Raw genomic sequence first — 72,089 nt, 5'->3', positions numbered from 1 at the left:
TTAAATATTTACGTAATTTAATTGTGCTATTGAATTATTTTATGAACCCCCTTCTCCCAAATTGTTTGGGAGTGGTATATTTAATTTTAGCACATTGTACATTCACGTATTAAAATTGCATGTATAAATATCGAAATATAGAATCCATAGGCCTTGTTGATTTTATTGGGATGCATAATGTAATTAGATACCTTAATTTCGTGAAATTCACTATTTCACAAAATTTTGGAAGCTAATCCGATAGGAGCATGCTTGATTTGTGAACGTATATTATTATTTTATTTCTGTTAGAGTCCGTTTATGTCCCAAACGCTATTTATTATTTCATGTTATTCCCATAACGGGTGGAACTCATATAGGAGTTGCGTATGTTTTTATTTCTTTATATTAGTATAGATTAACCATCTTTTCCAGGTGCTCCCATTTACAAGCACGTTTCTATGGTACTCTCTATCCTTTATTTTCATTCCATATTTTAGGGACAAAGTATGATTCTATTTGGGGGTGGTATAGAAACACGTTGTAAATATTTAAGCACATATTAAGTTGTATGATACGTATTATTTGTCTTATAAAAATTAGAAAAAAAAAATAAAAAATATAGTTTATGCTATGCACTTAGAGATAATGGTATTGTTCCCTTCTCTATGATGATATTAGTCTAGAAATCTCACGTAGTACTTAAATTAAGATTTAATTTTTGAAACTTAAACTAATATGTAGGTAATAGTCATTATATCTTTTCATGAATATCTTGCATGAGCATCTATGAGTACTTAATACATATCCTATGAGCATCTAGCCAAAAAGCCCATATGAAATAATATCTGAGTGATGACACAAGGGAGAACTCAATTTTGAGTAGAGAAATCACACATCCACTTGCTTGATCACCATACCATATCCTAAGCAAGAATTTATTCCCTCTTTGGATCGATATAATCAGAAATTCACACCTATATGAAATTTATTATCCGCTAATCGCCCCACTCAGCCTTTCATTAGCCTCTTCACAAACCACAAATCTTTTATCCAATAAAACAAAATAAAAATAAAATCAGCCTACCTATCTGGATAAGTCTAAGAAATAGGATGAGTGAAGAAAAGAGAACAGAAAAACATGTGTAAACAAAAATTAGTTAGTTCCTTCGAAAGAAAAAAAAAATAGAAAAATAAAAGAAAAGAAAGCTTCCTAAAGGAAAGAAAAATAAAAGTTAGAACTCCAAAAATAGAATCAAAAGGAGTCAAACGGCAAAACAAAAGGGCTAAAGATGGAAACAAAGTGTAGAAGCAAATTAAGAAACAAGGTTTTCTCTAGTTACATAATATGAAGACCCTATTTTCTTAGATTTGTCTTTTTGAATATCCATTTCCTTCCTTATTTAACCAACACCTATGCCTCGTGTCACCTAATAAAGACCTCTAGCTCAATTAGGAATAGGTTGGTGTGATAGTAAGTGGTAAATGTGTTTGATCGACCTCAGCTTCCTTGGATTGTCATTGAGATTGTGAGAAAATGTGTGCCAACTGCACACTGAAGTTAGCAAACTTGAGTGGAAAAATCAGAGTGTTATGTGTCTTGACATTCCTTGTGAGAACCTACTTAGACACGCTACCCAAAAGTTTCAGAAAAAGACGTGCCACTTCATTTCATAGCATAGTTCATTGTATAGTTATTTCTCTTAAGATGATTTTGATTATTATGCATGTATTAATTTAGGAGTTAGATTGATGATCCTTGTTTAAATGCTAGTTAGATGTATAGATATCTGAGATAAATTAGGGGACAATTACTTTTATTTCTTAGTCATTGTAGTATAAATGAAGTTTGTGAGTACCTTCTCTAGAAAACTATCACGAGACTATAACTCGTCCACTAGGGAATTCTTAGTAGTTTAAGGCTTTATTGCATATGGTCAATGCAGTCGCACTCAGCGAAACAAGAGTAGTTAGGAATACATTTTTGGTAACTTATTTTAATTTCACATATTTGCTTGAGGACAAGCAAAATGCTGTTTGGGGGTGGTTTGATAAGAGCTCAAAACTGTAGTTTCAACCCCTTAATAGTATTATATTTGTGCCAATTATATTTATAATAAATAATAGTTAGTAATGTTTACGTGTTTTTGTGTATTTCAGGTCTTGGAATCAATTATGTGAAGAAATACGTCACTTTTGCAAGAGAAAGGTGTAAAATTGCTTGCTAGAGAAATTATATGATTAAAGCCCAACTTTCAAAGAGAAAAACCATTTTTAAAGCCTAGTCAAAGCTGAAAAGTCAAAGTCAACGCTGGTAGAAAAAGAGCAGAAAAGTCAACAAAACTTCTGCAAGACATATCTTTGGACTCAGACCTCGGAATTGGGCCTATTATATGTGAAAACGACCGGCTTAGAAAGAGATTTTTAATAATTTAAGCATTAACCTAATCAGAGTAGTCAACATGGATAAAAAGGGTATTGCAGTAAATTTCTACATAAAAACCTTTTTTGGACTTAAGTAATTAGGTTTTGAGCTTAATTTAGTGGCTCGAAACACAGTGCCAAAGTCCATGCACGAAATTGTAAACCTAACCCTCTCATATATAAAGAGGATTAAGACAAAACTCTATTCTCTCTCCCTCCCATTAGTTAGAATAATTTAGCTCTCTCTATCTCCTTTTTCTTTAGTCTAGTATAGTTTAAGTAATTAGAGTTTATAATTGTAGCCTCCATTAAAATACCTTTAAGTTGTTCTTATTATTCAATTCAATTGCTTATCTTTCTATTATGTCTTTTTTTCATTTTTTTGTTCATGATAGTCCCATGAATTAAAGCTAAACTCCCATTAAAGGTAGTTTGAATGAAGCTTTGAAAGGACTTGATTTGTTAGTATAGATTTGTTGTTTAGGGTTTCAAGTTTAGGTTTTTCTTGACTTAGAAATAAGAAGTGTTTAACCTAAACTAGAGAATAGTGAGTTTGTCATGAGAATGGGAACAAGCTTTCTCTCATGCTAATTAGTTTATGACTAAAGATAGTATAAAGTAATTAGGGATCATTAAAGGTCTAGTCTTTATATTTTAACCTTGTGTGAGAATATCTAGACTACGGTTTTCTATACAAATCTATGCTAGCATATTAAGAAATTAAAAAATGGATTTCAATCTATCTCTATTCTTCTCCATATTTTATTCAACTCATATTCAACTACTTTAATTAAATTAGTATAAGTTAAATTCATATATTTAGTTTCGCAGTATAAATTCATATCCATAAATATTGCTCTTACCATTGTTTTCTTGTGTTTGATTAGTTGAATTCGTTTAAGTCTAGAGAATTAAGTGTGGAACGATTCCGTACTCTATATATATATATATATGTGTGTGTGAGAGTAGGAAATAAAAAATTGATAATGTAAGAAGAAGTTAGAGAAATCTAGTATTGTGTTTTTACGTATATCACTTAGTTTCCATCTTTAGCATTTTTATTTTGGCTTTTTGGCTCTATTTATTCTATTTTTGGAGTTTTTGTTTTCTTTCAATTTTTATTTTTATTTTTTTTTCTTTGGATGGAAACTTCTTTTCCTTTTCTTTTCTGAAGCAACTAACTAATTTTGGTTTTTCACAAGTTTTTATCTTTATTCTCTTTACTCATCCTATTCTCAAACTCATTCAAAGATGGGTAGGCTTATTTTTATTTTTATTGGTTTAACAGATGGGTAAAGGATTTGTGGTTGCGAAAATGCTACTTGAAAGGCTCGAAGGGGCGACTAGCTGATAATTACTTATAGGTATGAATTTTTAGCTATATCGATCCAAAGAGAGCCTAAATTCTCACTTAGGATATGGTATGGTGATCAAGCAAGTGGATGTGTGATTTCTCTACTCAGATTATATGTCTCCTTTGTGTCATCACTCAGATACTCACTCATATGAGGCTTATAGGCTAGAATCACACAGAATATGTAAAATTAAGTAGTCTAACCTAGGTCCCAGAAAAATACTACAAAGTACACTCATACGTGCTCATACAAGCTGTTAATGAAAATATGCAATGACTATTACCTACGTATTAACCTAAGTTTCTAAGAACTACGCTTAATTCTATTGCTACTTGAGATTTCTAGACTAATATCATCATGGAAAAGGAAATAATACTATTATCCTAAGTGAATAGTATAAACTATTTTTATGCTTTTTTTGTTTTTATACGATAATTAATAAGTAATATATAACCTAATATGTGCTTAAATATTACAGCGTGTTTCTATACCACCCCAAAATAGAATCATGCTTTGTCCCCAAAGTATGGAATGAAAATAAATGATAGAGAATACTATAAAACATGTTTGTAAATGGGCGCACCTATAAAAGAAAGTTAAAGGATACAAATATATAAAGAATTAAAATGCAAACGCAACTCCTATATGAGTTCCATCCATTATGGATATAAAAAGAAATAAAATTCGCTTGGGATATAAGCGGACACTAACAGAAAATTAAAAATATTACCATATATAGTTGTTTCTAATCATGCATTCTCCTACGTTTGCTCCTCACTTGTGAAATGAGGCTCTTTTAAGTCTTGCATATCTATAACTACTTTCCAAGCCATCATCCTATTTTCATCTACCCTAGCCAACCTAGTTAGTGCAATTTGGTCGGACAGAGTTCATGGGGCTGCTAGGTGAGGTGTTAGGCGCCAGGCAAGCCAAACCATAGCACGTAAAGAACGTACTAACCTGGATTTCTTCTCCTCAGTCAAATCTGATGCAATGACTACTGGGTATGTTCATAAATCTCCCAAGAAAACATACTTGAGTGTAGACGACAAAGGCTTCAATTCTAGTTTAGGTGGCTCCTTAAGCTCTTTAGATTGTCCATCAGGCATAGGCGATTTAAATTTTTCTTTAAACTTGTTGTTATCCATGACAGGTGATAAATCCAAGATCACATTGATTGCCTGGACACTAAGTTCCTTACAGTCTAAGTCTGTCAGAGCTTTCAACAATTCGTCAGTAGGATATGAATGAGTCAGATAATCCTGTGCTAACGTTTCAATCATGCATACCTCGTTCACAACACACACCTCCTGTGGTTGCTGTAACATATGGAAAACATTGGTCTCGACTTTCATATTGCCAAAGGATAAAGTCATATTACCATTTCGATAGTTGATGAGCGCATTGGCAATGGCCAAGAATGGTTTGCCTAGAATGATTGGTATATACCTACCTGATGTAGGTTTTGTGTCGAGTACTATGAAATCAACCAGATAATAGAAATCTTCGATCTTGATTATGACATCTTCAATAATTCCTCTTGGTATCTTCACTGATCTATCTGCCAACTGTAAAGTAACATCAGTCTGTTTAAGATCCTTCCAACCCAACTTCCCGTAGAGGAAATATGGTAGAATATTCACACTTGCACCCAAATCTAATAAAACTTGCTCCTCCAAAGAATCTCCTATTCTACATGTAACAATGGGACTTTCAGGATCTTTCTGTTTCACAACCGCTAGATTCTGTATGTACGATGAACATTTTTAAGCGATAAAAGCTTCTTTCGAAATGTTTGTCTTCTTCTTCACTAGATCTTTCACGAACTTGACATATGAGTGAACTTGCTTGATGGTGGACATAAATGGGATATTAATCTGTAAATTCTGAAAGACATCGCAAATCTCCTTGTACTGGTCATCCTTTATGGTATTCACTAGTTTTGAAGGAAACGATGCTGGCAGATTCTTCAATATCAGTTCTCTTCTTTCGGCTTCGGTTGGCCTAGAAGAAGATTCTGGGTTCTTTGATTTGTCTATTTCAACTCATTGACAATGGTGGTGATAGCTTCTTCTAGATGTGGGATAACTGCTTTGCTTAACTGAGGCGTAGGTGCAATGTATCCACTCATAAGATCTGGTACTAACTCTTTGTTTGTGTTGGCTTGGTATTGCTGGTTCTGGTATGACTGTTGATTTTTGTATAGTTGTTGGTGGTCTTGGAACTGATACTGGTTATTCTAGAATTGATTAGACTGATTCTGGAATCCTAGAGGAAAATTCCACTTATTTGTATTTTGTGGCTGTTTCAGCAAGATTGCAACCATCCTATCATTTCGAGCAACAGTGGCTTCCAATAATTCTATCTCTGATTTAAATGGTTATTTCTTCCAAAAAAGTTGATACTACATGCCTCTAAATTAGTATCTAGATAGTATGAACACTCTTCAGTGGTGTGGCTTTCATCAGAACATAGCTCACAGATGATATAACAAGGCTTAGATGGCTGAGGTTTAGCTTGGAAATTACTTGCTTTTGGAGGATTCATAAAGAACAGATCAAACTTCTGGTTCAAAGTTTCAAGTCCTATTGATAGGCTTGCCATAATTGATAGTATCACTTGATTTGGGTCTTCACTAATTTGGTTACCAAATTGCTTCGGCACCCCCTCCACTCTAGCTACGTCCTCGTTGCTATTACTCCATTGTTGAGTGTTTTAAGCTAAATTCTCGAGAAAGTTATAGGTTTCCTCTCCATCAAATGATGTAAACTTACCATGATGCATTGACTGTATAATCTGCTTGTTCATAGTAGAAAGCCCTCAAAAGAAAAAATGAGCCAGTATGCTCTTATCATAACCATGATGTGGACATGAGACTAGCAGATTATTAAATTTCTCCCAGCTTTGATGATATTCATTAGTCACCTTCCCTTTGAAATTGTTGATGGCTTGTTGCATGGCATCTGTCTTCTGGGGTGGGTAGAACTTGTTCATAAACTTGGTTTTCAACTTTTCCTAGTTGTTGATTGAATTGATCGGCTGTGCAGTTAACCATTCAGATGCTTTACCTTCGAGTGAGAGTGGAAAAATAATTAACTTGATACTCTCATCCCTGATATTCTGGTTCTTAAAAGTTCTGATGACTGATAGAAATTTTTTCATGTGAACATAAGGCTGAACATTGTCTGAACCGTTACACTTTGGAAGCATAGAAATGATTGATGCTCTAAGCTCAAACTGGTTAGCTTCTGTCTCTGGAAAAACAATACTGCTGGGTGAGTCTCCAATGATTGGCGAATAGAAATCACCTAGCTTTTTCCTCTGTTGTGTTTGCATGGGTGGGATAGCTTCAGGATTATTCGGTTCCACAACACCTCCAACATTGCATGCGTCCATTGTATCAATCTCGTATAGTATTCTTGTTAGTCGGATGTTAAACCTTGTCCACTGTTGTGTTCTTACCGGACAATGATATGGATGATGGGGCATATACTAGAAAATGCTATGCAAAAATGACGAAAAACTATCCTACTATGCTTGAATGCAGTTAAACTAATATGCAACTATTTTAAATTATACTAAAATGCAATTATACTAATTTTTTCGATTTTTTTAAAAAAAAATAAAACTACTTTCCTCCAACTGGGTTGGGCTTTGCAGCTAATATCTAGCCTGTTGTCTAAAGCTGTCTCTTCTAGGATTATGGTGAATCACAAGGATTGCTTAAATACCATTTCCCACAGACGATAGTCCGTTTGTCAAAATGCAGACAAGAAACACTAGAGTTCAATGTTTCACTGTGTTGGCTTGCAACTTCAATTGTTGAAAACGTCCTAAATGCAATTATACTAGAAAGCAATAAAACTAAACTACGATGCAACTATACTAAGATCCAACTTGGATGGTAGATTTTGTCTTCGAGATGTCTTTCAAGCTTCTCTCTTTCTCAACAGGATGGATGATGCGACTAAAATTACCTTAAGATCCAAAGTTCTAAACTTCAAAGAAAATGTTAAACATAAACAACTTAAAATGGCAGCGGCGCCATTTGACACGCATTCTTTTTGTGTGTATGAGATGGTATATGGAATGTGTAGATGGATGATGGATGATGGTCGTTGAACAAAACAGAAGTGTATCAAAACCTAATTATCCCTCAATGAGTAAAGGATGAGTAGGATATCGTTCCACTTTTAAATGTATGTTATATGAAGGACAAGACTAGAAAGGAGTTTGAGGGATTAAAAACTATGATTATAGATATTGTGAATTGCTGAACTAAACTAAACTAAACTATTGAGAATTTATAAGAAAGAGAATTTAAGAGATTAGAATCCACCGCTACTTTTGATCCGTGACCTTCTACTTCATGGTTATTCTCACGAGTAGACTACAATTAAGTAATCGAGCGAGTGTCGATGCCCTCTTCGATGAAACATCGTTAACAATTAACTCTACTCAAGGTTGTTCCTATGTTTATGTTACTAGTATCTTCTCTCCTTTTATGTAAGCTCGGGCAGCCATTAAATATATTGCCGAGAGCAACATCAAGGAGTACTTCCTAATAGGGCGGCCATTCAATGAATCACCACTTAAGGAAAACACAAAGAATACTTCCCCTAAGACAACCACTCCCTGAGCTACCCCTTCTAGGGCAACACAAAGAATACTTTCCTAACTCTAAAGAACTACACTACTATAAGAAAAGTAAAAAAATATTAGTATTATATTAATATTGCAAAACATAAACCCTATTCTATATTTCCATCCCCTGGTGTGGGCAATGGAACTAATAACTAAAAACGTAAAGAACTAACCTGATTGGAGAACACCATGAACCAGAAGAATCACCGAACCCTAAGCACCGACTTCATCTTCTCCCTTGAAGCAGAAAATTAGCCTTCCATGAAGAAGGAAGAACACGAAGAACGAGAAGAAGAAAAGTCGAAGAACATAAGACTAGAAAGACTAATTTATTAAGACTCGACTAGTGAAAACCAAATCTTTTATTATTAATCTCTTTGCCTCAAGTTCTGGAGACAAGAATATTGTGAATTAGCGAGTTTCATGAGGCACTTAGGTCCTTTATTTATAGGGGTTACAATGAGTTCTAGAAACATTGGCTTGTTTCCTATTACAAATCAATTTCTTTCTGATTCCAACTTCGTTTCCAAACTGTAAAAAAATGTGGGCTACAGTGTCGGTTCATGCGTCTAGACGCACATGTCTTGCGTCCCAGATGCAAGAGTCTGTGTTTGCTCTTTTGCTCCATCTTTCTTTCCTCTTTTGTGCGCTTTGGTCCAAGCAACGAATCATTTTACCTTGGGCTTCCAAATATGCTTTAAAAGAGGTCTAAGTCACATTTTTCATAGCTTCAATTCCTTGGCCTTCTCCATGATTGTCCATGGGCTTCCCATGTGATCCTTAATGCTCCGAATTTCTCCGTTTTACCTCTTTTTCTCTAATATTCTACAAAACTCTCTTTTCACCTGTAGAATCATAAAACATGACTTACAAGCACTGTTAGTCCACTAAGATGGCTAAACAAGAGGTATAATTGAGGGTTAAAATGCACTTTTTGAGCACTAATCAGTGTGCGCGCTCTGAGATGCAGTGATGTGTTTAGGGTTTTCAGTTATGAAACTACATACTTAGGGATTAATTTTATAGTGTTTGGTTGTCAAGTCTAAGACCGGATTGTTGCTAAAATAAAAGATGTGGAAAAACATATTTTTAGAATAGTTCCATACACATGAATTCTATTTCAGTGTTTGGAATTTCTAAATATAATTAGCCTTCGAAATTCCTTGAAATTTTGACATTCCACGAAATTTAAGGTTCCTAATTACATTATGGATTCCAATTAAATTAAACAAGTCCCAAGGGTTGTTTTGTCCTAAAACATATATAAATGTGATTTAAGGCATGCAATTTGGGGTGTCATGACATTGATCAATTAAATTACCTAAACATGTTGAATATCAACAGAAAAACTATATGGTAAAAATAAAAATATGAGATTAATCATGTATTAAATTTGACAATACGTGCATAGATAAATAATCACATAAACAAATAAATACTAACTACTTAACTAAAAATGAAAATAACAATTAAATAAACTAAAGTACTGAAATTAAAACAAGTACATAAATTAAATAGTTATTACAGAACATTAATAATTCTAAATCAAATTCATCATAACAAATCAAATATAAATATGCTATCCCTAGGAAGAAGAAGGTCTAGAACCATCAGCTAGACGACGACGACAACGCTCACGTCTAGAATAAGAAGAAGAAGGCGAACCTCTTAGCTGGGGCAATGTCTCAAGACTTCGGCCTAAAAGCTGCCTATGCCTCTTCCATATTCTCTATCGAATTAAGCATGTTAGCGTGGTTATCGGTTATTGTTTGAATGTTATACTCTAAGTTGTGGTGATCACGTTGAATGGAACCCTAATGCCTCTATATCGATTCACAGAGCGTAGTTAGGTTTCGCTGATGATCATAAAGCATACACATCCCGCTATGGAGTAGTGAAAAACATGCAAAATCAAAAGCATCACGATCCATAGCATTCTCAGCAAAACAAATAGGATATTCATCTTCATGCTCATCTTGATCCATACCATTAGCTCTCTCTTCAAGCAATGTCCAATTCCTTTAGACACAATCACTATATGCCTTTACGTTTGAGTGACGCTTAATATGAGTCTTAGGTGACTCAAGCACGCAACCCCAAAATAACATAATCTTAGTAACTAAAACAGCAAGGGGTGCAGTGCTCAGGCCTACAGCTATAAGCTCTTCACGTATAAAATCAATGAGGCAAAAACCATACCTCCTGTTCTTCAGAACCTAAAGAACATGTAGGAACAACAAGCTGATGTCACTCAGCTTCGAAGTGCTACAGAGGTTCTTCCCTAGCCACTGCATCACAGCTAGCCGGTTAATTCAAGTCGACTGCTACCTGGCACAGTGAGAACGATCATTGTATCGACCTTCAAGTAGCATCTCTAGCATCAACTGATGCACTCCATCAAACTGGGATCTCTGCAAGGTCAAGGTGACCTATTTCGCTGGTATCCCAGTGATGGTAGTGAGCAACTCATGAGTCACATCCATGTGAACTCTGTCCAAATCCACAAACATTCTCCCTAAAGGAAGTATCCTCTTATTTTGATAAAGATTCAACACCAAATCCTCATGGTAGTACTCCTCAGTAGAGTACCACATTCTATTCCATCCTCTAGCACGCATCTCCATACCGTAGAATGGCTGGAATATCTCTGTGTTAAATGTGAATTCCATTATGATTTTTATTGGTCGGGTCATTGTATGGTTAATACTTGAATACGGGTAGGGGTTTAAGTAGGGGATGATGGTTGGAAGGTGCTGTAAAAATTTGGAGAAGGTCTATTTCGATGGGGGCATGGGGCGCGCTTGGATTCAGTTTCTAAGAGGCGCGCACTGGGATCGATTTAAGTTAGGTTGATTTTTGTTTAAGAAGATGAAGTGAATGGGCCGGTGCGCGAGTTTAAATGGGATGGTCGGTGGGGTGTAAATATCATGGGTTGGGTGGAAAAATGAATTTTGGCCCAAGCCCAAATCTTTTATAAAATACCCATCATGTCCTACTACCTCGTAAACTTAAAACTAAGATTCCCGATTCGTTAGCGGTCCGATTTTTATGAATGAACTATGAAAATGATCAGCATGAAGAATGCTATCTAATGATCTAGGAAAAACTCAAATCTAACTGTGGGTAACATATGAAATGGTGGAAGAATGCCTTGTAATGCATAAATGACATAAGTTAAGAGGGCGAAGGAAAATCTAGAAAACTAGATTGTGTGATACGAATCTATACGACTAAACGCAGCATAAACAAAGATAGGAAGTTTAGAGAACAACGTGTGGTGATTACCCACCCCAAACAAAATTTTAGAATAGGATGAAAAAAATTTGTTGTGGTGAAAAAGAAGGTCTTTTAAAGTCAGATACCCTAGACTTTCTAATCTATCTAATATTTATGGGTTTTATATTTTCTAATTTTTATGAACAGGTTTTTTGAAAAACACAATAATAAAGCAAGTACAAATGTAAATCACTCCATAGAGAAAACTACTAAAAAAACGAGAAAAAGTGCAAGAAAGGAATGTGTGATTTACATGAACGTGGACTAAGGATTCGGCACTTATAGCCACACACTCCGAAAGGAGGGTCCGGTTACCTTAATTGAGTACTCCCAAAATATGAAATATGGATAGGAAGTACACCAAGCATAGAGGTCAGTCCTCATAATCAGGGTCTTATAGAAGGGTTTCTTCTACAGCGGGCAAATGTAATTCATCGAAATGTTTTAAGCGTTGGCCATTTACTTGAAAGGTACTATTGTCTTTGGGATTTACCAAAGTAATTACCCCATAATGGGTGACATTATTAACCAGAAAAGGTCCTGACCAACGTGTTTTTAATTTTCCAGGAAAAAAATGCAAACGTGAGTTATATAACAAAACTTTTTGACCAAGGTCAAACTCTTTATGCAAAATATGTTTATCATGAATATGTTTTATGTTAGCTTTATAATCCTTCCCTAAATTGTAAGAATCGCTACGAATTTCTTCAAGCTCATTTAATTGTAATTTGTGTTTGACACAAGCGGTGTGACACGCACTCCTTTTGTGTTTAAGATGGTATATGGATGAGATTAGAATCCACCGATATCTTTGATCTGTGACCTTTTGCTTCATGGTTGTTCTCACTAATAGACTATAATTAGGCAATCGAGCGAGTGTCGATGCCCTCTTGGATGAAATATTGTTAACAATTAACTCTACTTAAGGTTGTTCCTATGTTTATGATATTAATATCTTCTTTCCTTTTATGTGAGCTTGGGTAACTATTCAATGAATCACCATCTAAGGCAAACACAAGAAATATTTCCCTTACTCTAAAACACTACACAACTAGAAGAAAAGTAGAGAATAATAGTATAATATTCAATTACAATAAATAAAACCCTATTCTAGCATTATATTCAATTATAATAAATAAAAATATGTCACTAGCAAATATTAAATTGCAATAAATAAACCCTAAACTAGCATGATATTCGATTGCAATAAATAAAAATCTTAATCTATACTTCCATCCCCTGGTCTAGGCAATGGAACTAATAACTAAAAACATAAATAACTAACCTGATTGAAGAACACCATGAACCAAAAGAATCATCAAACCCTAAGCACCGGCTTCATCTCCTCCCTTGAAGGAGAAGATTAGCCTTCCATAAAGAAGGAAGAACACGAAGAACGAGAAGAAGAAGAGTCGAAGAACATAAGACTAGAAAGACTAATTTATTAAGACTCGACTAGTTAAAACCGAATCTTTTATTATTAATCTCTCTCTACCTGAAGTTCTGGAGACAAGAATATAAATGAATTGGTTAATTACATGAGGCACTTAGGTCCTCTATTTATAGGGGTTACAGTGAGTTCTAGAAGCATTCCAAACCGCCATTTGTTTCCTAATACAAATCAACTTCTTTCAAAGTCCAACTTCGTCTCCAAAACTGAGAAGGAAGTGGCTACAGTGTCATTCCATGCGTCTGGAAGCACGATCCTTGTGTCTCAGACACGAGCATTGCATCTGGACGCATGATCCATGCGTCCCTAACGCGGAAGTCTATTTTCCCTCTTTTGCTCTATCCTTCTATCCTCTTTTGCGGGCATTGGTCCAAGCAACGAATCCTTTGGCCTTGGGCTTCCAAATGGGCTTTAAAATAGGTCCAAGTCCCATATTTAATAGCTTCAATTCCTTGTCCTTCTCCATGATTGTCCACGGGCTTCCCATGTGATCCTTAATGCTCTGAATTGCTCTATTTTACCCCTTTTTCTCTAATATTCTACAAAACTCTCTTTTTCACCTATAGAATCATAAAACATAACTTACAAACAATATTAGTCCACTAAGATGGCTAAACAAGAGGTATAATCGAGGGTTAAATTGCACTTTTTTAGCACTTATCACGACGTTAATGTTGAAATTAAGACTTTTAATAGCCCACAAGGCACGGTATTCCAACTCAATAGACAAGTGACAAGGTTTACCAAAAACTAAGCGATAACGGGACATACTAATAGGTGTTTTAAAAGCCGTTCTATATGCCCATAAAGCATCTGTTAGGCATCTAGACCAGTCTTTTCTATCAGGATTAACTGTCGTTTCTAAAATCTTTTTAATTTCTCTATTGGACACCTCTACTTGACCACTAGTTTGAGGATGATATGGAGTCACCGCCTTATGGGTAACTCCATATTTCTTGACTAAAGCTTCAATAACTCCTTTACAAAAATATTTTCCTCCATCACTAATGATAACCTTAGGTACGCTGAAACGTGAGAAGATATACTCCTTCATAAATAATACTACAATTTTTATGGTCATTATTACGACAAGCCATGGCTTCAATCCATTTAGAAACGTAGTCTACAGCTACAAGAATATAAATGAAACCATGTGAAACAGGAAACGGACCCATAAAATCTATACCCCAGACATAAAAAATCTCCACTATAAGAATAGGATTTACGGGCATCATATTACGTTGAGTAATACCCCCAAGTTGTTGACATCTAATACACGATTTGCAGTGTGAATGGGCATCTTGAAATAGGGTCGGCCAATAAAAACCATATTGAAGAACTTTGGCGGCAGTTTTCTTTCCACTAAAATGACTCCCGCATGATTGTTCCTGGTAGAAAGAGAAGACTTCATTATGCTCCCACTTTGGAATGCAATGATGAATTATCTTATCCGCACAATATTTAAAAAGGTAGGGTTCATCCCAGTAGTAAAATTTAACTTTGGCCAAAAATCTCTTGCATTCATTCTTGGTCCATATATCAAGAATGATCTCAGACACTAAAAAATTAACAATGTTTGCATACGAAGGTACAGAAAAAATTGAATAAATATGTTCATCCGGGAAAGAGTTAGATATCGATTTGGAATCACTCTCATCCTCATTATTTAACCTAGATAAGTGATCTGCAACTACATTGTCAACTCCTTTTTTATCCTTAATTTCTAAGGTAAATTCAGTTAGGAGAAGAATCCAACGGATCAATCTCTGCTTAGCATCCTTCTTCACGAGAAGGTACCTAAGCGCGGCATGGTCTATATAGACGATAGTCATGGAACTAACTAAGTAGGGACGGAACTTATCTAAGGCATAGACAATGGCTAGAAATTCCTTTTCAGTAGTAGTGTAATTACGTAGAGCATCATTTAAGGTTTTACTAGCATAAAAAATAACTGTGGATTTATTTTCTAACTTCTATCCTACCACAACACCAACGGCATAATCACTAGCATCACACATAAGTTCAAAAGGTTTTGACCAGTCTGGTGGTTGTATGATAGGTGCAGAGGTTAAAGCGGCTTTCAAAGTTTCAAAAGCATGTTTGCAATCATGATTAAAATAAAAAATGGTATCTTTTAAAAGCAATTGTGTTAAAGGCTTAGCCATTTTTGAAAAATCTTTTATGAAATGTCTGTAGAAACCTGCATGGCCTAGAAAGGCTCTAATATCATGGACAGTCCGTGGTATAGGCAGAGATGCTATTTTATCTATTTTAGCTTTCTCTACTTCTATTCTATTTTTAGAAATAATATGACCTAAAACTATGGCTTTAGTGACCATAAAATGACATTTTTCCTAGTTTAAGACTAAGTTATTTTCCTGACACCGTTTCAAAACTTTAGAAAGATTTGAAAGACAATCTTCAAAGGAATGACCATGAATGGAAAAATCATCTATAAATACTTCCATAAAATTTTCCACCATATCACTAAAAATATGTAGCATACAACGCTGGAAAGTACCAGGTACATTAAAAAGGCGAAAGGGCATTCTTTTATATGCATACGTACCAATGGGCATGTGAATGTAGTCTTCTCTTGGTTATCAGGGTCAATAATAATCTGGAAATAGCCAAAATAGCCATCTAAAAAACAATAGTAAGCATGGCCGGCTAGACGTTCAAGCATTTGGTCGACAAAGGATAAAGGAAAGTGATCCTTACGTGTCATAGCGATAAGCTTCCTATAATCAATACAAATCCGCCATGTTATTGGAATTCGGGTGGAAACTAACTCTCCATCGGCATTATGAATACTGTAACACCAAATTTCTTAGGGACTACATAAACTAAGATCACCCATTCACCATATGAGATGGGGTATATAATGCCAGCATCGAGTAATCTCAAAACTTCCGCTCTAACTACCTCTTTCATGGCAGGGCTTAAACGATGTTGTGGCTCACGGGAGGTTTTCGCATTATCCTCCAAATGTATGAGATGTTTGCATATGCTAGGGTCAATACCCTTAATATCGTCTAAAGACCAACCAATCGCAGAACGATGTTCATGAATAATCCTAATCAAATTTGCCTCTTTAGTAGCAGATAACTGAGATAATATAATAGTTGGATGAGTGCCACTGGATCAAGATGAATGTATTATAACTTAATAGGAAGAGGTTTAAGCTCAGGGGTGGGAGGAGTGGGAATGAGGGAATCAGGAGGGTTTTCCTCCTCTAAAACGCAGATTTGTTCAGGAATGAGTTTTTCAAACTCAGGAGCTAGATCGTGAATAGGAGTAGATTCTAAGAGGTCATGTACTTCTTTGATGTAAGAATCCTCAGTACTGTCAAAACAAAGAAATTGGTGCATCTGATTATCTAGAAAAATTTTGTTAAAATAATCTTGAGCGAGACTCTCTATCATGCTAATTTCACCATCTATAGTCTTGTCTGGTGTCTATTGCATCATTTTAAAAATATTTACCTCAACAGTAAGATTTCCAAAGGAAATGGACATTGAACCATCGCAGCAATTAATGAGGGCATTGATAGTTGCCAAGAAAGGATGCCCTAAGATGATAGAAATAGAGTCGTGGGCGACTTCTATGTCTAAATTGACAAAATCGGCTGGATAATAGAAGTTTTATACTTTAACAAGAATATTTTCAACTACGCCCTTAGGATATTTAATCGAACGATCGGCTAACTGAAAGTCATTTTAGTCGGTTTTAGATCGTGTATACGTAGTTGTTTATAAAGGTAAAATGAGAGTAAGTTAACACTCGTCCCTAGATCTAGAAGAGTAGTTGTTGTAAAAGTATATCCTAAGGTGCATTGTACAATGGGACGACCAGAGTCCTTGTACTTAACGATTCTGTTATGTTCAGATAAAGAGGGAAACTGTTCTATTAGGAAGGCTTCTTTAGGTATGTTTTTTTTCCTCTTTGTGGTGCACAAATCTTTAAGAAACTTAGTGTGTGTTGGAAGACATTTTATAGCTTCGAGGAAAGGTAGGTTTATAGTTAAATTTTTAAAAACTTCCCTAATCTCGTCAAAATTATTGTCCTTCTTTAGCATAGCTAGTCTCTTGGGAAACAGTGGTTTTTCTCTATATTTAGCGTAAGGGTCAATAGGAGTATTGCCCTTTTCTGTAATTGTTGTCAGTTTCCCCTTAGGTTGAGGCTTAACTGGTACTTCTACCGTGGTAGGATCTTCAGTTTCAACTATGGTATCTAGTAAGTTTTCTTTATCTTGTTGTGGGGAATCCTCAGGCATTATAACTTTGTTGTCAACTACTTTCCCTAAACGAAGAGTAGTGATAGTCTTTAGTTCTCCTTGTATTAAATTGTCATTACTAGAACTTCCATTTAATTCAAAGGCTGTGTTTGTTGATTTTGGATTAGTTATAGGTTGACTTGGAAACACGCCTTTTTGGGCTAACTGTTGGATGGATTATTGGATTGCTAGTAATATATGTTATTGATTTTGCATGTATGCATCGAATCTATCAGTTTGGGAAGGTTGAGTTGCCACGGGTTGTGTAACAGCAACTACCTCAAGTTAATTATTAACAGGTGGATTTTGATAGTTGTTATTTATCGAGACTCAACTTCTATTATTATTATTATTATAATTACATTGCCCTTGTCCTTGCCTTGGTTGATATTGGTTGTAGTTGTTGGTGGACCAAACGTTTTGATTATTAAAACTTAGAGGTGCTGCTTGTTGGTGCTTATTACGCCAACTAAAATTAGGATTTTGTCTCCAAGGTGCGTTAGGTATATAATTAAAAGCACAGACATCTTCTGGCTGTGATTGTGGTTGGTCATAAGCAAGAGGACAATAATGATTGGAATGCTCAAGACTATAATATAAATTATAGCGAAGAGAGTTTATATTCATGGCGGGAGTTGGTTTCTCTTCTTGTTTTTAATAGATAGGGCATCTACCTTACAAGTGAGGGATTCAATTAAAGTTTTAAGTTCAGGATCTTGTTTAATCTCAAACATACTGGCTGCCTTAGCTGTAGAAGAAGGAATGGAGCGTGAGTAATCAGTATCTCCCCAGTTGTTACTTTTCTTGGATTGATTATCTAGAAAGTTATAAGCATATGTGGTTCCTTTACCTAGGAAATTACCTCCATTCATTATATCTAAAGTCTCTTTATGATGTTGGGATAGGCCTTTGAAGAAAGCACGAACTAGTGTGTCTTTACCCTGATTATGATGTGGACATTCTACTAGAAGATCAGTGAAATGATTCCAAGACTCCAAAAAGGATTCTTGAGGCTTTTGGCGAAAGAAATGAATATTTTGTAGCATCTCATCAGTCTTCTATGGCAGGTAAAATTGTTCCATAAATAATTCTACTAGTTTTTCCCATGTGTCGACAGAGTTCAGCTTTTGTGCTGTTAGTCAAGCAGCCACTTTCTCAGCTAGGGTGAAAGGAAACATTTTGAGCTTTATTTGTCCAGGTCTTACGATAGGATAATGAAATGTAGTTAGAACTTGTTGTATCCTACGTAAGTGTTGATATGGCTTCTCATGGTCTAATCCATGGAAAACAGGTAGCAAATTAAATATATTGGGGAGGATTCTAAAATCTCCCGTAATATCTGCAAGAATTATGTAGAACTCAGGTCCATCATTTAAAGCCTTATAAAAATCAAATAAGGGTCTCTCTGCTTTTTCTTCACCCATTGCTACAAATGTAGTGTTGGTGGGTGTAGGTGGTGTGTGTGTGGTGATTGGTGAATTTCTAGATATGCGATTATTTCTGCATCTACGATAAACTAATATGGCAGGTTTATGCGTACCAGATCTTAATCTCATGCATGTTTTAAGTCTAATATGCAATTCCTACAGAGCATGCAAAAATATCTTGATTATTACTAGAAATATAATCCTCTGATAGTAATTCGAGGATGTAAAGAGGTGTTACCTGGAACATCCTTGCTACACGTATAAATAGAGTTTTCAACAACCTTGAAGCACGTCTACGTTACTTGAACAATTATATAATTGCTGGTCCTGGTACACGGTGTGGATTGTGAAGTTCTATAAAAAGATTAACCTTATTAGTTTTTAAATTTTTAAGAATTAGGAAAATGCTTTTTACTATGGGCTTCGTGTTGGGCCTTGATGTTAGGCCTATGAAATGGGCATGGTAGTGGGTGGGTTTACTAATTTAACTACGATTAATTAATTAATTAATTTTGGTATTTTTCTATCAAACCAATGGCCAGGTCACTTAGGAATTTAAGGGAGGTTGTCCGTGCGTGCACATTTTTTAATTAGAGAACCCTAAATTCTGTCAGTTTTCTAGACACCGTTTTAGAATGAAGAAAATGAATTTTTAAAATTTTGTAATTTTTAACATAAGAGTACTGTACTGTACTCTTGAGATAATTTTGGAAATAATATTAAAAAAATAAGTTATTGTATTTAACCGAGGGCGCGTGCGCGCTTAGCAACAAGGTAATTTGGGCACAGGTCACGCTTGATATGTGGAAGGGGGATCGTGCTTAGTGTAGGCAATTTTAGGGCGCACGTGCTCATGAGTGAAAACTAGGGTTTCAAATTTTTAGGGTCAGGTCACGGGAGGGTAGGGAGTTGGCTGAGCAACTCGTATGCTCTCGAACAATAGCAAAAAAATTTGAAAAAAGTACAAACAGTGTTTTAGTGTGTGTTTTGTAAATAGTGAAAATAGTGTTTTCTAAACTAAATACGCGTAATGTAAACAAACTAGATGGAAGCGAAGCCATTGATAATAAATACATTGATATGTCTTTGTGAACAGTGATTAGAGATGTTTGAACAGTAGAGAAAGAGGTGAAAAATAGTAGATAAAACTCATCAAAATCATGTGATAAAGAGGAGAGTAGTCGTGTTCGCCAAACTCTAGTTGTACACTACTTGCGAGTTTAAATTAGAAGTATGCTTCACTAATAAGAGTCAAAACAGTAGATATGAGGTGAAAATAGTGAATTTAGAGAATGAATAAAGGTATTAGAAGTGGTTTAATCCGTCACGCGATTCTATTGACTATTAGTTAGTATTGAATCGCTTGTATTGATCCCTAGTCAAGATCAAGTCCTTTCGGATCGAGGTTCCACTAGCGTGAAAGTGTAGCTCCACCACAAATCTCTTTGGTGGTGGCTCTATACTCTAGTTCTCCGTTATGAGCTCTATCTCTAGTTACTCATAACGAAGAACTTGACATTCTTTTATGCAACACAATACAAACTACTAGCTACTTATCCTCACATGGCTTCATAAACCTCCTCTAATGGAGGTTTAGCTGTGATTCATTGGATAAACAATATCAAAACAGTAAAATAAAGACATAATACTATATAAATTGAATGGAGAATGAAACAAACTTTTATTTGAATTGGTTCTAATGGTGGCTACAATTGCTAAACCTAATTATAAACTAAAAGAAGAGTAAACCTAATTACACTAAGGGTTTACAAGAAGAGGAGTGTTAAGTTTTGCCTTAACCCTCTTTATATAGGAGAGGGCTAGGGTTACATTTTTGTGCATGGGCCAAAAATGGGGACTTTAGGCCTCTAATGTGAGCCCAAAGTCCATTAGGTTAAATCTAAAGAGGCCACAGCTGCTGGAAATTATTTTTGTACCCTTTTTGTATAATTTTACAGCTCTGATTGGGGCAAGACAAAGTCCGTTGGAAAGTTGATTCCGAGCCGGTCGTTTATACATAACGTAGGCCCAATTCCAAAGCACGAGTGTAAAGATACAGCCTGTTGAAATTTTGTTGACTTTTCTATCATTTTTCTACCCGAATTGACTTTGACATCCCAGTTTTGACTGGGCTTGAAAAAGGCTTTTCTTCATGATTCTTGGGCTTTAAATGTAGAACTTCCTTGGCAATTATCTTGACTCGTTTTCCATGCAAAAGTGGTGCTTGTAGTCACCTAATCAACTTCAAGTCTTGAAATGCACAAAAACATGTAAACAGTACTAACTCTTATTTATTATAAACATAATTGGCCTAAGTAGAGTATTATTAAGGGGCTTAAACTACACTTTTGGGTGCTTATCACATCATTTGAAGTTATTTGTTGTGTGGTAAGTAAGGTTTTCAAGAGATTAAAGATGAGGTTCACCATAAATTGTTTAAAAGATGGATTAATGGGAGTTTATGAATAAGAGAAGGTAGTATTCTTAACTTTCATGTCTTGTTCTTTAATGACTCAAACTTTGTATTGAATGAACAAACTTAAATGAAACAACTTTGATTAATGAATGAAAACTTGTATTGAAGATTGAAATATAAACTTAAAATGAAAAACAACTTGATTGAAGATTAAAACATTAACTTGAAATGAAAAGATTCAATTGAAGAACAAAAAGTAAAGAACAAGACTTGAATGTAAATGACTTGAAAATTAAATTCTAATACACTCCTACATGACACTATAATAAGTCTAGGTGCCTTCTATACTCCTACATTTTGGAATTTATATTACACCTTTTGCCAATCAAGACAACTCACTATGTTTTTTATGTTTTTTCTTTTGCATTTGCTTTTGCTTTTTCATATCTTCTTGAGCAAGCTAACTAAGTTTTTTAGCAAGTTTTCTTTTGTAGCAAAGTCATCCATCTCTAGTCTTCTGAGTTAAAGACGTGACTTTCAGCTATCTAGTTTTGAGTCCTTGACCTTTGACTTTTTTAGTACTTTTTCATTGCAGTTTTAAGTCTTCATAATAAGCGTTAATAAGGCTCATTTTGGTGCTAAAATGCAACTTTTATGATAAGTGGTCTGAAATACTCTGTAACTTGAAAAAGACAATAAAAGCTATGAGTTATCTTTTCATTATGCGTAAGAAGGACTGTAATGCAATAATGTAAAAGTAATAAAATGCACATTTGGGAGCTTATCAATCACCAATAACACAAGAAATATTAAAGCATCCTGGATCTTTAAACTTAGGTGGGGTTCGGTTTTAGATGTAAGAACTTACTTGCTTGATAAGGAAAGTTTTTTTGTGCACATTCAACTTACGTTTTTGTGTACACAAATGCTTAAGAAACTTGGCATAGGAAGGAACTTGTTTTATAGCATCAAGTAATGGGATATTAATTTGAACATGTTTAAACATCTCCATTATCTCATTAAGATTATAACCTTTCTTAGCTTGAACTAACCGTTGGGGAAAAGGAGCTTTCGGTATGTAAGATGGTACAGGGCTACTCTCCACAGGAATATGAAGCTCTAAGCTCTCTTTAGAAGTATCACGACTATGGGTCCCACTTACATCATTCTCTTCACCCTCGATCACGCTCTATAGGATCAGATCTTACCTCAACATCCCTAGGCATCTCAATCCTATTATCAATATGTTTACCACTCCTAAGAATAGTAATAGACTTGGCTTGCTCCTGGTGGTGGTCTTGGTTCAAGTTAGACCCTATTTTCAGTGACATCTTGGATTAGTCACTGGTTGACTAGGAAACCTACCTTTTTCCCTCTCATTCAAGGTGTTTTCTATTTGACCTATGGTGACATCAATCTTCCTAATGGCTTGAGCATTATCCTGAGTAGCCGTTTGACTAGCTTGCATAAACTGTTGGATTATTTCCTGGAATGTCATGGTGTTTTGTGCTAATTGAGCAACGACTTCCTCCAAAGGTGAAATTTTAGGTGGTTAAGGTGCATACTGTGGTACTGGGTTTTAGTTACCCACGGGACCTCCCTGATGTATACCATTAGACCAAGACAAATTGGGGTAATTAAACCACCCTGGGTTATTCGTGTTAGAAAAAAAATTATTGTCTGGCTTTTGGTATGAATTAAAAGCATTTACTTGTGCAGTTATGCTAGGGCAATTATCAATAACGTGATCAAGACTTTCACACAAAAGACAACCAGGGGCCTCAATATTGTTAACTGCAGCTGGAGAGTTTGTCTTTTTTTCTAACTCGAGAGCCTCAACTCTTCTAATTAAAGCAGCCATCCTAGCATTCGTGTCGAATTCCTTGTCAACACTAAACAAACCATTCTTTGTAGTAGTACTACTAGCCACCTTTTCAGAGACTTCTTCTAAAAAGGTCCACACTTCATCTACAGTCTTATCACAGAAATCTCCAGTACTCATGGTCTCAATCATAACCTTAGAGCTGAAATCAAGACCCTCATAGAGAATCTATACTAGCCTACCCTTCTCTAGGCCATGGTTAGCACACTACAAGAGCATGTCCTTAAATCTCTCTATACACTTCCATAATGACTCTCCATCATTTTGGAAAAAATATGATAATACTTTTAAGCAGTTGCCTTATGATTAGAGAAAAAGTTCTTTAAAAACACAACGCATAACTTTTCCTAACCCGTTATGGAATTCGATGGAAGAGTGTGAAACCAACTCTTCGCTTTCTCCTTCAAGGAAAATGGGAACAACTTCAATGTTATAGCCTCATCACTAAATTGTTGAAGCATAATAATTCCACAAATATCCTCAAATTCAATCACGTGAAGATATGGATCTTCCTCATTCGTCCCCCTGAACTTAGGAAGTAGCCCAAGCAGATTGGGTTTTAACTCAAAGTGATTAGCATTTGTCGGTGGGGGAACGATGCATGACGGTCGAGTCATCCTAGTAGGATATATGAATTCCTTAATGGACATAGGTACTTGGGCAACCACGTCATTGTTATTACCCTCCATGTCGGCAAAAATTGGTGTATTGCCAACAAAAGTTATGGGTACCTCTAACTCAGGGTTTCTACTTCTCCTATGGAGTGTTCGTTCAATCTCAGGATCAAACGGTGTAATTGGAATGTTATCAGACAAAGTTTCTACCATAAACTACTTCTAAAACCTAGGACTCTATTTAAACTAACACATTACACAAGATAAGCAAATTTAAACTTACGAGTTAGCAGTGTGCCTCCCTTAGTTTCACTGTGTCCTGCAGCACTGGAACACTGTTCGAGCAAAATTCTGGATCCTACACAGCAACTGGAAGTGGCCTGCAAAAGATCAGATGCCTCAGTATAGAAGTCAATGGGCATGTGTGCTCGGAAAGCATTAGAATAGAGGGCGTGCGTGCTCTCTTCTTAATTTGCAGGGAAACAAGAGGAAGGGCGTGCGCGCTCTCACCAAGGCAAAATAGGGGCGGGCACCCTTTCAGCTTCTGACAGTTAGGGTTCAAATTTTCCAGACACTTTCCCACAGATGTCAGGAACTTATTTTTGTGGTCGTATTTAGAAAATTCAAAACAGACACTTAACTTATTTCTACGACTAATTCAACTACGAAAAATCACGAAATTCAAAAAACAACGTTTTAAAGCTCAATTATGTCACTGCAATCCCTAGCAGTGGCGCCAAAAACTTGATAGAGATTTAACTTACCTAAATTACTAGGATAATTAAATCCTATTTTATAATACTCACAAGCGCACAAGGACTATTGTAGTAAACAAGCGAGAACGAAGTTGAACCCACAGGGATTGCTATCTAGGAATAATTGAAATCTAAAGTCGATTTAACCTAATCCTAATAATTATGATTGTTGGTTTAAAAGTTATTTTAATACTAATTAGAACTACGTAGCTTGATTATACTATGAAAACAATGAAACTTGAATTAACTATTAAGATGGAAACACTAAGGCACTCGATTCCACCCTAAATCGTTGTAGGTTCTCTTAATTAACTAATTTAAAGGTCTCTTTTATTTTACGAGTAGCATGAGGGAAAGATAACCCTAGCTTGCTCGAATATGTGATCGTTAAGTCCTAATATGCATCTATGTATGAGGTTGATTTGATATTTAGCATGCAAACATATAAACTTTCACAAGCTTATGTAGACATTAAAAGTCGATGCTTAGACAATTAACGACACTTAACCTAACTATTGATTAGTCACAACATGGTATCACATACAAGATATAACCAATAAAAGAAGTTCCCTAAAAATTAATATGAAATCCATCAATTAATCATTATGTAATTCAAGAACAGTAACCAGTTATACAAAAGAAATCCTACGCAAATCTAGGGCTTCCACTAAGCCCTAGCTTGGAGTTTTAGTTACTCATAAACATGATAATAGAAGCAAAAGAGTAAGGAAGAGAAGTCATTGACAAAACCGTCATCTTGTGTGGTGGCTTCTTCTCCAACAGCTTTCCTTCTTCTTCTCCAGCAGCTTCCTCTTCTTTTGTGATTTTATGTGATGGGGGTGAGAGAGAGAGCTCGATCTCTCAAATTCCTTTGTTTATATAGGGTTTTGTTTAGGGCGTGCCCAAGAGTTGGAATCCACTTTGGAAACCTCCCTTTTGTCTTTTACTCCAGTTAGAACTATCTATTTTGATTCCCAAGCGGTGAGGGCGAAGTACGAAAGGTGCTAGAAAAAACACTGTAATTCTGTGAATTTAGAAGAGGGAGTAGGCGCACTCTCTGACATCCCAAATGAAGGGCGCGCCCCTTTCACCTCTTGACAATAGTACTTCAAACTTTGAGAAGTTCTCCAAAATCTCTAATACATGCTATTTCCAACCTTGTTTTGTGTATTCTCTCTAGAGTCAAGCAGTGAGGATCTTACAACCCAGTAAAGTCCCCAGTCACAGCCCGTTTCGTCGTATTCACGTTGATTCCTGTAAAACTAATGAAACAAACTAATCAAAGGAACTTATATTAATTAACTAGCCAATATAATGTAAATATGGACATAATTGTGTAACATTTATGTGCTTATCAGTACACAATCTCCATTCTTCTAGAGGCAGTTTGGGCTGTATATATATGTATTTAGCGTGCTCTTCCCTTCTTGTTTTGTGTTATTTGATTGTTTATATGTATGTTGTTTGTTTTCTTTGATTGATGTGATATTTTCAGTTTTCTTTTTTGTATGTTCTATATTGTGTTCGAATAACTTTTTGTTGGAGTGTGTTAGCTAAATTTTTGCTCAAGCTTCTCAAGTATCTTCTTTCTCTCTCTTACACTTTGAGGACAAAGCGTCCTTCTGTTTGCGGGTGATTAGAACCTTTTTTTGCAAAAATTTAGCATATTATTAGGTTGTTTATAGTTTTCTTTTCTTTTTTTTCAACTTATTTAGTGACAAAGTCTTGTTTCCTTTTCTGTGATGAAAATTGTCTAGAAATCTCACCTTAGCATTAGGATGAGAATTTGTTCCTTGAAATTTTTGTTAATTCGTAGACAATAGTTTTTATATTTTTTCATGAACATTCATGCAATGAGACTACTTAATTTCCAAAACTAGTGAGAATCTAGCCTAAAAGTCTCGACATGAGTGATTTATGAGTAATGACACATAACAGTAGTTATTCCGAGTAAAGAAATCACACGTATACTTACTTGATCACTATTCGAATCCTAGAAGAAAATTTAGGCCTTCTTTGGATCGATATAGCCATAAATTCATACCTGTATAAATTTAACCACTAGTCACCCCATTGAACCTTTCATTTAGCCATTTTCATTTTTAACCAACATTTTCTTACCTATCTATTAACCCCAAAATAAAATAAACTCAACTATTTGATGTGTATGAGAAATATGATGAAAGCAGAAAAGTTCAGAGAAAGACTTCTCCAAAGCAAAATTTTGTTATTTGCTTCAAAAAAGAAAAATAGAAATAAGTTTCCAAAAAGAAAAGAAAAAGAAAGTTAGAACTCTCAAAGTCAAATCAAAATATGTCATAAAGCCAAAAAGAGCTGAATATGGAAACATAAGTTAGAAGCAAAAAGACCAAAGGATTTCTCTAGTGTTAAATTTTGAAGACTCTATTCTCTCATACTTATCATATTTTTGAGTTTCCATTCTATTTTCTTCTACACTACCACCTAAGCTCTATAATACCTATTAAAGACCTCTAGCTCAACTAGGAGTAGGGTGGTGTACTGTGATAATAAATAGTAGTTGTGATATATCGACCTCGGCTCTTCTGACTGTCATTGAGATGTGAGAAAAAGTGTGTCCACTGCACATTGGAGTTAGCAAAACTTGAGTAGAAAAATTATGAGAGAAATTGTGTTTCGACACAAACCTATGAGAACCTATTTAAGGATGCTCTTCAAAGGATCCACAAACGGCCCTACTGGTACAGTTCATTGTAAAAATTCACTACATGCATAATCATATGTAGATGTTTTAATTCTTGTGTATTTATTAACTTACGTCTCAAAGGAATTAGTTCTTGTTCCCCACTAAAAAGATGTATAGATATCTGATATTTACTAAGGGAACAAGCCCTTGTTACTGAGTCATTGTAGTATAGGTGAAGGTTGTGAGTATCTTCTCTGGAAAGCTCTCACGAGGCTATAACTCATCTACTAGGGAATTCCTAGTGCTTTAAGACTTTGTTGCATACGGCCAATGTAATTGCACTCTGCGAAACAAGAATTTGCTTAGACTACACATTTTTTGCCACTTATCTGTTTATTGTCTCTTCTTCGCTTGAGGACAAGTGAAGTGTTGTCTGGGGGTGGTGTGATAAGCACCCAAAACTGTAATATAAACCCCGTAGAGACATTACACATTGGTTAATTATGTGTGTAATAAATTCAAATTAATTGTATATTCATGCTTTCGCATATTACAACACGTAATGATGAAATTTCAGAAAAAAAAATGGCATTTTAGCATGGAAACAAGGTGAATATGCTAATTAGAAACAAAACATTTTTATTAAGTCCAAAAGAAGCCCATTAGAAGCTTAAAAAAATCATAATCAAGCCCATGAAGCCTGGTCAAAATAGTCAATTCCAAGTCAACCCTAGTCAAATCTTGCAAAAAAATCAAAGAAACTTCAGAAAATCATATCTTTTGACTCCAAACTCCCACTACAAGAATACTGAGCATTTGCCACGGCCATAGACCGTGGTTAAAGCCCTTTTGCCACTGTTTATAGCTGTTGCACGACCGTTGCCAATGCACCTGTGGCTAACCTTTTGCCACGGCTAGTGGTTTTTGCCAAAGCTTGGTTTTTGCCCACGGTTCTAGACCGTTCCATAGACCGTGGCAGATAACCCTTTTGCCACAGTTGTGAACCATGGCCAATGCTTAGATGAATCGTAGGGATTGTTTTTTTTAACAAAAAATTGGTCCCAAGGCCCAATTTTGGGGAAAATGAAGTCTAGAGGACACGGTTTTTCACAAACCCACTATTTCAAAATTAGTAACCCTCAAGGACAAAATAAGTTGGCCCCGCATTTTTACATTTTTTAAAATGCTAGTTATACCCTTCCGTGAAAATAACGCTCAAGGACAAATGGCCCGGATTTAAAATAAATATTTTCCAATTTTACCCTTTTTGTCATTTTACTATGAACAATGAGTGTTCATACCTTCTGCTGGTGTATGAACAATGATTGTTCATATCCAAATAGGTTAATATACCTTATACAATATATTGATGTATGAACATTGAATGTTCATACCAAAAGGACTATAAACATTCAATGTTCATACCCAATCAATGTTCATACTCAAAGACTGAACATTGAATGTTCATACCCAAAGGACCAAGGATTATGAACATCGAATGTTCATACCCAAAGGACTATGAACATTGAATGTTCATACCCAAGGACTATGAATATTGAATGTTCATATCCAAGGACTATGAACATCGAATGTTCATACCCAATCAATGTTCATACCCAATCAATGTTCATACCCAAAGACTATGAACATTGAATGTTCACTATGAACATTGAATGTTCATATCCAAGGACTTATGAACATCGAATATTCATACCCACAGGACTATGAACATTGAATGTTCATACCCAAAGACTATGAACATTCAATGTTTATAGTCCTTGGGTATGAACATTCAATATTCATACCCAAAGGACTATGAACATTGAATGCTCATACCCAATCAATGTTCATACCCAAGGACTATGGACATTGAATGTTCATACCCAAGGACTATAAACATTGAATGTTCATGTATGGACATTGAATGTTCATACCCAATCAATGTTCATACCCAAGGACTATGAACATTCAATGTTCATACTAAATACACCGGGTCGTTTCGTCTGGGCCGAGATGTTAATTATTTTGCATCAGGGGTATACTTGACATTTCATCTACCCGATTTGTTTTTTATTTCGCGTCAAGGGTCTACTTGACCTTTCATCTACCTGGTCCTTGTGAGTTACAAAAACAAAAAGGAGTCCTTGAGAGTTACTTTTTTGGCATTTTTGTCCTTGAGAGTCACTCCCTGTTTTTTTAAACTGGATCAATAGTTTAGCCATGGTTCTAAGCCGTGGCAAATGTTTTGAATTGGGTAAAAAAATATATGATTCCAGTGCCTTTATAAAACACATGTAATTCATACAAAGATATACAATTCCATTCAAACCCACAAAAATCATAATTTTTCACAATTAAACATTTCATACACAATGTCTACTTGACATGAACGTTTTTACATCATAGATTCCATTCAAAATCCAAACTAACATAGAGAAAAAAAAATATAGTACTCTTTAAGAAATTTGAAATATTATTAGGAATGCCCCCAAAAAATTGAAAACATCACCAGATATAGTGCGCAAACTCAATAGACTATATTCCTAGGCATCTAAACAACACCTCAACTTCTTTGCATCAAAGTCTGCATATTCCGGTTCGCTTGCTTGTATCTCATCATGTTGGACAGTAGGTCGTGCATTGAAGATATAGCTAAAACCATATAAAATCAATCATTAAAGCTTGAACTACACACACATCTTCACAGAAAAATTAAGTCAATATGTAAGATTCAGTCATCATCAAATAGAAAGATTAATAGTACAAAATGCTAATAAATATTTTTTTAAGAATTAAGTATCACAATCACAGAAGTTAGTTTGTTGGCTTCCCTAGATAAACAACGGAGCAGCACATCCATTTGAACACCATTTTTGAATTATGAAAGATTACTTGATTGAGTAGTTTTGAATATGATATAACCTCGACTCCAATTGATGATGGAAAAGGCGGCATGTGTTCATCTATTCCTCATACTACCTGCAAGAGAGAAAACAACTGGAGTTACATACCTCTACAAGGATTAATTTCATAGACCATTCACACCCATACCGCTATTAGATGCACGGACGGAACCTCCGACAAATAAGTCAGCTGCTAATTTCATTATTGCTAACACACTATCCACTAACAGACGTACCACTTAACACTTGGTCCTGGACAAATTAACGGATGGAATCTCAAATAAATAAGGTGACAAACATGAAAAGTGGAGTAAAAGCACTTGCAGTCTAGGACCAAATGTGAGCAACAATAAAATTAAAAAGAAAAAGAAAATAACAAGCAAGGAACGAAGGGTAGGCCTTATAGTATTCAATGTATGTGGCACACAAAAGATGACTTGTACAAGATTCACAATAAACTTAACGGTATCGATCTGAACCTGAATATATTGGGAATTATAGAAACAAAAGAAAAATAAGATCAACTGAAGGTCCATATATTAGATTTTATATCATCAGTTTGCATGTAAGAAAAAAACATACCAAGAGTTTCATATAAAGGCAACAAAATGTAAGAATACATATTACAAGCATGATCAACAATAATCCACTCTGGTCATTTTGTAAAACATAATCCAACGCTAGCTCTATGTTAACTAATGTAGTCTAAGAACAACTACGTTCTACTGGTTCTTTACAAAGTCTATTTGCATGAAACATGCATAGGATCAGGAAGAGTAAGCCTAATATCAAAACAAAGTACAAGAGAAAAAATCATGTTCCAACACAAACTAACTTTTGGTATCCCATGATACATAAGACCAGATCCAATTGCTGATCGAGAAGTACTTGTTTCTCCATATGTCATCCATTTGTACCTTAAGTGCAAAGTATAAATAAAAACAGTATAAAGATCAACAGTGTAATTAAATTAGTGGTCTTGATGAAATAGATTATAAATATTATAGATTAGTGTGTATCATACGGAGGTGTGTGATGATGGTTTTGAGAATAAATGTTAGGTGCAATCCACTTCCTAGCTAAGTCTCAAATTAGCCTTATACAAGAACCACCTAGTTACGTTTATTAGCCTAATCAAGCCACTATTCCTTTTTTCACCTAAGAATGAGTGTGAGCATTCCCACCGCTATTATCAGTATTGGAAGTATGGTAGCTATATATTAACTATCAAAGGAGGATGAGCTCTTTGAATTCTACGAAAAAGTAATAGGCAGCCTAGCTAGGGGTGGTTTGGTTAGAGCGGTACATTGATTGAAGTTATTGGGTAGGTCATTTGTCTACTAAGTGTTAGGAAGGTCCTTACTTTTTCTGTCCCCCTTTACAAAGTTGCTAAGTTGCCCATCAAGAGGAGGTAAGAAGTAATTACATTCTTGATGCAAGTCAAGACTACCTAGGTGTCTGCTTCTCTATTTGTCTCTACACATACATGAGCAAAAGTAAGACACAACAAAACTATGAGCCAATCTTCTATAGCCTTAGTGAGACTAAGAAAGTACCAAGGTGGCTTCTCTATTCATGTAAGTATATGAGCTGCTACTAAGGAAACAAAAGTGGGAAAATAAATTGAATTAAAAAATAGCAAAAGTGAGGTACAGGACAGAGAAACAAACCCTTTCGTAGATCTTGTTATGTTTTGTTCCATCCCTTTAGCTTGAGAACTTCGAGATGCTATAATTTGTTAACACATCTACCCTTTTTTGTTGGTTACATTTGTTTCAGTCATCTTCTTGCTTATGAGTGTAACAGACCAACTTTGGAAATGAAAGAATTACTTAAAAGAGGACATTAACAAGAAGCTAAACCTCCCTATTTTAAAATGCTCAATTAAAATCACTAACTGAATTTCTGACACACCTTCTAATCTAACAATCTGGTAAGACGGTAATGCTCCAATGCATGCAAGTAAGTTGTTTAATTGATTAAAAAGAAAGGATGGCCAAGCTTCCTAGCCATATCAAAGTGAATGGTGGTTTAACTAAACCAATTCGATGAGTACCTGAGAAGTACAAAGTAATACTCGCACAAAATTGTCATGCAAAGTTCCAACTTTAGGATGCAGCTGGTCAGGGTATCTACTAACAAGCTTCAAAGAATATCATGTTTATCTGAATCAAGACATGATATGTTAACCAACATACACAAGGAAGCAGTAGGATTACCTATATACATTCCACTTCCCTGTATGTAGTTTTTCTAAAAGAACTAAATTGTAATCCTCAGCTCAAAATTTCAATAGTAGGCATTTCCATAATCAAACACGCATTGCTAAAGCAGGAAGGATTACAACCACAGACTAATATTAAACAAGAAGAGTATTCTTACTACAGTAGATCCTATGCAACAAAAAATATGAGTATACGAATAACAAAGAATAACAAAACTTGGAACCTTGCAAGAGCAAATGCTCAAGACGCAACAAAGCCATCTGCTCTCTTTTGCTTTTTTTTACACCTGAATATGTAAATAGAAGGGTTCCCCGCATCCAGAATTTCAGCCACCACCTCCTTCCTTGCATACATGCATGGCCACCTCCTACTAATATACTAGCATGAGGTGTTCGCACACCACATAGCCCCATACCCATGTCACTTTATTTACTATCCCTTATACTTACTAGGCGTCCAATACACGGTGCTTGCACACCAAGCAAACCAACTATTTACTACTAAACACAAGCACAAGTAGAAATTAATTAAAGGAAATAGTTTTCATTCTAATATGAGTACGCTCTAGTCGAAAATAAAAATACTACAATACCCTAATCATACGTAGAAAATTGTCAATTTCCTTTAATTAATTTCTAGATTACTATAAGCTCCTCCTTAGCAGAATTTATAAATTAAAATGATTATGATTTTGCAAAACAATGTATCTGTAGAAAGGATGCCTCATTAGAAATAAACAATTGATATTCTTATAATTGAGGTCTTAAAACACGACAGAGACCAAACCTGAAGCAAAAACATACTTCTCTTACAACAATTAAAAAAAAACAGTAAATTAGTACCTAGCATCAAAATAAGTAAAAAAAAAAACAAAAACAGATATAAGAGTGGAATCGAACCTAGTCCTCGTGACTTTATTGTGAGAGAGAGTGTGTGAGGGGGAAAAAAATGATGCTTTTCCTCGATCTTCAACCTGGGTGAAAGGCAGAGAGGGGGGAGGAAAGTTCTATTAGATGAGAGAAGTGAATAAAAGAGAAGTATTGTTTATAGAGGAGAGAGAGAAGGAAGACAAATCTTGTTGTTGCTTTAATACCGAGTTTTCTTTTGAACAACTCGAGTCTTCTTCTTTGATTTTTGATAGTTGTTCGCGCCTACTCTTTATTTTCACAAGGGTTTCATGAGATCTTAATGGACATCAAAATCCAAGTCTAATCCAACGGTGGACGAAACAAATGGACACAGTCGTGACCAAACAATACCCCATGGCCACTTAAAAACTTGGCCAGGGCTGTGGACCATTGGACCCTGGCAACAACTAATGACTGTGGCTAAAGCAAGGTTGTACATATGGCTCAATTTTCTTGTAGTCTCTGTTTTGGGCGTGTGACCTATCTAAACGATCAGCGCAACAATCTCTCCGCAATGTATATATATATATATATATATATATATATATCAATTGATTGGACTGGGAATTAAAACAAGTCTGAACCAAGACAAAGTAAAAATCCAATTACTATTCATCATGATCAAGTGGAAGCTTATGTAATCACCCACTTTCTCCACTTAATAAATGCACAAACCACTCCTAATTATTTATTTTGTAATGAGAATTACTATTCACCCACTTTCTCCACTTAGATTAAATAAATTCTATTATAAAAGTAGATTAATTTGTAACATTTGGATTGAAAATGTAATATATAATCTTAGCCACCCATTTCACTCATTTGTAACTATGTGGTACTCTAAATAAACTGGCCAATTTACTTGTGTTTTGTGGCCTTGTATCCCTTCACTCTCTTCTTTTCTCTCTTTTAGTTTCATTTTTAGGAAAATAATTTCATAATTTAGGAAATAAGAAACTTCTTCTTCTTCTTCTTCATTTTCATTCTTCTCTAGTTCTTGATTTCCTAGGATCATGAGCTAAACCCTCCCTTGTGGAGGGCATGATGAAGCTCATGTGAGGAACATGTTCGATTTCTAGTGGTGAGAGTAAATTGCTTAGATAGAACAAGCCTTAGTTTGCATCATGTCACAATATGACAGTGTACGTCCAAGTTTGGAGATTGGAATGCAAGTTTGAGTAGTGCGCTCGACCCAACTGACACTGGGATGCATTGCATGCGCTACTCTCTTGTAGTAACAGACTTTAATTTTTGGATGGCTGGTGTAGAGTAAGACTAGGAGTTGAAGGGATATTTTAGAGATGAAATATCACTTCAATTCCTTATGCTAACTGGTTGTTCTTAGGGATAAGTTCAACGTGTTAGTGACCAAAACTCGAATCCAATTTAGGTTCGTCTATGAACCCGATAAGGATTAGAGATGCAATAATAAAGACCTAAAAATTATAGTTGATTTCACATGAGTGGATTTAATCCTCCACACTTCTCTCTCTCTTCTATCTTCTTTAGTAATTTTAGAATTAATTTGTCATTAGTAACTTTTGTAACTTGTAATTAAAATTAAGAAGTGTAGCTAGTATAATGTAAAAACTTCTTTAAAAATCCTTCTCACCACAAGGTTTCCTAAGAGAATAATTCAGTTCTATTGTCATAACATGCTTAATTCTTAAGTATGGGTATGAATTCTTGCTCAAGCTATACGACAACATGGTTTTGTGAGCAAGGTATTGATACAAGTGTAGGTTTAGTGATGTGTTTTACAAAACAACAAATTTTACTTATATAAACTAGCTAGGCAAATGATCATTCAGACTAACAGTGTTTTGGCTGGGCTTACAAAGATCTCCTTTGTCAAACCTATGTTCAGAAATCAGGCCCATAGGACAGAATTGGGAATTATGGTTCTAGGCAGGTGCGGCTGGGAATTACGGTTCCCGGACAAAAAACATAAAAAGGCAATTTTGCCCCCTTTAAGTAATTTAATGTAAAACAAAAAAAAAAAACACTTGTAGCCAATCAGACACGTGTTTCTCACTCTCTCCTCTCACGCTCTCTCTCTCTCCTCTCTCTTCTCTCACACTCTCTCTCCTCTCTCCTCTCCTACTTCTAGAAAATTAAGAAAAAAAAAATCACAAAGATTTTTTTTTGCAATTTTGATTTAATATTCAACCAAGATATTAAATATCGACACATATTTGAATATTTTGGAAATTAAACATAATTTTCGAAACAACGACTAAAATTTTAAAAAATTAATACAATAATTTAAAATGCAATTTTACATGTGTATACACGTCCATAGTGGTGTTTGCATATATATTGTACACATGCATAATGGTGTGTGCATGTGTGGTATACACTAATATACATGCATAGTATTGTTTTGCATGTGTGTTATCCACATGCATCATGATGTTTGCATGTGTATGTTTAGTATATACATGCAGTGCATGTGTGTTGTACACATGCTTAGTGGTGTTTGAATATTTGTTGCATACATGCATAATGATGAATTAGAGATGCATAATGATGAAAGAAAAACACACGCAAATTAATGTATGCATATGAATGTTTAGTATATAATTTTGGTCTTTGTCATGCATAGTATATGCGTAAGGCGGCACGAAGCTTAGAAGCTAATAGAATTTTGGAGTCTTAATTAAGTAGAATAAAAATCAAAGAATTACATACTATGAATAAGCAGAGTGAGGAACTAATGTTATGTAAGTGCAAGGTAGAAAAAAAAAAACACATGCATACACTCGCATGCATGTGAATTGAAGGTTTGGAACAAAATTAAAATTTGGTATTTGTCGTGTATATTCTTGCGGCGCGATGATTAGAAGCCAAGAAGATTAATTTTGGAGTTCTAAGTATATAAAAAAAAAAAAAAAAAAAAAAAAAAAGAATTACCTATTTGGAATAAAGATAGTGGGGAATTGATATTATGCATGTGAAGCAGTGAAAGTTTAATACAAAATATTGGTATTTGCCATACCCCATACATATAGCTGTAAAACATAGTTCCAACCTCGAAAATTAAGATTGCATATTGGTACGAGAGTGATAATGAACTAAACAACTCCAATCTAATATTTATTATACTATTGTGATCTATTAATATGAAAAAAAAGAAATTCAAATAGAATCTATTTAGGAAAAAAAAAAATCAATAAAAAATATCTCTACAAAAAATAATATTAAGGAAATATTGATTACATTGAAGAACATAATATGTATCACACTGTCTAAAATTGATGTAAAAATATAACCTAGATTTGAAAATTTTAAAATTCGAAGGAAACCTAGATAAGGTGAATTAGAGAAAAGGATAAAAACGAAACCAAACTTAGATGAGGGACGAGTTGTCGAGAAAACAAGAGCAATCACAATTCGGAATGCAACTTGAATAAAAAAGTAGGAAGATTGCATATGAAATATTGGGTTTACAATTCCAAATATATCTTATTTCTTGTATTGGGAAGGAAGAAGGTTATTAGTGGAAATAAATATAGCGAAAATAGAAAAAATTGTCCTCGATGTAGCCATAATTAATTTCCAATTGGGCCTAAATTTATGTAAGCAAAAACTCTCTTTCAAATGTTAATCATGCTTCACTCTGTGCAATTCTTCTTATACCAGTTTGCTGAAGATGATTAACTTGTTGAAGAGTGCAACTCCAGAACGATGATCCTGAAGATGTATCATCTCTTGTTGCATTCCTCTGCCTACCTGCTGCTTCATATGTTACAGGCCAATCTATGTGTTGTGATTTGAGAATAAATTTCCATTACCAGTATATCGACATTTTTTTTTCATCATATGAAAGTAATTAAATCTCAAAATCTACACAAAGAGTTGATAAACCATTACTATAATCAAGTGCCATGAGATTCCAGTGTAGTGTGTATTTATATTTGGAAATTACAACAGATGAATAATTAATTGGAAAGTGTTTTTGTGAATAAATGTTGTTTGGCCTTAATTAAAGTCGACTGTTGGACTTGCCGTGTATCGTTATTCGTTAATCCTTTAATTGTCAGGTTTCGGAAACTATGGATCTTTCTTCTTCCTCCTTTATAGTATTTATAATAAGAGCAACTTGATTCATGCTTGGCCTAGCTTCTGGTGAAGGATTTATGCACTTGAGTGCTACTTGTAGCAAATTCACCATCCTCTCTTCACTTGCACCTTCTAGGATCAGTTCTTTGTCAAACACTTCTACTGTCCATTCTTCTCGAACCACCGAGTGTACCCATCGAGCCAGTTCTGAACCATTACTCTGGACCAACTTTCCCGTAAGCAGCTCCAGGAGAATGACACCAAAACCATAAATATCTATCTTGAAACTATTATGTGCGTCTTTGCTGTTGTCCACAGTTTTGTTACCACCACCATGAGCAAGAAATAAGCTATCTTGACTGTCTACCACCATTAGTCCATATTCACTGATGCATAGATCCATGTGCTTGTCGAACAAAATGTTGGAGGATTTTAAGTTACCATGAGGAATCCCATCATCTAGATGATTCTCGTGCATGAAGGCCAAAGCATCAGCAACACTAGCAGCGATATTTAGCCTGCTACACCAGTCAAACGTTTCCCCACTTTGAGACCCTGAATATACACGTTGAAATGTAATAAAAGCTAAACCCGGTAACAAAAATGTGACCTATCACTTATGTAGCATGGGGATGTTGTCATGTTGCCAATAAAATACAGGCAGAATATCTATCAGGAGGTAAATGCAGGAAAATACTAGAAATTAGTTAAATGATGTGACAATAATTTTACCATGGAGAAGCCTGTAGAGACTTCCATTCTGCTGGTATTCATAGACTAGGAGCTTCTCTTCCTTAGAACAATAAAAGGCAACAGCAGGTGAAACATTTGGATGCTTCACTTTGTCCACCTTCTCCATTCTCTGCTTAAATTCATCACTGGAAATGTTCCAATCTTTTATCCTTTTCACAGAAAGAGTTGTTCCATCTTCCATTGTAACCTTATAGAGGCTACCATGCCTTCCTCGCCCAATTAACTCGGCAGGAGCCTTGAGTAAATCTTCAAACGTCAATTCTTTAGCCACTGGACTAGTCAGAATTACCAATGGAGTAGAAAGCATTCCACTCTCGACAGATGTAATTGAATACTCTGATCTACTCACACCACTCTTGTTCTCACTTGATGTAACTTTACTAGGCTTGCTGCTAGTACCATCAACCGATACTCCCTTCTTAACAACACTAGTCTTACCTTGTCTGTTTTTTCTTTTAACCAGCTTGAAAGCCACGAAGCTTAAAAATATCAGACCAATTACTATATAGCCAGAGTAAGTGAGGAACTTCTCTGTTGATATACCACTTGACTTCTTTGTTGGAGATGGGGACGGGGGGCATGAAATAAACAGAGGATTCCCACACAGTCCTGGATTACCCATAATGCTATCCACTCCAAAACGACCTTTGAGATCAGGTACCGGCCCACTGAAGTTGTCGAAGGAAACATTGAACTGCTGGAGGTTGGAAAAGTCGAAATCTGGTATTTCTTCAGTAAACTGATTGTTTTCAGCAAGAAAAGTTATGAGACCGGATATTCGTGGCATATTAGGCAACTCGCCAGAAAAGTTATTGTTCGATATAACAAGCCTTTTCAAATTGCTTAGCCCGGAAAAAGAGTTGGGAAGTCTTCCAAGAAGTCTGTTACTATGAGCATAAAAGTGAGTCAGTTGCTTACATTTACCAATCTCTTCTGAGATTTCACCAGTAATGCTGTTATTATTGAGGCTAAGGACAGCAAGGGACTGCACCGAACAAAGTGATTCGGCATCAAGTGTCCCAATAAGGTTAAGATTATCAAGATTGATTTTCTTTACCGAAGTCGACTGATCATTGCAGGTAACCCCTTTCCATTGCCCATTGCAGGGATCCGAGCTCATGTTCCAACCGAAACTGGGATCGATTTGGCCATTGCCCTGAGATAACTTACTAAGAAACTTAATAAGTGACTGTTTCACCTCATCTTCTACTGAATGTGCTGCATGGAATAGAGAAAATAGGTAAATGAAAACTACCCAATAAGCCATTCTGTCCATTTTCGTAGCTGGAACTAAGATTTGTTGCAAATGGATCTATACTGGTGAATCTAGAAGAAGATACATTGTAGTTATGAAATGTGTTAGATTGTTTGGGATTGCGTAACAAGGACAAACCTCCAAGGTTGATATGGTTATCAGGCTAAGGCTTGATTGGACTTTGGAGTGCCAATTGGCTGAATTTTCAAAGATAATTTTGTATTGTTGTGTCTGTTATTGCCGCTAAAACCTTTTGAATATTAGTAAAGGTGGACTTGAGTTAACATTTTAGAAGTTAGTAGGCCGGCAGGTAGAAACAGTCAAGTATGGAGGACATCAATCTCAATCTGCATATCGAGTGATCTAAGGGTTTGAGATCAATCTAACACTACTAAATGGTTTGTCATTTGTAACTTACTCAATTAAGATAATAATGCAGATTTGTACCCCACATAATTAAACCCATATCTAAAAAATATATTTAGAGCAATATTATATGAGACCAATTCATTTGCATATTTTAACCATCTGGAGAGAGATAGAGACACTTTTGAATTGGAGACATTTGGAAATTTGACCTAAACAAACTCGATCATGAATTCGATTATATTTTAAATATAAAATATATACAACACGCCACCTCAAAAAGTAACTAAACACTAAACTGGTACTTCTTCCTCATCACAAGTTAGTAATGGAACGTACTTTCTCGATCCGGGGGGGGGAGAGAGAATAATTAACTTCACACATCATAAGCAAGTTGCTTTTATTTAGCTGCCATAGATGGAAGTTGCGCAATGGTAAAGAAGCAACAGATTTCCCAGTCAATCAATATATAAGGAGATTTAGCATCAAAGTGCAAATTAAATTGTGTACCCAACAGGCCAACAGGAAGAAGCTAGTTCTGAATCACTTATTGTGCCCATGCATCTTTTTTGTTGGAATCTCTTTAGTTATTTCAAGCTACTTATGTGTGTGCAAAGTGGAGGAGAAAAACATTGAGTATTCTCTCCACTTTTGTGCTTTCTTGATACCTTGGGTCATTCCTTGAATGTGGCGGGAATGACCCAAGGTATTCATTGAATGTGTCATGAATGACCTGTTAGTGTTATGATGGGTATTTCTTGAATGTGGCGGGAATGACCCAAGGTATTCATTGAATGTGCCATGAATGACATGTTAGTGCTATTGTGGGTATTCCTTGAATGTGGCGGGAATGACCCAAGGTATTCATTGAATGTGTCATGAATTATATGTTAGTGTTATGATGGGTATTCCTTAAATGTAGGGGAATGACCTGTTGCTATTGTTATGCCCAAAAGAGGCTTTGTTTATGCTTATTGAAAGCCCAGAGATGGCTGTGACTCACAAGTTTATAAGATGAAAATATGTTCCTAGAGGTGATATCCCCATTTGGGACATATGTCTTGTAGTGGTACTCGGTGGGAGTGGGGCACACGAGTATGTGTGATTTGGCAAATGTGAGAAGTGCAAATTGTGAAGCAGGAACTAGAGGTTGGGCAGTGTCTATTAATAAATGAGCCAATGAGATAATTAATAAGCAAAGTAAAATATTGATTTTACATATGAGTGAGTTATTGCATATGAATATTTATGTATTATGATGTACATGATTTCTTACAAGAAATGTATACGTGGTTTGTGTGAGTTGATACTCATGAAGGATGAATGCACTCTCTAGTTGTGATATATTTTCTCGTTCTCATAAGTAAATGAGTGGTTTTTAAGTAAAATATTAGCTTTATGTATGAGTGAGTTGTTGGATATAATTGGTTGTGTATTATGATATGATACATATAATTTCTTACGAATGAATGTACGTGAATGTGGTTAGCGTGATATGATGGATATGGTGGTGTGACATGAATGTTAATATTGGCGATATATTATGCCAAATTATATATACTCATGATGGTTGCAGTGAGAGTGAAATAAATGTATACTTTAAAGGATTACGTTTAGGAAATCTAATTTTGTTTTGCAGGAGGGTAGGACTTATTAACCTTTTATGCAGAGACACTGTCCTACCTTAACAAGTAAGCGGTTAAGATCAGCTCCCAAACATGTATTTGATTACCCTTACATTACTGCATTACAACCCTTCTTACTGCATTACATCAAGTAACCTTCTTACTGCATTACATTACTTCATAGCTTTTATTGCCTTTTTCAGGTTACAAAGCAAGTCAGACAACTTATCATAAAAGCTGTGTCTTAGCACCAAAAGGAGTCCTATTTACACTTATTATGAAGACTCGAAGCTGCTATGAAAAAGTGCTGAAAAAGTCAAAGTTAATGTCAAAGTCAAAGGTCAAAGGTCAAGGACTCCAAACCGAAAGCTGAAAGTCAAGTCCTTAACTCAGAAAACTAGAGATAGATGTCCTTAATACAAAAAAGGTTTTTCTAAAACCTAGCTTGATCAAGAAGGAATGAAAAATCAAAAGCAAAAAGAAAAAGCATAAAGCAAACTTGGTGATGTTCTTAATTGTAGAGGGAGAGGGCAAATCAGTCTTTTGTAAAAGTAGGGATATAAGAACTCAAAAGTAGGATGAGAGAATGCACCTAGACTTATTCTATTGTAATGTAGGAGTAGTGTAAGATTTTATTTTTCAAGTCATTTACATTCAAGTTGGTTACTTTTTGTTTTTCAATTCAATCAAGTTATTTCTTTCAAGTTTGTTCTTCCTTGCAATCAAGTTATTTCCTTCAAGTTGTGTTCTTCCTTTCAATCAAGTTATTTATTTCAAGTTAGTATTTTAAATCATTCAAATAAACAATTCTTTCTAATGTTTTTCAATACAACTAGAGTTAACAAAACAAGTCTTAAAATCAAAGAAACCTACCTTCCTTCCTTCTAAACTCCCATTCATTCAAGCTCTAAAAGATTTATGGTGAACCTCACTCAACAAACTTTGAGATACTAACCACTAATCTACTTCAAATGGTGACGCCGTCATGGATTGGAGGAGTATGGAACTTTGGTTGAGCATCTAAGGAGGGAAGCATCACTCTCACCATTTCATTTCTTATTTTTTTTTTTTTTTTTTTATTTTCGTTGTTATATTTCATTATTTTTCAATACTGATCTGTTTTATTCCAAATCCAGGTTCGACATTCAACCATTAGAGAGGAGTTGAAGCTGCTGCTGGAAGACATACAACTTTGATCGGCTGGAACATTAGTTGTGGCGCGTGACCGCCCAGCCACCTCTGCACAGTGGTGTCTCATTTTTTCACAGTTCGAAGATTTTTTATTCGTGGTTGCAACTAAGAACCTAAATTTTGTAATATAGTAGTTTAAATCAGTTGACTTTGTTGTAATAGATAGAGATAAAAAAAAAAATTTAAAAAACCTAAAAGAAAAAGAAAAAAATGAGTTTTGGTTGATTATGTGGATTAACATGAGTTGAACATTTGGTTGAGTTGTGAAACTTACCAAGAGTTAAAGTTTTCATTACCTTGGGAAGTTCAAGTGTACGAGGCGAGTCGTGAATCATACGCTCGCACACTTTGAATCAACTTGGTAATCAACACTCTAATTACGATTAACTCTAGTTAATCTAGGTAATCTAGCTTAAATAATTAATCTACTAGCATTAGTCTTAGTGTTAATTTACTTTTATGTTTTGTGCCCTTGAAGGCAAAGTTGTTTAATTATTAAAAACCCGGATTGTGGTCTTTTTAAGTGGACCGTTTTTGTAACCTAAAACAAGAAATGCTCGAACGGTTGGGTCTGATTCTCAGATCACATGCCAACCAATGTAGATAAATTCCAAACCTCCTCAAAACCCATGTAAGAGGATACCTTGTTTGTTCAAGCATGCTTATGTGATTGTTTGAATTTTAATTTCTGCACTACAATATACATTCACGCATAAGGCTGAACCCGAGCCATATAACAACCATTAGGAAGTCATTTCCCAATGTAGATAAATTGGACGTTGCTTGATTCTTGAAGCCCTAGACCAAACAAACAAATTAAAATCAATCAACTAGAACCTAATGTAGTCACGCTCCTCCAGAAAAGGACAAAAATATAGCATGAGGATTTAAAGTAATCAGTTACCAGATTCCAGTGGACCAACTACCTTCCTTACTCCCCCTCCCCCAGATTCATCGTGAGTGAGATTCTTGGTAGCACACCACTTGGTGAAGTGATTGCTTACTCTTCTGAGCCATGTAGTAGATCCATCCTAGTCTCACGCCCAATTGTTCCCTTGAACAGGGCATAGTAAATTATATACCCAGCAAAGATTTTCAAAACTCCAAACTTGCAAAAATGAACTTCGATTGCTTGAGCATAATACACTGCATAGTTTGCGCATGTTAAGATAGTTTTGTCATCTTGCTAAACGTGCATGATACTTTGTTCAGGCACTACAAGTATTAGCAAGAATAAAACTTCCTTACGTAGGAGAGCACGTCGTCCTAGACAATAATCTCCAATTTCTTGTCCTCCACCTACTAAGATGGCCGACGAAGTAGTGCAAGCTGAAGAGCCTCTCTCCAACTTCTACACATTGTTGCAAGATGGACCTCCATCTTGTATATGACTCATACCGCTCATGAGTAATTTTTGCATGCCACCAAACGTGTTCAATCTTCTACCCATCTTCCTTGGGTTTGAACACGAGTTACCGCACGAACATCTACGCCGGATACATGAAGTATGTAATATTTTCAACCATCCGGGCGCCACCGACGATCAAGTGAAGCTACGAATGTTTCCTTTCACTCTAGCTAGTAAGAGTCACACATGGCTTCTTTCTTAGAAGCCCAATTCCTTCGATACATGGGAAAAGGTTGTGTTCTCCTTCATGAAGAAGTACTTTCAGCCGAAGAAAACAGATGAGATAAAAAGTAAGATACAGTTCTTCAGACATAGTTCAAGTGAGACATTTTCTGAAGCATGGGATAGATTCTCTGACCTAATCCATTCATGTCCTCACCATAAACTAGAAAAATCCACTTTTGTCCAATGTCTTCAAAGGTCTTCTCTAAGAACACAAAGTAGCCTTCGATATCATAAGTAATGGTAATTTTTTGGATAGAGATGCAACTGAAGCTTTAACTTTTCTTGAAAACCAAGTTAAAAAGAGTACCCATTGGGGCGATATAAATAATTCCAGTACAGCCCAACCCAATATATCTAAAGCTAGTGGTATTTTTGAGGTGAAAGTCGATCCTGAAATCAAAACTTTAATCCAAACTCTCACAAGAAAGATAGATGCCCTCATAACCAAACAGAAAAACCAAACCCTTCATCCTGTCTGCATAAACATAAATACCTCACCATGCAATTTTTGTTTAAGCTTAAATCATATAGATGCTACCTGTCCCTTGATCATAAACATATCATCACTTCAACCATAAGAAGTATGTGCTTTCAATGTAACAAATGCACCATGGAGACAACATCCAAACTTCGCATGGACTAATAATCCACAAACCTAACCACCTCCAGGTTTCAATAAACCACCAAATACATTCAGACAAGGACAAGGTACCTATAACAATCAGAACAGAGCATTGGTTCTTTCCCATTTTAACTAGAACTACCAAAACCCACCAATCAATAACCATATCTATGTAAGATATGGTTAATTAATGCAGGTGAAGGTCAACCTAACCCTAGCTTATTTTTAAAAAAAACAACCAAAGAGACCTAGTTCCAGTTACACCATCAACTAGTGTCCAAACAGATAAGCCCACCAAGATAATGTTATCTGTCATGCAATAACAAACCCAAATTCTAGCCTCCATGCAATAATCTCTAAACTTTTTAGCCCAAGACAAAACCCAAAAAGGCGTGTTCCCAAGACAAGTTATTACAAACCCTAAACCAACAAACACAGCCTTTGAAGCTACAAGTGGTGCGAACGAAGCTGGAGAGCTAAAAATTCTTTCATGAAGATCCTATCTATGAGGATTAAATCCTCTTTTCCACGATGTATTCCTTTCCATTCCATTCCATTCCACCTTTTGCTTTAAAAGGAATACACCAATAAGGGAACTGGAACCTCCATTTAGAGTGTGTGGTTGTTAGTGTCAGAGCCTTAGTCCACGTATATCTCGCATATTCTTTGTAAAACACTTTTTACTCGTCATTTGAGTAAGTGTGAACCTGTAGAGCAAGCATACTATTTTTCTTTTATTTATTTTACATTTCTTTTTCAAAACAGTTGTTTTCTCCATTTTGTTAATGCTAGATTCTCAATACATTAATAGTTATGTGATTTTCCAAAAATAAAATGGGAAATGGATTCTACACAAACCAACCCCTAGAAAAACGCAATCTAGGGGCAGTTTGATATCAGTTTTGCTTATTAAGGGTCGCCTATATTATCGTGCTATTTGCATGGGTCAGGACATTCCATGTCTTATGCAGTGAATCCCCAAACTTGCATAGCTGAAGCTCTGCCTGTCTAGATTGGGTTCGCCCCATGACCGACACGAAAGTTGCTTGAGATTTTTCTGTTATGGTTTGTTTTCAAAGATTAACATTTAGAATCGCAGCTTTTAAGTACAAGTATCTTAAAAACATCTCTTCATAGTTTTCAAAACTAGAGGATATAAAAATGAAAATTATACACCCTGGAGTAACCAAAAATGATACCGAATTCACATATAGTTTTATCTCCTTGTCAAAACCTCTATATGTTTAGAGATATCTTTTGCTTGAGAAAACCAACTAAAAAAAAACGATGCATCTCTAAATGAGAATTAAACAAATAGAGTAACCCGAAGTGATACTATTTTCTATTTAATTCTATCTTTTGCCTCCACCTCTCTATTTCTCTTGAGAATCTGACATTAAAAGACTCAAACTTGTACAAATTTTCTAAAAATCTTTTCCCTTCTAAATCTTTCCCCCACTAAAAAATCTCTCTTTCTAAAAACTTTTAAAAGAAAATTCAAAAATGTCTTCTATTATGAACAAAAACTCTCCACCTAGCAAGACTAAATGGATTAGTTTCAATGATCGTGTGCATGCACTTTTTAGAGAACTGCAACTAAAGATATGGACACTGACACGCCTCCTTTTTGTGTGTGGAGATGGTATATGGATGATGTAGATAGATGATGGTCGTTGAACAAAATAGAAGCGTATCAAAACCTAATTATCCCTCAATAAGTAAAGGATGAGTAGGGTATCGTTCCACTTTTAAGTGTATGTTTATATGAAGGACAGGACTGGAAAGGGGGTTTGAGGGATTAAAAACTATTATTATAGATATTGTAGATTCTAATGCTAAACTAAACTATTGAGAATTTATAAGAAAGGGAATTCAAGAGATTAGAATCCACCAATATTTTTGATTCAATAACCTTTTGCTTCATGGTTGTTCTCACAAGTAGACTACAATTAGGCAATCGAGCGAGTGCCGATGCCCTCTTGGACGAAACATCGTTAACGAATAACTCTACTTAAGGTTATTCCTATGTTCATATTACTAGTATCTTCTTTTCTTTTATGTGAGCTTGGGCAGCTATTCAATGAATCACCATCTAAGGCAAACACAAGGAATACTTCCCTTACTCTAAAACACTACACAACTAGAAGAAAAGTAGATAATAGTAGTATAATATTCAATTACAATAAATAAAACCCTATTCTAGCGTTATATTCAATTGTAATAAATAAAAGCATGTATCTAGCAAATATTCAATTGCAATAAATAAAACCCTAAACTAGCATGATATTCGATTGTAATAAATAAAAACTTAATCTATACTTCCATTCCCTGGTGTGGGCAATGGAACTAATAACTAAAAACATAAAAAACTAACCTGATTGGAGAACACCTTGAACCAAAATAATCAACAAACCCTAAACACCAGCTTCATCTTCTCCATTGAAGTAGCCTTCCATAAAGAAGGAAGAACACGAAGAACGAGAAGAAGAAGAGTCGAAGAATATAAGACTAGAAAGACTAATTTATTAAGACTCAGCTAGTTAAAACCGATTTTTATTATTAATCTCTCTCTGCCTCAAGTTCTAGAGACAAGAGTATAAGTGAATTGGCAAATTACATGAGGCACTTAGGTCCTCTATTTATAAGGGTTACAATGAGCTCTAGAAGCATTCCAAACCGTCATTTGTTCCCTAATACAAATAGACTTCTTTCAGAGTCCAACTTCGTCTCCAAAACTGAGAAGGAATTGGCTACAGTATCTATCCATGCGTCTGGACACACAATCCATGCATTTCAGACGCGATCAATGCGTCTGGACGCTCGATCCATGCATCCCAGACGCGTAAGCCTATTTTGTCTCTTCTGCTCCATCCTTCTATCCTCTTTTGTGGGATTTGGTCCAAGCAACTAATCCTTTGGCTTTGGGCTTCCAAATAGGCTTTAAAATAGGTCCAAGTCGCATCTTCAATAACTTCAATTTCTTGGCCTTCTCCATGATTGTCCACGGGCTTCCCATGTGATCCTTAATGCTCCGAATTGCTCCGTTTTACCCCTTTTTCTCTAATATTCCACAAAACTCCCTCTTTCACCTGTAGAATCATAAAACATAACTTATAAACACTATTAGTCCACTAAGATGGCTAAACAAGAGGCATAATTGAGGGTTGAATTGCACTTTTTGAGCACTTATCACAACTCCCAACTAGCCTTTTGCTAGTCTCTTAGAAAATAAGATAAAAAATAGATAAGTGATCAAAATCACATTCTAATAACAAAAATAAAATCCTAACTCATTTTCGCAGGCATCGTGATTGCATTTACCATATACAACAAGGCTTTAAACCTTTAAGTTCCCCAAAAAGGACGAGTTATAGTCTTGTGAGGGTTTTCAGGTGGTATACCCACAAAATCAATCAATAGCATGTTCAAGAATTATAGTATTTTTCAGAGAGAGAAATTCCTTACCCACTCAGTGCTTACTCCAACAGACGGTCTCTATTGCTAACTACATTGCTGCAAAGACTCATAGATTATGATGGGAGATAGTAAAAATTGACAAAATTCTCAATCAAGGCTTATGTGTGTACTTAGTCAATCTCTTATACTCTCCTATCCAAGAAACAAAATCCCTAGTTTACCATAGGTAGATAATCTCGACTTTCAATCCTCACCGGTCATACCCTCAGAAAAGAATCTCTCAGAAGATGGTCTACTATTTTATCTCATGTATGTGGGGAAAAGAATAATGAATATGAACATCCCACATACTACCTTGAAAAACAGACTTCTGGATGAAATTAGTCTCATGGAAAGAATGCCAATCACATATGAAGTGTCGGGTCCTTCACTTTAGCATCCTCTCACCTATTCTAGACTTCATACCATACTGTAATGATAAGTCATGGGTTGTAACTTGGTTTGGGTATTGGTTTATGAAGGAAAGGTAGAAAGGATTCTAAGGTTGTTTCTGAAAACACTAAGGGTTTTGCTTCTTTCTTTGGAAGATTTCTTCAAATTCTGTATTGTAGAGAAAATTTTTCCTTTGTCTTAGCTTTTCACTTAGTACTGGATATGCTTGTTTTCCACTAACTTCTTTCACTTAGAATAGAATAATGGTCTTCATTATATCTCTCTGGTATTTCCTTGTAATCTTTCTTTTGTGCTATTTCTTTCTCTTTGTGCCCCTCGTATTCTCAGAAAAATATGGGTATGGCTAATAAAGATTTTGGCTATACTCCTTGTCTGGAGTTGGGTAAAAGGGTGAAGGGTTTTATGAAGGAAAATGGCTTATTGTAAGGCTCAAAAGGGTTTAACATGATGGTCCTACTAGGTGGGCTAAAGGCTGAATGGGTTCACTACTTGACTTATCAGTATGATACTCTATTTCGAATAGACTACAAGACCTAATGGTTATCTCCCCATTTGATGTCACTTCATGATTAACCAAATCAACGAATAATGAGACTATATTACAACGACATAAAGAACTGAAAGATGTTGAGTCACTAAGACTCGGATTTTTGTAAGAACTCTCCAAAGAATGGGTATAAAGCTCAAGTCTGACGGGCTAAGTCTCAAAATTCTACTTCCAGTTTACTAGGGGTTTAAATCTCTTTTCTAGCAAACGTACACATAACTGACCAAGTACTATGGTGGTGCCTTGATAAAGAATTCTATCAACAAGAACTATGTCCGAGCATAATAAATAGTCTAAGCGATAATGAAATCAACAATATCAACTATCTATCAAACTCAACACTAAGCAGTATAGAATATATATCCCAGACTCATCATTAAAATTCATTTTTCTCATGCTATTGATATAGAAATAAAAATATTTTTATTTTTGAAAACTAATTTTCAAAATTCATTTCTCAAGTACACCCTCCCCCAACTTAACATATGCATTGTCCTCAATGTATAGAAATTAAGTAGATGAAGTGAATGAGAAAAAGGGAAGATGTTACCATTGATGCCGAATATCAAAATTAATCCCAAAAATAAGAACATTTCCTTTTACCAAGATTTTTTTTTTTTAGGTCTTTTTAAGTCAGATCCCTAAGACTATATATCATGCATTATCAATTTGGAGTGAGGAGATCAGATTTTCTTACCCAAATCTGACGAATGTTTGGAGGACGAGGAGGTCTCACCTTGTGGGTTGTCAAAAATACTCCATGATATGCTGGAAAGATTGCTAGTGAAGTTGCTTCTATACCTTGAACTATTTTAGGTCTGATGATTGTGTGGTAGGCCTTGTGGTTCCTCTTTGTAGAAGATTGACGAAAATCTTTCTTTCTAACAGGACAATAGTATCTGATGTGCCCTTTACTACCCCAGTAATGATAATGGATGTCTGGCTGACTGCACTCTAGGTGGGCGGTAAACTGGTTCACATACTTCTCTCGTTCGGACAATGATGGTGTAGAAGAGGCTTCAACAGTGCAATGCTTCTTATCAATATGGTCCACTTTTTGCTTCAGAAGACTCATTTCAGTTTCTAGATTCTGTTGTTTTTCCAAAACTTCTTTAAGCTGATTCTCTAGTAACTGATTTTTCTAGGCAGAAGTCTGTTGTTCATCCTGAAATGTAGAGTTCATCTTCTCAAGATATAATACTCTCTCTGTTAATTTTCCATTCTGCTCACTTAAATCCTGAATTTTCTGTAGAGATTCCAAGAACATGTCTAGCAACGCCCTGTGGTTGGGTTCTCAGGTTCATCACAGTTTTCTGTAGATTGAGCACTCTCAATTGTATCTTCGAATGGGAAGGATTCTTGTATCATGCTATCAAGGATGTACACCTCTCCACCTTCGGTGTCATCATAATCCTTATGCAACAGGTGAAAGATATTTATGTATATGGACATCTTACCAAAGTTGATCTTCATTTCACCGTTGTGATAATTTATCAAGGCTTTTGCGGTAGCGAGGAAAGGTCGGCCTAGAATAATTGGTATTTTATCAAAGGCTTCCTAGGTGTCTATCATAATGAAATCCACTGGATAGTAGAAATCGGCTACTTGAACAAGAACATCCTTAACTATGCCTCTGGGAATCTTAGTAGAAGGGTCAGCTAACTTCAATTTGACTTGTGTAGGCTTTAGATTCTCCAGGCCCAACACTTGTGATAAGAGCCCAAAACTGTAGTGTTAACCCTGTAATAGTCATACTTTTAGACCAATTATGTGAGTAATAATTAAGAGTTAATACTGATTACGTGTTTTCAAGCATTTCAGGTGTAAAAGTCCATTATGTGCAGAAATGTGCCACTTTAGCGAGATAAAGGAGCACAGGTCGGTTGCTAAGGAGTTCTGTGATTAAAGGCCAAGATTCAAGAAGACAAAGCCTCTGTAAAGCCCGGCCAAAAGACGAAGAGTCAAGGTCCACGTGTGTAGAAACAGTGCACAAAGTCAACAGAACTTCCGAAGACCATATCTTTGGACTCAGACCTTGGAATTGGGCCTACCTTATGTCAAAACGACCGGCTCGGAAAGAGATTTCCAATGGTCTAAGCCTTGATCCAATCAGAGGAGCAGAAGTGGACGAAAAGTCTGTTGAAGGCAACTGTAGCTGAAGAGGCCTTTTTGGACTGAAAGTATTGGGTTTTGGGCCTGATTCTCTGGCCCAAAACATGGCTCCAAGCCCATGCACGATTTTTGGATCTGAAAGTATAAAAACCAAAGCTTAGCTCTTTGTTAATGGTAGCTAGTTAGACCTAAAACAATATAGATAATTCTAGATCTAGTTTCCAGTATTTTAATTAAGTTTTAGTTCCATTTTCAATTATTGTTTTAGATTAAGTCTTTGAATCATTGTTCTTGATTGATTAGATAAATAAAATAGTTATTTTGTCAATTTCGATTTTTGTCATCTCAATTTATAGATCTAGTTTTAATTCTTGTTGATTATCATTTCGTAGTTTAAGTAGATTGAAACATTGTTGGTTAATTTAGTTAAGTTAGAATTTTAATATGATGTGTAGTTATAATTCAATAGGAAATGAGGGTTTGATGACTCAAGGCTAAAACCTCCATTAGAGGGGTTGATGAAGCCTTGATGAAAACTTAGTGGTATAGTGTAGAAGCATTGTAGAATCTATTCCAATCTAGAAGGTCGTGATTCGCCATGAGAATGGGTGGACAACCTCACGTGCTAGTTAGTATTCGGTAGAAATGTCATGAACACTAGGGATTAGAACTCGAATTTCTTGCCGTAAGAACGTAAGAATCGAGATACAAGAATCTATGCTAGGTTATTAAGTTGGATTCGAGGTGGATTCGATTCCCCTCTAATCCTTTATCTAGATTCAAAACAATCATATTTCCATAACAATTCGTAGTTAAATTCAACATAATCAATTTCATATAGGTATCGTAGTATAACACCCTTCGTAAAGCTCTCATTAGACTTAAGACCGACTAATTAGACTAGAAAACATTCCATGCTAGAGCACTAGGAGTGGAACGAATTTGTTACTCCACTCTATCTCGATAGAATTGAGAGTAGAAACTTTGATAAACATATACGATCTTACGATAGTTTTAGTTTACTTACGTTTTGAGTTCATCCTTCATTTCGTAGGTAAACTATTCATTTTATGTTTTATCAAATGGCGCCGCTGCCATCTTAGTTGCACTTTAGCATTGTTTTCATAGTAAAATTAGTCATTTTTAAGTCCCATTAAATCCACCCACCCTCGTTTGATTCATACTGTGGTTATCCGTTTCAGCGTTGAAAAATTCCGCGACAAAATTACACTGAGCGCGATCGCGCCTATAAGGAACGCACCTGCGCCCTATAGCCTGGAACATGAGCGCGACCCGCCCCCATGTGGAGCGCGACCCGCCCTTAAACATTGGAATTTCAAGTTACACGGAGCGCATCATACTATCTTGGCGCGGCAGCCTAAGCAAAAATTTTCGGATTTCTACAGGTTTGTTTCGAACTTCGATTTTTAAGTTTTTCAGTGTTCTAACTTGCTATTTACACTGAACACGCGTAAACAAGACGCTATTCATAAGCGAAGCAAGGACGCTATCAGGTATTCCTTTCTTCCATACCTCGCATCTCCAGTTAGAGGTTCATACTAATATATCAAGATTGTTTGGATTGTTGTCATGTTTAGACTTAGACTTGCATGAGATTAAGGTCTGGTCGGAGAAAAACACCGAACGTAATTAACCGTCAACATCAACAAACAAATCTATCGAGTATACCAATCACTACACCTCTAACTACTATTCCACCAACCACACCTGACACAATGGCTGAAGAAAGAGAGACTCCTCTCTCCGACTTTTACAAAGCCTTGAGCGATAGCCCTAAATCTTGCATCGTTCTAGCAGACCCAGTGGGGGATTTTCAAATTCCCCCAAACATATTTAATTTGTTACCCGTTTTCCATGGTTTAAACCATGAAAAACCTTACCAACACATGCATAGGATTGAACAAGTCCTTACAACATTCCATCATCTTACGGTTGGTACGGAACAAATTAAACTGAGGGTATTTCCCTTCACCTTAGCCGATAAGGCAGCGTCTTGGTTAACTGCCCAAGCGCCTAACTCTGTGGACTCGTGGGCTAAACTTGTTCAGCTGTTTATGGAACATTTTTACCCACCCCTAAAGACGGATGAGATGTTTTCCAAGATTCATTTTTTCCGACAAAATCCTCATGAATCGTTTTCTGAGGCTTGGAATCGTTTCACCGATCTGCTTATTGAGTGTCCACACCATAACCTAGCAAAGGACACGTTAGTTCGTACCTTTTTCAAAGGACTTCAACATCACCATAAAGAAGTCCTTGACATAATGAATGGGGGTAGTTTCCTAAGTAAAGGAGAGCCGGGAGGCTTACAAATTTTAGAAGATCAAACTAAACGTAATAACAATTGGGGGTAGTGATGATATCCCCTATTAGTTCTTCTTCTTCAACGATTAAGGCCGCCCGGTATGTTTGAGATGAAACCCAATCTAGAACTAAAAATTTAATCGAATCTCTAACTAAAAAGGTTGAGGCTATTTTCGTGCAACAAAAGCCTATCCCGTCATGAATGTTAACTCCAACCCATGTAATGCCTGTTTGAGTCCCCGAGCACCCGACTCCTATTGTCCTTTAAGCCTATGAACAACAACAATTAGAGCAAGATAATGTGTACTCCATTAATAACTATCCTATTCCTAATGCCCCATGGAGACAACATCCCAACTTTAGTTGGTGAAACAATCAACAAGTTTCACCTCCGTGGTCTAATAACCAAAATGTTAAGCAAGTTTAACAACTATAATCAAGCTCCACCTAGGCAAGGCCGGGGACTAAGTCGGGAAATTATAATAATTATAACAACCAAGCTTAAACCCGACAAGGTTTAGCACAAGGTCAGGGTAATTATAATAGTTATAATACCAATAGAGGTATCGTTCCGGTTAACAATAGTAACTATCACAACCCACCCATAAATAATCAACATGAGATAGTTCCAGTCGCACCACCTGTGACTACTACACCATCACATCCGGATCGTATAGACACCTTTATACAGGTTACCCAACAACTTTTCCAATCAATGACTCAGACAAACCAACAGATCTTACAATCCATAAATCAAGGCATACAACAGTTAGCCCAAGAGAAAGCCCAACCAAAAGGCGTGTTTCCAGGACAAGCGATACCCAACCCTAAAACAACAAACACAGCCTTTGAGGTAAACGGTAATACTAGTACGGAAACGACAATAGTAGGTGACCTGAATGCCATCACCACTCTCCGTTCTGGAAGAGTGGTTGATAACAAAGTAACTATGCCTATAGTTACCCCATCAGTACTCCCTACACCGGATATCAAACTAGATACCGAAGTAGAAACTGAAGAGCCTACCACTGTAGAGGTACCAGTTAAACAACAAACTAAGAAACAGAAAGCCAAGGTAACACATCAAGTTGAGCCATACGCTAAATATAGAGCGAAACCACCGTTCCCTCAAAAATTAGCCATGCTAACCAGGGATACAAACTTTGAGGAGATTAGGAACGTTTTCAAGAATCTAACAATAAACCTTCCTTTTCTCGAAGCTATTAAAAAGCTCCCTAACCACGCTAAGTTTCTTAAAGAGTTGTGCACTACTAGGCGTAAGACCAACATACCTAAAGACGCCTTTCTAACTGAACAATTCCCAACTTTATCCGAAAAATAATGGAATTGTTAAGTACAAGGACCCGGTCGATCCCCATCAGTAAAATGCACCTTAGGAGATTCCCCACACGACGGCGTTATTAGAGACACGGGGCAAGTGTTAACTTACTCCCATACTATTTGTATAAACAAATAGGTCTACGTGAAATGCAACCTACAAAAATAACGCGTTGCAATTAGCGGGACGAGTCAATTAAGTATCCTAAGGGTGTAGTGGAAAATGTGCTTGTTAAGGTTCAGGATTTTTACTATCCTGTTGATTTTGTTATCCTCGATACAGAAGTCGCCAACGACTCTGTACCAATCATCTTAGGGCGCCCCTTCTTAGCAACTGCCAAAGCACTTATAAATTGCCGCGATGGTAAGATGTCTTTATCTTTTGGCCATCTTACAGTTGAGGTAAATGTTTTTAAAATGATGAAACAATTACCAGATTTGTCTATAGATGGGGAGGTTAGCATGATCGAGAGCTTAGCTCAAGATTATTTTAACAACACGTTTCCTGAAAACAATATGTACAAATTCCTTTCTTTTGGAACTTCAGATTTTGTAAATGACTGCTACTTAGAGGAAGTCAACACCATCCTTGAGTCCACACCAATTGTAGACCGCCCGGTTGCTCCACATATTGAGTATGAAGACTTGCTACCTAAGCAAATATTCATTATGCAAAATGAGGACCCCGACGAAACATCTATTGATTTTCCTTCCACCCCAGTGCTTAAACCTCTTCCCCCAGAGTTAAAATATATTCAACTTGATCTGGATGGTAGTCATCCAGTAATTATATCTTCTCTGTTATCTAAGAATGAAGAGACACGTTTAATCCTTTTGATTGGGGAACATCGGTCTGCGATTGGTTGGTCCCTAGCCGACATTAAGGGAATTGACCCTAATATTTGCACTCATCGTATCCATTTGGAGAATAACGCGAAGACTTCTCGCGAACCTCAGCGTCGCTTGAACCCAGCCATGAAAGAGGTGGTGAGGGAAGAAGTCTTATGATTACTTTCGATGCGGGTATCATATACCCAATCTCGATAGCGAATGGGTAAGCCCCATTCATGTAGTTCCTAAGAAATCGGGGAGTTACCATGGTACAAAATGGGAAGGTGACTATGTTGTCACACAAGGTCCTATGAAATGGAGGATCAGTATTGATTCTGACGCGTTTAAATGCTATGACACGAAAGGATCACTTTCCCTTACCGTTTATAGATCAAATGCTTTCGAGCCTAGCTGGTCATGCTTTTATTGTTTTACGGATGGCTACTCGGGCTATTTTCAGATTATTATTGATATTGATGACCAAGAAAAACTACATTCACATGTCCCTTTAGAGCGTATGCCTATAAACGAATGCCTTTTGGCCTTTGTAATGCTCCCCGGTACCTCCCCAGTGTGTATGCTTCATATATTTAGTGACATGGTAGAGCTTTTATGGAAGTTTTCATGGATGATTTTTCTATCTATGGAGACTCCTTCACGCATTGTTTGTCTAACCTATCTAAGGTTTTGACATGGTGTGAAGAAAAGAGCCTCGTTTTAAACTGGGAAAAGTGTCATTTCATGGTGAAAAAGGGCATAGTACTAGGTCACATCGTATCTAGTGATGGCATTGAAGTAGATAAGGCCAAACTAGATAAGATAGCGACTCTACCTAAACCACGGACTGTCCGTGATATTAGAGCCTTTCTAGGCCATGCAGGTTTTTATAGGCGGTTTATTAAAGACTTCTCGAAAATAGCTAGGCCGTTAACTAATCTGCTTTTGAAAGATGCAATCTTTGATTTTAATTTTAACTGTCGCAGGGGCTTTTTGAAACTTTAAAAGCCATCTAACCTCTGCACCAATTATACTGACCTCCGATTGGTCTAAACCTTCGAACTTATGTGTGATGCTAGTGACTATGCAGGTTGGTGCGATCTTGGGACAAAACTAGATAATAAGTCCACTGTTATTTATTATGCTAGTAAAACCATAAACGATGCTCAACGGAATTATTCAACTACAGAAAAAGAATTCTTAGCTGTCATTTATGCCTTAGATAAGTTTCGTCCTTATTTGGTTGGTTCTAAAACTTTAGTTTACACGGACCATGCAGCCCTTAAGTACCTTCTTGCAAAGAAGGATGCTAAGCAGAGATTAATCCGATGGATCCTTCTCCTCCAAGAGTTCACATTAGAAATAAAGGACAAAAGAGGGGTCGAAAACATAGTTGCCAACCATTTATCTAGACTCACAAACGACAATCAGAGTGATTCTGAGTCCATACCGGACTCTTTTCCTGATGAGCATCAGATATCGATTTTTTCAAGCACCATGGTATCGACATTGTAAATTATTTAGCGGCTGATGTTATGCCTTATAATTGGTCAAGAAATGAATGTAAGAAGTTCTTGGCCAGAGTTAAGTTATACTACTGGGATGAGCCATACCTTTTTAAGTATTGTGCGGATCAGATTATTCGTCGTTGTATTCCCCAGTGGGAATACAATGAAGTTCTATCGTTCTGCCATGACAAAGAGTGTGGTAGCCATTTTAGTGGGATGAAAACAACCGCTAAAGTGCTTCAATGTGGATTTTATTGGCCTACCCTTTTTAAGGATTCCCAAGTGCATTGCAAGACGTGTATTCGTTGCCAACAACTTGGGCGAATCACGAAACGTAATATGTTGTCATTAAATCCAATCTTAATAGTAGAAATTTTTGACGTTTGGGGCATTGATTTCATGGGTCCTTTCCCTGTTTCCCACGGTTTCATTTATATTCTAGTTGTCGTGGACTACGTGTCTAAATGGATAGAGGCCCTGGCTTGCCGTAGCAATGACCATAAGACAGTTGTATTTTTTATTAAAGAATATATTTTCTGTCGGTTTGGCATTCCTAAAGCCATCATTAGTGATGGTGAAACGTTTTTGCAAATGAGTTGTTGCATCCCTAGTGAAAAAGTATGGAGTTACACACAAAGTAGCAACTCCTTATCATCCACAAACTAGCGGACAAGTAGAAGTTTCTAATAGGGAAATCAAAAAGATTTTAAAAACAACTGTAAACCCTGATAGGAAAGACTGGTCAAAGCGTCTATCGGATGCCTTATGGGCGTATAGAACTGCTTTCAAAACTCCTATAGGTATGTCTCCCTTTAGACTTGTATTTGGGAAACCATGTCATTTGCCCATGGAATTAGAGCACCGTGCTCTGTGGGCTATAAAAAGCCTTAACTTCAATATTGATGAGGCAGGTGTCAAACACAAGTTGCAATTGAATGAGCTTGAAGAAATCCGTAGCGATTCTTACGATCTCGCGAAGGATTATAAAGCTAACATGAAACGTGTTCATGATAAGCAAATCTTGCGCAATGAGTTTGTGGTCGGTCAAAAGGTCTTGCTTTACAACTCCCGTCTACATATTTTCCCAGGAAAACTAAAAACCCGTTGGTCTGGCCCTTTTTTGGTTACTGAAGTCACCCCTTACGGGGCAATCACCTTGGTAAATCCAAATGACAATAGTACCTTTCAAGTTAATGGTCAAAGGTTAAAACATTTTCACGAACTTCTGTCCCCTGATGTAGAGGAAGTCCTTTTACAGGACCCTGTCTATGAGGATTGACCTTTGTCATTGGTGTACTTCCTTCACTTCCATATAGTGGTAAGTGCACCATTCAGGTAACCGGGCCCTCCCTATGGAGTGTGTGGCTGTAAGTACCAGAACCTAAGTCCACAGTTAACATAATCCACGTTTTCCACTTTTGCATGTTTTCTCGGTTTTTGAGTCATGTTCCTCTATGGGGTGAATTATGTATTTATTGTTTTTCATTTTTCTTATAATAAACTAATAAAAATAAAAATAAAATAAAATAAAAATAAAATAAATAATAATAGAAAATTCTTAATCATAGAAATAGCAATCCAACAAGTCTTGGGAATCTGACTTTAAACGACCCGCATTAGAACAAATTTTGTGTTTAAAAATTTGTTTGGGGGTGGGCAATCGGTCTCTCCATCTGGATTGGTCGAACTTTTCATTTGTGTTGCTTAGGCCCATTACTTGTAGTTCAATTGGGTTGACGTAATCTAAACTTAGATTTCCTTCGTTCGCATAACTTACGTCACACACGCACTTTGAGACATTTTTCTACCCTTTTGTACGTCACCCATGGTTAAAATTAAGTGTTTTATGGATCATTGGATTGGAAATTCTCTACTGATCATTTCCATAACTCATTCGCCAAAATCGGGCCAGTAACGAAGCGGCAAATTGAGTTTGAAATTGCGCGAAAAATCGGAAAATTTCGGAATTCAAACTGGGCTTGGGCCCAAACCGCACGCACGGCTGTGCGTCTCCTTCCTTCCCAAAAACAAACGCATGGTTTCTTTCTTTTTCGTTAATCCCGCCGGTTATCAAGGTAAAACAAACCTTAAACACCAAAATAAAAAAAAAAAAGAGAGAGAGAAGAAAACCTAACTACACCCACACCAAGATAATCAAATCAAACTAAAATCTTCTTTAAACCATTACCACCACCAACCTAACTCCGAAAAACTGCCACCAATTCAAGTAACCACCGCCACCACCGTTGTTTTAGTTGTTTTTCTTCAAACTCGCCTCCCCCACAGTCTACAAAACCATTAGTTGTCTCAGAAACTTCAATGGCACTACGACGAAGAATTTTGCTAGAGCACGCGTTTGAGTCTGACAGCTTCGCGCTATTTTACGACGCGGAGATGATTAGGAGGCATTGGAACGGACTGTGGTACTCGACTGAGGAGTTCTATCACCATGATTTGGTAGAACAATTTTATAAGAAGCGAGAATTGGAGGGGGATAGGATTTTCATAAAGGTAGTAGGAACGAGGAGGGAAGTAACGCTTGCTTTGTTGTCGAATCGTTAGGGAATTACGCTTTGAAAGCAACTGGTAAGGACAATTCAGGAATCGAGATATCTTGGAGTTCCTGCTTTGATGAAGGATACTGTCGTGGAGGGTGAATACAATCTTACATCTCATTGCGTCCGCCAGTCAACCCTGAGAACCAATCAATTGGTTGTAGCTCAATGGATTGGTAGGAACGTCCTCGGGAAAGACAAAGTCAGTGATATTGGCCTGCAATGTCTGCACGTTCTCTAGATTTTGCAAACAAATAAGTATAATTTCTGCATCCTTGATTTAATGTTTAATGTGATTCGAGGAGTGGGGAAGAGCTTGGCGCCTCTTCCCGTATTGATCACTAAGATCATGCTCTCCTTTAGAGTTGTCGCAAGATCTGCTCCTATTAAGATCAAATTGCATTCTAATGCAAGTATCTATACGGATTGCATCCAAGAGACTTGCCCGTTGTCTGAAGAAAAAATGGTTGAGTCAGAGGATGAAAGGGAGGATATGACATGTTTGGATGACGATGCATTAGATAAATGTAGTTCTAATTTAGAACGCATGCAAGTATTGCAAACTGCCTTGCGTTGCGTTTATGGTATTTGTGAAGATATCCGAGATAGACAGATTGTAGTTCGAAAGAAGCAAACGAACCTTCAGATGAGATTTGAAATGCTCGAAGGGGTTCAGGACGATATCTTGTCTAACATGGAGACTATCCACCAGCATCAACAAGCCCAGTATGCAGTACTCCGGAGTGAGATGGAAGCACAGCGCTTGTTCCGAATAGAGATGCTACGACGCATGCCACCCGTGGAGGACTCTGTTTCAGCCGAGTCCGACAGGCATGAGCGTCGTCACCGAAGAACAGATGGTTCAAGCCATTCTCCATGCCAGGACCAATCTCCATCTCCGAGCCCATCTTCATCACATGGCTAGGTGTTCACCATCAGTTGTGTTCACTGTTATTTCATGGTTTTGATTGTTTTATTAGTTGGATTTTAATTAAGTAGTTAAATTTAAATATTAATGTGTTTGTTTTATGTTGTTTGGATTTAAATTTTATTTTTAATATAATTGGTTAATTTCGAGTACTGCTTGTTTTTATCATTAATCCCACCTTCCCGACTTGTTTGGGAGTGGTAAGATTTATACCGAGCATAATTCGTTATATGATCATCCGCGGTAAAGTAGTCTTTAAGGAAAGGTTGATAATTTGGCCGATATCGGCATATCTATGGTTTGTGTGGTGGTAGCATGAAATGTAGGAGAGTTTAGAAGTTACTATTCTAAATCCATTATGAAAGATACTAGGATTTTTAGAAAATCACGAAAATGGGTTGTTTCCGTTTTCGGGTTTGGAATTTTTCTATTTCCGGAAATTGCCTTAAAACAATTTGGGAACTTGCCGATTCGTTTTGGAAGCTCAAAACCTATTTAAACTCCCTTCATTCTACACTAACAAACCACACTACATCCCACCATAATCCCGCACCTTTCACTCCAAGCTTTTCCTTCGTTTTTCTCCAAATTTCTATTTCAAGATTCTTACGAAGCGCTACTGCGCTGTACACTTTCCCAAATTTTTCAAATTTTAGTTCTCCTTGGCTGACCAGCGCCCAAAAACACTGTAAATTCTAAAACACGCGGAGCACCACTTCTATGCGCGAAGCGCATACGCACCGCCGTGAGGAACGCAGAAAATTCCAATTTTCAGAGGGTCATTCCAGGATTTTTGGAATTGTTCAAAGAGTCGTTGAGATGACATCTCCTATAGTCATACACGAACAGTCTTTCGAAGGCGTGTTGGGAACCGAGACCTATGGACATTGGTTCCGACCACGGGGATCCCCGCAGATTAGGATGGCGTCATCTACGGGTAAGTGATGACGATTCATATTCACCATGACTATTGCTTATTTCTACGACCCGCGTTAAATTCTATTGTAATCGGGATGGAGAACAAGAATTCTCCGTCGTAGTTGATGACACGACACATCAATTCAATAAAAATGTAGTCGCTTTAGTTTCAGGATTACCAATACCGATCCTGTTCACACATGGGCATATATGACCGATAATGCATATCTTTATGATTATACATATTTCCATGAGTATTATGGGGAGGGTCTTTCGAGTAATGGACCGGGGCTTATATAGCATTGCCCTTGGTAGCCTTTCCCTAAACGTAGGCACCACCATGTTATTCATCTTGATGAATATTTTGGGGAATGGCGTTCATTTACGCAAAACAAGATGCTGGCGGTGATATTTTCCTCGCTTTAGCTGAGGGACGTCGCCGATATGACATTCCCCGAGTTTTAGTCGCTAGTCTCAAGAAAGCCCAAACCATGAGGCGTAAGTATCTTCTTATGCCTGTGTTGGTAAGTCGCATCATGCGTAGTTGTTTACCTATATTATGTGCACAATTCACAGATTGGAAAAGGGTTGAAGTCATGAGACCCACCAATTGGGTGGTTCGCTCACTGCGAATAATGACTTGGACGGGATGGCAGGTGCAGCCTCAATTGGTCGCCCCTACATCCCATCAGACATAATAACACTTAACAGGTTAGCATTAGTAGATGATAAATGGCGGCAAGCTTGGCAAGTTATAATGGACTGGCAGGATGCGAAGGAACCTCATCTCTTTAATGAGGAGGAGGACGTTTAAGCGGGAGATAAGGTAAGTTTTTAGTTTTGTTATTGTCTGCTTATATCCCAAGCAAATTTAATTTTGTTAACCCCATAATGGGTGGAACTGTTATAGAGTTGCATCAATATTTTTATTTCCTATATTAGTATGTTATAACCTTGTTTTGCAAATGTCCCAGAATTTCACGCGTTTTCATGATATTTTTCTACCCTCTTTATTTAAATGCTTTGAGGACAAAGCATTCTTCTTGTTTGGGGGGGGGGGCATAGAAACACGTGTAATTAAGGCATCTGTTAGGATATAGATATGTATAATATGCATTTGTTTTCTAGTTAAAGTTTCAAAAAAATTCAAAAATATAAATAAATAAGTTTATGCTATACACTTAGGAATATTGGTATTGTTTTCTTTCTCTATGCTTTTAACAATCTAGAAGTCTCACGTAGCTTTTGCATCAGAATAATTGTTAGAAACTTAGGTTAATATGTAGGTAATAATCTTTGCAGCTATTTATAAATATATTACAAGAGTATCTATGATTGTTAGCAGTAAGTTTCTGAAATCTAGGCTAGAGTACTTATTCTACAAATCCTGTGAGAATATAGCCTAAAGCCTTATATGAGCGAAACATTTGAGAAATGACACAAGGGAGAAGTAAAATCCGGATAGAGAAATCACACGTCCACTTGCTTGATCACTATGCCATATCCTAAGCGAGAATTAGGCCCTCTTTGGATCAATATAGCCAGAAATTCAAACCTATGAATTATTTTCCGCTAGTCGCCACTCTGAGCCTTTCTTTAGCCTTCCATAAACCACAATTCCTTTACCCTGTTACAAAAAAAAAACAAACAAAATAAAAAAATTCAACTTACCCAATCTAGAATAATTCTGAGAATAGAATGAGTGAAGAAAGAAGAAGAGAAAAACCTGTGTAAACAAAAATTAGTAGTTGCTTCAGAAAAAGAAAAGAAGTTTCCATCCAAGGAAAAAATAATAATAATAAAAATAGAAATAAATAAAAACTCCAAAAAATAGAATAAAAGGGAGTCAAAAGCCAAAGAAAAGAAAAAGAAAAATATGGCTAAGGATGGAAACAAAGTATAGAAGCAAAAGAAAATAACAAGGTTTTTTCTAAGTTACATAATATAAATACTCTATTATCTCTCGGACTTGTCCTTTTGAATATCCATTTCCTTCTTTTTAAACCATCTCCTAATCCCCCAACACCTAATAAAGACCTCTAGCTCAATTAGGAATAGGTTAGTGTGATAGTAAGTGGCAGATGTGTTTGATCGACTCGGCTTCCTTGTTGTCATTGAGATTGTAAGGTAAAGTGTGCCCACCGCACACTGGAGTAGCGAAACTTGAGCGGAAAAATCAGAGTGGTTTTCGTCTTGACAATTATGTGAGGACCTACTTAAGGACGCTATTCCGAGTTTTCATAAACGAACCTACTAGGCATTTCATAGTATTACTCATAGTATATATATTTGTATCATAGATCATTGATTATTATGCATATATTAGTTTAGGTTTTTAACTTGGTTATTCTTATTCAGTTGCTAGTGAGATGTATAGATAGTTGGGACATGAATGAGGAAACAATAGTTTTATTTCTTAGTCGTTGTTGTATAGTTGAAGTTTGTGAGTACCTTCACTGGAAAACTCTCACGAGGCTATAACTGGTCCACTAGGGAATTCCTAGTGGTTTAAGGCCTTGTTGCATATGGTCAATGCAATCGCACTCAGCGAAACGAGAGTAGATAGAACTCCATTTTTGGTCACTTATTCTAATTTCTCATCTTTGCTTAAGGACAAGCAAAATGCTGTTTTGGGGGTGGTTTGATAAAAGCCCAAAACTGTAGTGTTAACCCTGTAACAGTCATACTTTTAGACAAATTATGTGAGTAATAATTAAGAGTTAATACTGATTACGTGTTTTTATGCATTTCAGGCGTAAAAGTCCATTATGTGCATAAATGTGCCACTTTAGCGAGATAAAGGAGCAAAGGTCGGTTGCTAAGGAGTTCTGTGATTAAAGGCCAAGATTCAAGAAGACAAAGCCTCTGTAAAGCCCGGTCAAAAGACGAAGAGTCAAGGTCCACGCGTGCAGAAACAGTGCACAAAGTCAACAGAACTTCCGAAGACCATATCTTTGGACCTCAGACCTCGGAATTGGGCCTACCTTATTTCAAAACGACCGGCTCGGAAAGAGCTTTCCAATGGTCTAAGCCTTCATCCAATCAGAGGAGCAGAAGTGGATGAAAAGTCTGTTGAAGCCAACTGCAGCTGAAGAGGCCTTTTTGGACTGAAAGTATTGGGTTTTGGGCCTGATTCTCTGGCCCAAAACATGGCTCCAAGCCCATGCACGATTTTTGGATCTGAAAGTATAAAAACCAAAGCTTAGCTTTTTGTTATTGGTAGCTAGTTAGACCTAAAACAATATAGATAATTCTAGATCTAGTTTCCATTATTTTAATTAAGTTTTAGTTCCATTTTCAATTCTCGTTTTAGATTAAGTCTTTGAATCATTGTTCTTGATTGATTAGATAAATAAAATAGTTATTTTGTCAATTTCGATTTTTGTCATCTCAATTTATAGATCTAGTTTTAATTCTTGTTGATTATCATTTCGTAGTTTAAGTAGATTGAAACATTGTTGGTTAATTTAGTTAAGTTAGAATTTTAATATGATGTGTAGTTATAATTCAATGGGAAATGAGGGTTTGATGACTCAAGGCTAAAACCTCCATTAGAGGGGTTGATGAAGCCTTGATGAAAACTTAGTGGTATAGTGTAGAAGCATTGTAGAATCTATTCCAATCTAGAAGGTCGGATTAAGCCATGAGAATGGGTGGACAACCTCACATGCTAGTTAGTATTCGGTAGAAATGCCATGAACACTAGGGATTAGAACTCGAATTTCTTGCCGTAAGAACGTAAGAATCGAGATACAAGAATCTATGCTAGGTTATTAAGTTGGATTCGAGGTGGATTCGATTCCCCTCTAATCCTTTATCTAGATTCAAAAACAATCATATTTCCATAGCATTCGTAGTTAAATTCAACATAATCAATTTCATATAGGTATCGTAGTATAACACCCTTCGTAAAGCTCTCATTAGACTTAAGACCGACTAATTAGACTAGAAAACATTCCATGCTAGAGCACTAGGAGTGGAACGAATTTGTTACTCCACTCTATCTCGATAGAATTGAGAGTAGAAACTTTGATTAAATATATACGATCTTATGATAGTTTTAGTTTACTTAAGTTTTGAGTTCATCGTTCATTTCGTAGGTAAACTATTCATTTTATGTTTAATCAGCTTGGTACACATTATATGGCAAGAGATTAACACTAGCACCAAGGTCTAAAATAGCATTACCCGTGATTTTTTTTCCTATCTTGCATGATATTGTAGGACTTCCTAGATCTTTGAGCTTGACCGGAGCTTGCTGATGGATAATAGATGTTGTTTGTCCAGCTAGAAATGCTTGCTTTGGAACATGAGTACTTCTCTTTATGTTGCATGCATCCTTCAAGAATTTGGCATATGATGGCAACTGCTTGAATACTTTGAGAAAGGGGATATTGATGTTATCTTTCTCAAATGCCTCCTTCATCTCTAAAAATTGCTTGCCCTTTTTGCTTTGAGCATAAAACATAGGAAAAGGTGCCTTTTGTACAAACACATCAACATGTGCCTGCACTTCTTTCTCTTCGGCATTCTTGCATATCTTGTCTTAATTATCTTGACAAATGGGAGTTGAAAGGATTTCCCCCACTTCCTTTCGAACTTCATTCGAAATCTTGACCGATTGCTCTGTAGCAATGTCATCATGAGAAGGTAAGTCAACCTTGTTGTCTATCTTCAATCCTGATCTGAGAGTAGTAACTGAGCTGACATGATCATGGAGGTGATCAGTACTAAAAGTTGTCCCAATGTGGCATACATCTGAACTCCTCAATATTGGTTCCAATTAGCTAGGTTGAGTGGCTTGTATCTTTACAAACAAAGCAGTAGTAAGTTGGTCAACCTTAGCCTCTAGAGACCCCATTTTAGAACATTGACTTGCCTGAGATTGCTAGAGATTGAGCTGAGACTGTGCAATAAGCTCTAGAACACTTTCAAACTTCTGATTTTTCTGTGATAACAAAGTAATTGCATTCTCTAGGTTGGCAGGTGCGGCATAATTTATCCTAGGATCAGGCACTAACTCTCCACTTATATTGGAATTCTATTGAGAGTATAATTGTTGTTGAGGAACCAACTGTGAAGCTTGACTTGTCTGTGGAATATAACTTTGATCTTGAGAACCTGGGGGTCCAGCGTTCTGTCTCCAACAATTACCTTGAAAATTATTACCACCTTGGTTGGGCCTCTAAAATGAGTTTATGTTGTACTCTCCAACTGATGCATGTCGATAGTAACCAGGACATTCTAGAGTTGCATGGGAAGTGTCCGAACAAACTTCACAGTATTGGCTAGCTTGCATGATTGGGAGAGATTTAGCTTGAGACTTGTTGATCTTGGAGGGATACATGGAGAACTGATTGAATTTCTTACTCAAAGTTTCAATGCTGGTGGCCAAGCTGGCCAATGTTGACTTTAGTTCTTGATCTAATTGTTCATATGCTTGGTAACCAAATTGCTTTGCTTCCCCCTCCATGCTAGCGACATCCTCGTTGCTAGTAGTCCATTGTTGTGTTTCTTCAGCTAAATTCTCGAGAAAGTTGTAAGCTTCCTTTCCATCCATTGATGTAAACTTGCCTTTGTGCATTGACTGTATCATCTGTTTGTTCATCATCGAGAGTCCTCGATAGAAAAAATGAGCAAGTGTGCTCTTATCATAACCATGATATGGACATGAGACTAGCAGATTATTGAATTTCTCCCAGCTTTGATGATATTCTTCAGTCACCTTCCCTTTGAAATTGTTGATGCCTTGCTGCATGGCATCTGTCTTCTGGGGTGGGTAGAACTTGTTCATAAACTTTGTTCTCAACTTCTCCAGGTTGTTGATTGAATTGATCGGCTATGCAGTTAACCATTCGGAGGCTTTACCTTCTAGTGAGAGCGGAAAAAGAATCAACTTGATACTTTCATCTTTGATATTCTGGTTCTTGAAAGTTACGAGGACTGATAGAAATTTGTTCATGTGAACATATGGCTGAACATTGTCTAAACCATTGAACTTTGGAAGCATAGAGATTACTGATGCTCTAAGTTCAAACTGGTTAGATTCTGTCTTTGGAAAAACAATACTGTTGGGTGAGTCTCCAATGATTGGCGAATAAAAATTGCTCGGCTTCTTCTTCTGCTGTGCTTGCATGGGTAGGATAGCTTCAGGATTATTGGGGTCCATAACACCTCCATCATTGCGTGCGGCCATTGTATCAATCCTGTCTAGTATTCTTGCTATGCGAAGATGATGAAAACTATCTTACTATGCTTGAATGCAATTAAACTAATATGCAACTATTCTAAATTATGTTAATATGCAAAATTACTTTCCTTCAGCTAGGTTGGGCTTTGTAGCTAGTATCTCGCCCGTTGTCTAAAGCTGTCTCTTCTAGGGTTATGGTGAATCACTTGGATTGATTAAGTACTACGGCCCACAAACGATAGTCCGTTTGTCAAGATTCAGACAAGAAACACTAGAGTTTGATGTTTCGCTATGTTGGCTTACAACTTCAATTGTTGAAAAGGTCCTAAATGCAATTATACTAGAAAGCAATAAAACTAAACTACAATTCAACTATACTAAGAAAGCAATAAAAATACGATGCAATTATACTAAGAATGAAATAAAAAGAATGGAGATTCGACTAACCTGGATGGTAGATCTTGTCTTCGAGATGTCCTTCAAGCTTCACTCTTTCTCAAAAGGATGGATGATGCATCTAAAATTACCTCAAGATCCAAACTTCTAATCTTGAAAGAAAACGTTAAACATAAACAACTTAAACCGGCAGCGGCGCCATTTGACACGCCTCCTTTTTGTGTGTGGAGATGGTATATGGATGATGTAGATAGATGATGGTCGTTGAATAAAATAGGAGCGTATCAAAACCTAATTATCCCTCAATAAGTAAAGGATGAGTAGGGTATCGTTCCACTTTTAAGTGTATGTTTATATGAAGGACAGGAGTGAAAAAGGAGTTTGAGGGATTAAAAACTATTATTATAGATATTGTAGATTCTAATGCTAAACTAAACTAAACTAACTACACTATTGAGAATTTATAAGAAAGGGAATTCAAGAGATTAGAATCTACCAATACTTTCGATTAAATGGCCTTTTGCTTCATGGTTGTTCTCACAAGTAGACTACAATTAGGCAATCAAGTGAGTGCCGATGCCCTCTTGGACGAAACATCGTTAACGAATAACTCTACTTAAGGTTATTCCTATGTTCATGTTACTAGTATCTTCTTTCCTTTTATGTGAGCTTGGGCAGCTATTCAATGAATCACCATCTAAGGCAAACACAAGGAATACTTCCCTTACTCTAAAACACTACACAACTAGAAGAAAAGTAGAGAATAATAGTATAATATTCAATTACAATAAATAAAACCCTATTCTAGCATTATATTCAATTGCAATAAATAAAAGAATGTATCTAGCAAATATTCAATTGCAATAAATAAAACCCTAAACTAGCATGATATTCGATTGTAATAAATAAAAACTTAATCTATACTTCCAACCTCTGGTGTAGGCAATCGAACTAATAACTAAAAACATAAAGAACTAACCTGATTGGAGAACACCATGAACCAAAATAATCAAGAAACCCTAAGCACCGGCTTCATCTTCTCCCTTGAAGGAGAAGATTAGCCTTCCACAAAGAAGGAAGAACACGAAGAACGAGAAGAAGAAGAGTTGAAGAACATAAAAGTTGAAGAATTGGCAAATTACATGAGGCACTTAGGTCCTCTATTTATATGGGTTACAATGAGTTCAAGAAACATTCCAAACTGCCATGTGTTTCCTAATACAAATCAACTTCTTTCAGAGTCCAACTTCGTCTCCAAAACTAAGAAGGAATTGGCTACAATGTCGATCCATACATCTGGACGCACGATCCATGTGTCTCAGACGCGATCAATGCGTCCCGGACGCGTAAGACTATTTTGTCTCTTCTGCTCCATCCTTCTATCATCTTTTGCGGGCTTTGGTCCAAGCAACGAATCATTTGGCCTTGGGCTTCCAAATAGGCTTTAAAATAGGTCCAAGTTGCATCTTTAATTGCTTCAATTCCTTGGCCTTCTCCATGATTGTCCACGGGCTTCCCATGTGATCTTTAATGCTCTGAATTGCTCCGTTTTACCCTTTTTTCTCTAATATTCCACAAAACTCCCTCTTTCACCTGTAGAATCATAAAACATAACTTACAAACACTATTAGTCCACTAAGATGGCTAAACAAGAGGCATAATCGAGGTTTGAATTGCACTTTTTGAGCACTTATCTAACACATATACCAAAAATCATTCCTAGTTTGCGTAAGAGTGCATACGCACGTAAAAGACGAGCTATGAGATAAGGCTAGTGCTCAAACTGGTAAATACCATCTTGTCTCGGCCTTCAACCTCATATTGAAAATTCAATTTTCAAAGTTTTCATGTGCAAGCCACTTGCGCATTGAGCACAGCTGAAAAGAGTAATCCAACCATCTGGTTGGGATTGACTCAAATTTTCAAAGACTTCAAAGTCTTGGGAATCTGACATAAAATGACCCACCTTACAAATTTTCAGTAAAACTTATTCAAAACCCAAAAAAATTAATTAAAATTTTTCCTTCCTTTGTTTGTATATATTTCCTTTCAGTTCTTTTCTTTTCTTTCCTTTGTTTGTTTTTCATCCACCATTGGATGTGTGTGTACCTTATACCGTCGCGTAGCATTTTTTATGTTGATCGTTTTGGTACCTCACGGGCCAGGATCGAACGAATAACAAAGCGCGGATCGGGTTTTAAAATTGGCAACGCACTAAAGACATGATCGGAATTATCTGATTTCATTTGGGCTTGGGCCAAAAATTCATTTAACTTAAAAAGGCATGTGTGAGGCATGTGCCATCAAACCATTTTATACTTCGCGACCTCCCGACAGACATCATCATCCTTAACCTTCCAAAACCCTAGCCACCCCAAGTCAACTCGCGCTCACCCCTCATAAGCTCTCGACCGCCCACCCACCCACCTATACACACACCACCACTCCTATTTTTTATAGCCTGCTCCATTTTCAACCCCCATTCCAACTGAAAACCCCAATTTTATCAATCCCTACTCTAAATGGCTCAAACTCTAAAAATCATGCCGGAGCAAAATTTTCAAAACCTCTTCAATTCCGATCTGTTTGAAGTACACTTCAAGGCTGAGATTAGAAGAAGAGGTTGGGAACCTTTGGTTTTGTTGGAACCTCACTCTTTTATATGCTTAGAGAGGAGGATGACCGTGTCACAATTGCCATGGATGGCCACACATTTGAGCTCACTAAGAATGTGGTGAGTGAGGTTTTGGGGATTCCTCTGAAGGCTTATATTTAGATGGGTTAGTCCCCAGACAACAAGACCATCAATATGATGATGGCAGAAATGCTTCTCAAAGGTAGGAAAAACCCCACGTCACACTACGTGTTTCAGAACTCGCTACGAAGGAACTAGTTGGCGGTATCTCAGTGGACAGCCTTCAACTTGATAGGCTCAGACAAGCCTTCTGATATCGGTAAGGTAATGTTCCACATCATGTGGATTCTTCAGGAGCAGAAGAACAACTTTTGCATTGTCACCTTCATTTGGGAGCAACTCTACAAACCCAGGAAGTCCACTGCCGCTCTACCAGTGCTGGTCACTAGGATCATGCAGCACTGGGGGTTCGATGTTATAGACATGTTAGTGGAGGTAAGAGACGCTTCTATAGGTCCTATCTATGCCCACTACATCCAGAAACTCTGGCATCCACCTGCTGCTAGAGCCGCCGAGCAAGCACACCCTACTAAGCTTGTGGATTACTTCGTTGAAGGTGCCACTCGACAGTTCACTCAACCCATGGACGAAATTCACTTCCTCCATGAAGGCCAAAAGATTATGCACCAGCACATCCACCACCTTAGGCAAGGTCATCAAGTTATTAGGACGGCTCATGAATATAGGTGTATTGTCGTTTTTGCTCATGTTTCTATGGTAATCTCTTTCCTTATCTCTTCATACTTTGAGGACAAAGTATATTTCTATTTGGCGGTGGTATAGTAATATTTCGCAAAAACTAGGCATTTCTATATTAGATATAGTAATATATTTCATCATTTCTAAAAAAAAAAAATCGAAAAAAGACCAAAAATATTTTTCTGTTTAGTAGTAAGAATCTTGTTTCCTTTTTCTATGATAAATAAAAAGTTTAGAAGTCTTATTATAGCAATAGATTAAGGATTCGTTTTTCTAACATAGACTAATATACGTACAATAGTTTCTGTATCTTTTCATGAATGACATGCATAACTATTTAATTGTATATAGCAGTGAGTTTCCAAGACCAAGGTTAGAACAATTAAGTTCCTTATCCTGTGAGAATCTAGTGAAAAGCCTCATCTGAATGATTATTGAGTGATGACACAAAGGATGTCAGGATAGAAATACCAC

The 72,089-nt window shown here is 36.4% G+C and overlaps 1 protein-coding gene and 1 non-coding gene across 2 annotated transcripts; both read right to left on the bottom strand.

Annotated features, from left to right (window-relative positions):
- Window positions 1-37,057: 37,057 nt before the first annotated feature.
- On the bottom strand, window positions 37,058-39,461 carry LOC147498081 (putative inactive receptor kinase At2g26730). The gene is made up of 2 exons (XM_086560255.1): window positions 37,994-39,461; window positions 37,058-37,816 (listed from the first exon to the last, which is right to left on the bottom strand). The coding sequence occupies exons 1-2, from the start codon at window positions 39,288-39,290 to the stop codon at window positions 37,239-37,241; spliced, it is 1,875 nt and encodes a 624-aa protein (XP_086416381.1). The 5' UTR covers window positions 39,291-39,461; the 3' UTR covers window positions 37,058-37,238.
- A 4,679-nt stretch (window positions 39,462-44,140) lies between these two features.
- LOC147498080 (small nucleolar RNA R71) lies at window positions 44,141-44,246 on the bottom strand. The gene has a single exon (XR_015197230.1). It is a non-coding gene; the product is annotated as a small nucleolar RNA R71 (small nucleolar RNA).
- Window positions 44,247-72,089: the final 27,843 nt, after the last annotated feature.

Source organism: Coptis chinensis, chromosome 5, assembly GCF_015680905.1.
Source record: "Coptis chinensis isolate HL-2020 chromosome 5, ASM1568090v1, whole genome shotgun sequence".
Classification (NCBI taxonomy): domain Eukaryota; kingdom Viridiplantae; phylum Streptophyta; class Magnoliopsida; order Ranunculales; family Ranunculaceae; genus Coptis; species Coptis chinensis.
Note: the sequence above shows the minus strand (reverse complement) of the source record. Positions and strands in the feature narration are given on the sequence as shown.

What these genes read in the sequence shown, in the direction of transcription:
- LOC147498081 (XM_086560255.1), bottom strand. Translation starts at nt 39,290, where the DNA reads ATGGACAGAATGGCTTATTGGGTAGTTTTCATTTACCTATTTTCTCTA. An exon ending in TCTCTACAGGCTTCTCCATG is followed by an intron (nt 37,817 to 37,993) that starts GTAAAATTATTG and finishes GTGTATATTCAG; the next exon opens with GGTCTCAAAGTGGGGAAACG.